We start from the raw sequence: 63952 nt of genomic DNA on the forward strand, positions 1-63952 counted from the left end.
GAGAAATCATTGTTGGGTGGAAAGCTGGTGAATTTATATCTTTCATGCATAAACCAATCTCCTTCTCATCTCGGGCACTGTACAAGAACACACAGTAATTGAAACTCACCAAAGCACTTTTCTGAAAATAGGTGACTACAATAGAGGCATAAAGAACAGACGGAAACTAACAACAACACTATAAATCAGTAAAAAAGAGATGCAATGAATAAACCTTAATTTATGCAATTGTCTCTGCGGAGGTCTTGCACAAGAGTGATATGATCAATGTAGCAGTATGCAATGACTAACAAATGAACAAAACAAATGACCAGATAGGAAGGATAAATATAGTACCTGTAATATTCCTTAATGGCAGATAAGGACATATCTTGTAACCGTTCCTGAGGGATGTTCACTGCTGCCGATGGTCCTTGCGGTACTTGCCTAGCAGATGGCACTTCTGATGACGGTTCAGAAGCACGAGACAGACTTGCGAACTCCCTGTGAACATAAGCTGATCCCCGCTCTTGAGGACTTGACCGTCCCTGAGTAACAGGACTTGCAGGTCTTTGTGAGCCAACACCATTCAAACCTCCAGCTGGTCGCCTAGGATCAGAATTTGACCCTACTGCAGGCTTTCTAAACGACATTCCTTGACCAAGACCACCTTGAGGACCCAAGGTAATAGGCTCCTCACCTACTGACCTTTGAGACATTGGAACCATCCTAGGCTCATAGGCTGGCCTTTCATCAAATCTAATGTCCTGGTTATTATTATAACTACGACCTTGGGATGGTCCATGATAACCACCCATTTGGGCACTCGGAGGTGACAGCATTCCTCCTCCTCCTCCCCTAGGACTATACTCCATATGACTTCTTCTTCCTGACACATTCATTGAGGGTCCACGCGATAGCCTCTTAGCTTGAGTTTGGCGTTCTTGTGCAGCATCTCTGTGCACTTCCTCTATTTTCTTTGGCCCTTCAACCTTCATTCGCTCCTGCCATTTGTTCTTTCTCAGATCTATGGCATTAATCAACATGAACCTCACCCTAGAAGAATATTCTTCTTTGCCTGATAGCATCTTCATTCTATCAAAATATGCATCTATGTGAACCTTAGCTTTGCTATGATCGATCATAACTCCTATCGTACTCATCAGTTTACACAGAGCTTCAATGTTCTCTTCATGTGGATCCTGATCATACCCGAGCAATTTTTGGATGCATGCGTGCATGATCTTCTCAGTCAACATCCTTTTCTTGTATAGCTCACCAATGAGTCTAATATTACCCAGCATTCTCCTACGAACTTTGAGTCTCGTCTCTTCCATTTCCTCTTCAGTTTGTTCTACACTTCCTTCTTCAGCAACTCTACTTGCTTCTTCCTCCTCTTTCTCTCCTCTCTCAAATTCCTCCTGACACTTATTGAGTAGCAATCTTTTGAAGGTGACCTTCTCACCGTCCTCATTTAATTCAGGTAACGCACCAGACAAATGTACACAGAAATCAGCATACATCTCACAGAAGGTAGGCTCCATCAAAGCTTTGTCAAATATCTGTGAGATGACACCCGTAAGCGTAACAACGTTGTCAATATTGACACCTTTAACTTGCTCAAACAGCTTCTCAAAGTTCTGTGGAGTCAGCTTGTTCAAGATACCCTTCAACTGCCTTTGCTTTGCCTGTTCTTCATCTGTAACAGTACCAACTTGGTATTTTCTCTCAGCTCTGTGCATCACCTGCATAGGAGTATGCGGAGAAGGAAAAAGTCCTTTCTGTTGGAAATTTGAACCTCGTTGCCACATGTCGTTTCTGCCCATTCCTACCATCGGACCCACAGGTTGCATTGGTCTAGACATTATCGGGCCCTGCTGCATACGAGGGTTTCTTAGGACTCCTGAGTTTCCTCCTTGACCACTTCGGAAACCAACGTTACCTCCATGTTGTCCTGAGGGAAGAGAACCCTGATTCTTTGCCCACCTATCATCAGACATATTGCTGGGACGTCGACCACTACTACTACCTTGCCGATCCATAACCTTTCCGTGTTCATGATGAGGCGGACCGATTACGGAGCTAGCAACATCAGACGAAATGTCAAAGCCCTCAGGAAGAGCAGTAACCATGTCTGCAAACTTAAGGAGGAAATCCCGGGAGTATTTCTTTTCCATATTACTGCAGCTGTCTCTGACCTCATCTGCGGAACCTGGCTTTCCCTGCACACTTTCCAGCTTTGGTGTGGAAACATCAGCTGCATCTTCCCAGTTTTCCGGTTCATTTTTCACTGGTTCAGTATCCACAGTGGCTTCAACAACATCCTGCAGCTTCTGGTTTGAAACATCAGAGCTCTCCAAAGGCATTGCAATCTCTTTCTTCTCCTCAGGCCCTTTATAAGCATTATAGAGATCAGTTGTCCCTGCAGCATCTGCCTTCTGAAGAATTTCTTTTATTTTCTTCTTTCCTTTGGTAGAAGTAGGTCTTTTTGTGTTCGATTCAAAAGCAGTTCTATCCTTAGAAAGAGTAGCTGTGGTAGATGTCAAACTGTTACTAGAATGTTCAACAGGAACCGTAGATGACTGAGAATGAGGGGAATGTTGAAGCTCAGAGCTTGTATCATCTGCAACTTTAGATGATTTCTCCGAGTCGGAACAAATGTCTGTGGCACCATCCACCTCATTCTGTGCCTTCTCAAGCACGCCTGATACTGTTTCGAGCTTCTCATCAGAATTTACAGACTCATCAACCTCCTTTCCTGAAATAGTTCCCTCATCACAGTTTAGGTCTTCCGCAGTTTTGTCAATTCTTGTATCTGGCGAGGCAGAAGCTGGAACGTTTTGCTTCTCAAACCCATTGGTAGCTGGAAGTGATGAATTTTCCTTAGCAACAGTGGCTTTTGTTTCGAGATCAGATACCGGAGTCTGTCCATGAACCTGGGTGAAGTAGCGCCAAAAAAGACAAAATAATGTTACCAGGTGACAGAAAAAAAATTAATGAAGAATTCCTAAAACCAAATCACGGTACCATACCTCAGTTGCATTATGAGAGGGTTCCACCTTACACGTCCGTGTTTGATCTTCCACTGAACTCGACTCATTCACCTTTTGCACACTTCCAATCGTAGTTGTTGCAACTGTAACCGTCTCCACAGGTGCCTTTGCTGACGGAGCAGTCAAATTTGATAACGCAGAGACAGAGCCAGGTTTCGGCTGCTGTGAAGAGTCCAATGAACCAGTCTCCACCTTCTTTTGTGACAGACCAACGTTAGTTTCTTCATGTGGCCTGGTTTTAGGTGATTCAGCCTTTTCAGGAGTAGGAGCTTGCTTCACTGTTACCCTCCCAGGTGCAGGCAGAGCAGATGACGTCACATGTGCTTTCGTAGATGAAGAATCAGATGAAACATGTGCCTCAGATGCAGGTTTGAAAGGCTGTGGAGCAGTATGAGTGGAATGGTTGGTAAACTGTACCCTCTGAGACCCATCAATAACTGGACCGGAGTTAAAAGCGGTTTGAACCACATGAAGTGGTCGTGGAGTATATGTTATTGGACTGGAGTTAAAAGAGGTTTGAACCACATGAAGTGGTCGTGAAGCAAATGTTGACACTGGATGTGATCTAGGAGGTGTGTTAGGATGCGATTTTGGACCTTGTGGTTGGCCATCTTGATGAAGCTCACCCCGTCCACCAAGTCTCAGCTCTTCATGCGTGTCCGGATGTGTAATCTTGACGGGTGTTGTCTTACGTCCCCCACCATATTTGCCTCCTTGCTGCTGGGGATATTGAGGGGTCAAACCCACACCCACGTGGCCCATCTGAGGATGAATCTGAGCACCCATTGGAGTAGCAAAGCCATGTCCCTGCGGCGCCTGATGCATCATACCCTGATGGTGCATGGGGTGTGAAGGGAGACCTTGAAAAAACACTTGCGGCTGGATCTGAGGTGTATTTCCCATAGGTAATCCCATAGGCATTGGCATCTGAAATGAGGTGGGAGCCACATTGGGAGGCTGCATGTGCATATTCGGCGGGGGACCGAAATGCACAGGGTGAGGAACCTGCGGATGCTGATAAGGTGTCTGGACAGAAGGCATCCGGATATGCGTAATTGGAGACTTTTGCGTTTGGTTTAGAGGAGACATATGATGGACTTGCACATCTGCAGCCTTATTTGGTGAGTCTTTTTTAGGTACAGGAGCTGGAACGTTCGGTGCTGGTTTTAAAGAAGCTTGCTGCAGCTGCAAACAAAGTGGAATGGTGTCACAAACGAAAAGAGACAAAACTCAGACAAACTGGAATAAAAGTCATCAAATTAATGTTCAGTCTCTAAATAAAAAATCATCATCTATTAACCAACGAAAACATTCAACAGCAAATGCAAGACACTAAGGTGAGGACTGAGGACCTGTGCACGTTTCTGCTCATCCATGTTAGGAGGTGCTGAGCTAGTTCGAGCAGGAATCTAGAAAAAAACCAACACGGAAGATGATTCAGGTATTGACCAAAACAAACCAAACAAACGAAACAAAAAAGGAACAACAGAAGTATACCTTCATCAAATCAGGACCAAGTGACCCGAACTGGAAAGCAAATGCTTTAGAAGGGTCTCCAGGGACTGCTGCCACAACAGAAAAAAACATTATAAAAATCATACATTCATAAGATGTACAGGAGAATCTCTGCACACAGAATAAAACAGTCATCCTACCTCCTTTAGCTGTGTTCTGAGACTCATTGGTCTTAGAATTCATAGCAGCAGGAGACTGCGAAGTTGGAGCCTTTGGAATAGCAGCTCCACTCGTTGAATTCGCGACCGGTCCACCAACAACCGGCTCTCCTGCAACTCACAATACAAAATAAAAAGGTAAGCTAAACCAAAACAAGACCACCACACACAAACACACACACAGCGTTATAAAAAGATCATACCTTGAGAGCGAGATTGTACATTAGGACCATTGTGATTGCTATTCACAGGAGGCAGATTCACCCTAGGCTGCTGCTGCTGATGATGCCCTCCTTGAGCATTATTGCCAGGCTTCTTAAAACTAACCATTAAAATTATTTAAAAATTAAAAAAAAAAGGTTAAAACTTTTCAATCACTCGAGAGAAATCGAAAAAATTCCACATCAAATAAATACCTGCGATTAGAGGGATCGACGGCGGCGGAAGAGGCGGGAGGAGGTCCACCGCCGGCTCCCCTACCGTAACCGGCGGTGGAAGATCGGTGCGGTTGTTGCTGTTGTTGTTGTTGGTGATAGCCGGTAGATCGCCCGGTTCGCCGATACTGTTGAGTATCGGGCCGTGGTTGATTGTAGGACATCTCGATCTAACCCTAATCTCAGCAGTTTTTTTTGTTTGCAAGCTAATCCTAAAAGCTGTGTGTGTGTGTGTGTGATGATGGTAGTGAAACGATGGTGAGGGAGATAAAATTAGGGTTTTATCGAACGGACTTGATTTTAGGAGGAACAAGAAAAATAATAGAAAGAGAGAGAATGCAAAAGGAATAAAAGAGAGAGAGAGGGGGGATTGTTTACTGAAAGAAAATAGGGTGCTAAATTGTAAATATTGTGAAATATTAGGGGTGTAACTGTTAATTTTTAAAGTTACTTGTTTGGTTCGGTCAATGCAAAGAACATATCAAACCAGAGGTTTCAGGAGATCGCGATAAAACTGTTCGTTACACATATATATATTTTTCGAGAGAGAAAGAAAACAAATTATAAAATCAAATATCTTTAGTAAAAAGATTAAAATTTATCATTACCTTCATTTATTTACAGAGAAAAAAATCATTAGAGATAAGTTGAAGAGTTTTTCTAGTATCTCGGTTGTATATATAGTGTGCGTTGACAAATGCTGAATTTTCCATTCCACGTATAGAAAACAAATAAATGCTTTGATAGAAAACAAACAAATAAATGCATATTGAAAATAACTTCTATATAAATTTGAGATGATGTATGATAAATTATTATTATCAGTAAATACTAGATAATGACACGTATTGAAAGAAAGAACCTCAATATTTTCACACTTGTAATAAAAAAATTGAGCTGAGAAAAAAAATAATAATTAAAATTTACAAAATTGTTTTAGAAGACATACCCAGTGTTTATAGAATAGAAAACAATGAAATTAAGAACCTCTTCTCCGATGCACACCATAAAACTAGGCATGTTGAAAAATGTCAGTACATCTATCTTATTAAAACACAAACATTTTGTTGGATCTAACATTTATTTTGTAAGTTTTTAAATTAAATACACATTTATACTTTATAGTTAAATCTACATTAAATCACAAATGTTCCTTTCTTTAAACTACTATCTATGTTTCCAAACAATATACTTATTTCTTTATACTATTATCAATGTTTCCAAACAAAATATTTTTTATACTACTATCAATTTTTCCCAACAATACAATAATTAATCTTATTATTTTATATCTATCATTTCTCTTTAAAATTTTGTAGAAACGTCATATTTTCATAAATTGCAAAATAATGAACTTTAAATTTGGATTATAAGATTACAAATTATGAAACTATTACAATTTAAATCTAATTAGATTACATATCGGTCATCCATCAGTTCAATTGGTTAGTCTCGGGTTTTAGTGATTTTTTAATATGAATATTTTAAAAACCAAATTTGAATTGTCAGATCTCCGGATTAACGGGTATAGTCACAATCAGGTTGAATTTAAAAACACTGATTTAAATGCAAAAGTATTTTAAATACACATTCTTCTAAAAATTACCAAAATATTTGTTAAGTTATTAGTAAAATTTTTTATCGTAAAATATTCCGTGCTTCCAAAGCACGGGTCAAAATCTAGTGTTCAAATTACAACTAAAAACATCAATTTGTATGTAATATTCTCCATATGGAGGTTTTATGATTTCAAGAGTGACTAGGTGATTTTATGTGCTCATGCACTGATATAAGTATTTACAAATAAATATATTATAAAATTATAAATATTCTTGTTTTCATTTAATTATTTTGCAATTTATATGTATATTTTATTTAAATAATATTATATTATCTTAATTAGACATGTAATTTGGATATATAATATCTATTCGATTTGGTTATTATTTGATATATTGAATTATATTTACTTTTCCAAATTTAACTATAGTATTTTCTGTGCCGAAATAGACTAAATTTTTGATTAATTTTGTTTTTTTTTTGCATTTATACTTTTCATTTTTATCATAAAAATATAGATTGTTTCATTTTGTGGGTTATATTAAGTTATACATATCTCTTCACATCAGTGCATAGTTACTTTTCTAGTTAAACAAAATTTAATTAGTTTTATCTATTGCATTAGTTTTTTTAGGTGTAAATCTTAATTTTTTTATTGCATTAGTTAAGTTCTTCATTTTAATTATATATATATATACACCATCATAAATTATTTTGTATGGGTTTGTAGGAATAGTAGAAAAAATTGAAATGACGACAAGTACAAAGTTTTATAAACGACCATTCCCAATAAAATTTTAAGTTCATAAACGGTTATCATTATTTACAAAATTATTTTGTGTGTGTGAATTACATGTAATTTTATACTTCAGATGTATAAAATATAAATTAAAAATATTAAAATAATCATAAACATAAAAAGTCATATTGTTTTATGTATATATATTATTAAAACTGAAATATCTTTAAGAATTATTTAAAAACATGGATAGCATTATAAAATGAGGATATAATATTGTTTGGAAACATGAATAATAGTATATTAAAAAAAATATAACGGGATTACGTTACTATAAAATTAGAAACCATTATGTTATGAAAAATTATCTATTTGTTCCAGCTTTAAAATATACAAAATTGTCCAAACTAATTACATAAAATAATCATACAACAAAATTTTAAACTTCATATATATATTTCAAAAATTGATTCAAAAATATACATATATTCAAACATTGATTTTTACAAAAATATTTTCCAATAACCATTATAAATTATTTTCAATATATATATAATAAAAATACAATAAAAAGTTTAATTTCAAACACCAACTTAAATTATGGTTTTTATATTTTACATTAAATTTTAAAAATATAATATATGTGATTATTTATATGATGGTAGGTATAAAATACTATTAGTTATATGATTACTTTTATGATTGTACGTATAAAGTATAATTAGTTATATGATGACACATATATGATATATAATAGTGACATGAAAAATAAGTAGCAATATATTTTTGAAAAAATATAGTTGCGCGGGCGCGCAAATTAAAGTCTAGTTCTAGTTATCGGTATATCTTGTATAAATATATAAAATTTTAAAATCAAAATCAAAAATTAAAAATATTAAGCCTTAACGAATTTAACAAAAAGAAAATATGAAAAATGATTTTAATATCTCAATATGTGCAATTATAAAATATCTCTAGTTCGTCAATGATATTTTAGTATATGATATTTAAATTAATTTTAAAAATAATCTGAGAAAATAGACTGATATAAAAAAAATTATTAATTTTAATATATATTAGGTTGTTTAATATTATTTTTTTAAAGATGATTATTTTAACATTAAAACTATGTTTTGAACTTTTCTTTTTATGAAATCACATTATCAATAAAACATGTTTTCTTTCCTTTTTGTAAATATAATTTTCGTTTTTGTTATATGAATGTTTACTTTTTTATATATTATGTTGTTTAATATTATTGCTTTAATATATGATTATTTTAATATCAAAACTAAGTTTTGTGAACTTTCCTGTTTATGAAATAACATTATATATAACATGTTTTCTTTCCATTTTGTAAATATATTTTTCGTTTTATTATATGAATATTTCCTTTTTATTAAATATACTATTTGGAATATATATATATATATATATAAGAAAACTAAAATTAAAAATTTAATTGCCATAAATTATTAAATATTTTAATAATAACAATTAGATTTTGTATTTTGATTCATTAAAAATATCTTTATAATTAACTGTCGTAAGAATAAACGCGAGGTGAACATATAAAAACTTGATTTTTTCAAATAATATTATAGAGATTTATACAGGGTTTTAAAAAAAAAATAGTGTGCTATAACGATTTTTTCAATTTTAAATTGAGACGTGCTGTCAAAAAAAAAAAGGTTGAGACGTCAAATCATACATTTGAAACTGAATATATACGCATTCTTTGTTCATATGGTTAGGTGGTCTCGGCATTTAGCTATAAGTTACTATTTTCATTGCGTAACATAGCATAGGCTTACTCTTAGTAGAAAGTTAGGTAATCTCCTTCTGCGACAATTTGGTGGTTTATTGTGATTTGTTGTACATAAGAATTTAATTTTAAGAGTATTTACAGATATATCCAAAAAAAATATTTTGTTTTGCCTGTTAAAAAATAATAACAAAACACTACATTCCCATGTATGTATTGTAAGTAGAAAAAATCATTGATCTATATTATTATAAATATAGTTTTTGTTAAAAATATTTAAAATCCATATAATTTCTAAATGTATAATTTTCATGTTGTTTTTTGTAAATGTATAATTTGTTATATGTATAATTTTCATGTCCTTTTGAATTGGTATTTTGTTCGATGTCTGCTAAGAAAGCACTCAAAATGAGATCAGAAATTAAATGACACTTTTTGATTAATAAGAAAGATGCAATTTTCGATGTCAGCTAAGAGAGCACTCAAAATGAGATCAGAAATTAAATGACATTCTTTTGATCAATAAAAACGCCAACAGCATTCCGTTCACTTTCTCAATATTCAAATTATATGACACTCTCACCGATCATCTTCTTCTATTTATTTGTGTAACTGCACTTTATTTAGGGGGAATTGGAAAAAAAAAAGACATTTTAAATTTTTGTTTGTCATTTTAAGACTTTTCATACTTTTGACAATTTTGAACATATTCTACTTTGGTTCATGAGAAAATAGTAAATTTAAATTAAAAAATTTACAAAAATATGAAAACTTTTGGAAATATAAGTATGACAATTTATATGTTTAATTTAAAAAAAATCGGAATCATATTTTATTTTAGTTTCTAATCCAGATTAGAATACACATTCTGGTGATCTAATTTATCTAGAAATAGAAATATAAGTTTTATACATCGATATATGCTGGGTATAAAACGTTATGTAGGCTTCCTTGTCATATATATCTTAGGCATATTTTGTGACGTTTCAATATAGTAAGATCTCTTCACTCTACCTATGGTTATATAACGATAAATAGCCATAATTCTATGATATACCTTACGTACTTTTTGTGAAATTAAGATCATGTACCTTTTAACTTATGTGACGCCTTAGATAGAATAGGTCTCCCACGTATTGTACTGTGTTATGGTTTAGGTATGATACGTTTTCTAGGCAAATCCGAAAAATATGGAAACTGCCATATTCAGTTATAGATGTTTCCTAAATCTATCCCTAAATATCTTGGAGAATATTTTCTCCACGATATTCTCCTCCTCCCACGATCTCTTCATCGACCAATCTTCTATTCTTCTTCCTTCTTATTCCATTTTCTTCTCTCCATCATTACAACATGGTTCTAATCTATGTTAAATCTGGTGAATGGATGTGTAGTTGCAGTGACGAGTGGAGTTTCATGGTAGACAAAGAAAGGCGTGGTCGAATGATACCATTAGAAACTACTACTTTGTTGGAGCACCTCAAGATCATGGTGTGTGAGGATTATGGCGTGAAACTTGATTCCATTAATGCCGAGTTCAGCTATGAGATGGTGGATCAAAGAGGGAATCCTCCCATAATAATCAGCAATGATCGACAAGTATCTAACTTTGTGGCCTATGCGAAGAAGGGTTCGTCTACAACCTTGTGTGTCACGTTCTCTAGTAGTGGTGTAAATCAAAAGGAACGCGTCAATATTGATTTGAATAAGGAGCCATGTGATTCAAGTAATGTTGATGATGAGGAAGATCCTGAAATAAATTGAGCAGAGTTTGTCAAAACTTCAAAGGAGTCTTGCGATAGAAGGAAATATCATGTCGCTGCGGATGCTTGCGGTGATGCCGGTTTAAGGAGTGAAAATAATGGAGATAGTGAAAAGGATGATCGAACTTGGAGCGGAGATTTCGAGAATTACAAAATCTAGGTCAAAATCAAGAATCACAAAATCTAGGTCAAGAAATTAAATTGAAGTAATCGAATACCTAATGTGAAGAAACCTCCCAATCTTGACGATATTGATGGAAGAACCCTTCAATTTTGACATTAGCTGATGAAACAACTCAAGGAACAAAACTTCGATTGTGATGTTCCTTCGGTGTGATCGAAGAGGAAGATGACGAACACGAGGGTAGATAGTAGGAGAGATGAAGAGAGCGTTGGAGAGGAGAAGGATTGAGCATGATTGATGAAACAAATCACGAAAGGTCTTCAATCGTCATGGAAGACCTCGGCGAAGAAGAAAGGTGAAAAGTAGAAAGGGGATTAGGGCATCGGGTAAATCGATGCCCCTTTGGTTTATTTTTTTTAACTTTTCACTAATTTTACCTTTTTAATTTATTAGAAAATCTAAATGCATTTTAAATTAATAACGAAAAACTAAATAATATATTATAATTCTACTTAATCGATAATTAAAGGGCATTAGGATATTTACAGGGTTTCAAAATCCTATTTTCTTAAAACATCTAACTAAAATCATAATGTGACAAATGGGAGAAAAAAGTGGATCTATTTCCCAATTTTCTCCTTTATTTAATAATATCATAATGTGACAAATGGGAGAAAAAAGTGGATCTATTTCCCAATTTTCTCCTTTATTTATATTATTATCTTCTTTATTCGTATCATGTTTCTTTTAAATGGTTTCCCAACTGTAAGTAATTGAATCATGATGGCCAAAAGAAAGTGAAGGCTGCTAGGAGCCTAGGATCTCTTTCGTAAGCAAACAAGCTATGCGATGACCTAATTATAAGGATTTTAAAACATTGATAATGGCAACGAGAAAAGAGAAGATACAAGGCATTGCACATCTTATTAAAACGGTGTAAAAGACTAGAACAAGCGCTGCATAAACACAACATACCATGAAACTCGAGCTTTTTTTTTTGTGTGTGTGTGGATATGACTTTCCAAGCTCTGTACTCAAAAAACATAAAAGAAAAACACACTCCTAACGTATCAGAGTTTCTTGGCATTCCCGAGTCTCTTGCTGAAGATCTGGTAAGTCAGAACTGATGGAGAACTTGAGCCATCTCTTTCGATCCATATGGTTTAGACAAGGATGCATCACAAACCCAATGATCAGCATTACAAAGCTCACTGCAGCTACTTTAAGAGACGAGAGTGCTACAACCGCACAGATGAGTAAGGTTGGAGGAACACACATGAGGATGGAACCAACGGTTCCGATAGGTATCTTGTATGGTCTCGACGCAGCCGGGTGTTTCATCCTCATTCTAACAAACGCTATAAACTCCAAGATCATACCAACGCAGTAGAGCAAGTTCTCGGCAGCTACGATCTCTTGAAAGCTTAGCCAAGACAAGAGCACAACACCTGAAGCTGAGAAGAGAATCCCTAGCAACGGTGTCCCGTAACGTGACCTCTTGGCAAAGAAGTCAGGAAGCATACCGCGCTCAGCCATTCCGAGAAGCTGGAAAGAGTCACTACTCATCTCGGCTAAAAACATTCCCATGTTTGACGTGGCAGCAGCCGCTTGAACCCACCATCTCAACCACGCTCCACCTAAGGCTTTAGCCACATCAGAGAAATACCCATCCGTCCATAACTCACGCTCTAACGGAATCGCCCCGGTTCCAGACAAAAGAGGGAAGATGTAAGAAAGTGCGACTAGGATCACACCGTAGTACAAAGCCTTTGGAAGCGTCTGGTTCGGGTTCTCCACTTCACCAGCTAGCGTACTGATCGAATCCCAGTAGTTTAGGTTCCAGAAGAGCGTGTTTAGATACAAGTTCCAGTTCACGTTCCCTAAGTCCATCACAAGCCACCTCGAAGGCTCAAGCTGCGGAATCGAAATCAAACCCATGACGGCAAAAGGAAGGATAGAAAACACACCCATAAGCACAGCAGCCCAGCCAACTATAGTCAAACCCCTGTAGTTCAAGTAAGTAAGCATAAGAGTCAACACCAAGATGGCTGCAACTCTCGGTAAACCGCTACCTAAAGCCGGGACTCCTGACTTCAAATAATCAAGAAACAGAACAGGATACAAGGCGTTATCGATAACACCACTTAGCCACTTCATCCAACCTTGCTGAAACCCCCAGAACGGTCCCAAAGCAGAGGAGACCCAGACGACGTAACCGCCGTTCTCAGGGAACATTGTGCCCATCTCAGCGGTGATCAACGCCTCGGGGATACTCCAAACGAAAGGGAAGATGATAAAGCCTAGAAGAGCTAACAAGGGTCCAGCTGCATTCACACTGTCCTCCACACCGAAAGGACCACCTGAGACTTCGTAGAATATGAGGAAAATGAGTGGTAACATTGACACTTTCCTAATCTTGTCGGTCGCTTTGGGAGATGGAGTCTCATCATCAACAACGCTTGTGTAAGGAACCTCATTGTTGTTGTTGTTGTTGTTGTTGTGGTGGCTCATCTCAATAGAAGCTGATCGATTCACTGTGATGATTCTCCGCTTCTGCAATAACGTCATCCTAACAGATTAGAGAAAACTTGATGTATAATCTGTCCGAATCAGAGTTTATTAGTGTTAAAAAAAATAGTTTTTTTTTTTTAATTATTAAGAAGTTAAAAGTCCAAAAAAAGAGAAAATTGATTTAAGGTTGAGAAGACGAGAATCCCCGTAACAAAATTTACTTACAGAGATCGATGATTTTTTTCTGGTGAAGAAGGGACTGGAGATTCTGATGTCTTGTTACTGAGTAAGACCACCGTAACCGCAAATTTCTCCGGCGGAATTCTCTATGTGTGTGTCTCTCTCTCTCTCTCTCTCTCTGACTTCACGGCTCTGTTCTGTATTGTGGAGGGCAAAGTTGGTTTAGGGCATCTCTTTATATTTCATCTCTATGCTGTTAATGGAGGAATATTTATGAACCGTTCGATTATAAAAATCGACGGTCCGATATTTGGAACAGTTGGTAAGTTACATTTCTATCCTTTTACCCGACCAGTGGGCAATTTGGCAACGAGTTTTTTTTTCACTGCTAACGTTTTCTTTTTCTTACGGTTTGATTGTAAGGATTTGGTAATGGACCTAACAAGGGAGTGTGGTTGGGCCTTCTTTGAGAACGACCCTCCAAAATTTTCGAAATGTTCGAAAACAATGTTTATAACCCGTCTAGCAAAACCATATGGCAGAAATTAATGAAATGCTTTCGTTTTGGAGGAAAAAAAGAACTACATGAATTGAAATACTAAATCCACGAAGAGTATCCTGGACAAAAAGCGATAAGAAAGGCGACACAAGCTTCAATCTCTTCCGCCGGCGCGTGACGTCAGATCCGTCGCCGGCAGGATCCCTCTCTTCCCTTCCTCCTTTTTACCTGCTCTCTTCCTTCCTTAGCTCTGTGACGTCGATATGTCAGACTCCCTGGTGGCTTGTTCATCACTAGATTTATAGATCTGTCTGGATAGAACTAGATCAGATGCTCTGAACTCTTCTCTGGTGGTTCTACGAGATGTTGCGGGTTCTGAAGGAGGGTGACTCGGCTTTTAGAGTTTTGATTTCGGCAGATCTATTTTCAAATTCTTCGATCTGTCCGAGTCAAGTCTTGGCAGCGACGGCGAGTAAAGGTCGTCGTCATCCGGAGTTCCAGCGAGGCTAGTAAGCTTGGCGTGTGTTGGGTCTTGTGGTGGTGGTGTGGTGGTGCGGAGAGTCTTGCCTGAGTTCTGGAGCTAGCCCCTTCGTGGTGGTTTTGTCCCTGGAGTAACGGCGTGGTTGCGTTGAGCGTGCCGTGGTGAAGCTCTTCGTCTTGTGTTTTGGTGTTGTGTCTCTGAGAGGCGGAAGCTCCAACAGTTATGTCGCCGTCAGTTCTTGTTTCCGGGAGGTGGAGGCTTCGTCAGCTCCATCGTCGCCGGTTTTGTTGCCGGAGGGTAAAGGATTTCTCAGTCCTGATCTGTCGGCTTTAGTTGATCCGGTTTTTTGGATCTTTTTGGTGGATTTGGGTGGCCGTAGGTGGCTTATAATTTCCTCGGTTCGTGCGGTTCAGAGACCATCGGTTTGTTCAGTCGGATGAAGCTTTCAATGTGTTCGATGAAGCTTTCCGGTGAACAAAGATGAAGAAGAGGTCGGTTTCGTCGGAGGACGATGGAAGCTCTCCGTTGGAAAAGGTGATTTGTGTGCGGCACTTTATCTTTTGTGGTGGGTCGTTATCGTCGAAGGAATAGTTCTCGCCTGGCGATTGAAGCTTTCTACTTCAGGAAACCCAAGAGATGAAAGTGTTGTTGATGGATGGAGTGGGTTTGAGAATCCCGGTGTGGTCCGATGATTAGCGTGGTTTCTCGCCGGCGGTGGTGAGAGTAGCTTCGGGGCTTCAATGATGAGGGATGAGATCTCGATCTGCTTTGATCGATTGATGCGCTCCCTGAGAAGAAGAAGTTATGGTGGTGACTTGGTAAGCGGCGTAGGAGTACGCGCTTGGTGTGACCGGTGAGATGTTGGCTCTGCAACGGTGTAGTTTTCTCCGGCGGAAGCTCTCTCGGCGGCGGCGTCTCAGACGGTGGTAGTGGTTTGATGAAATGGGCTGTGGGCTTTATTTGCTTTGGTTGTAGCCTATTTGTTCATTGGGCCTGGCTTTTGTGTAAGTGTGTTTTGGGCTTCGGCACTGTACTTGCCTTTGGGCTTTAATATAATTTCAATTTGGGAGAAAAAAAAAAGAATTGAAATATTAAATTAAACAAATCACAAAAAGTTATTTAAGTTATTTCACAACAACTAGGTGTTTTCCTGCACCATGTGCAGTAAAAAAATTTTAAAATATTTTTAATAGATAAATATAAATTATATTTAACTTTTATTAATATTATAAATTTTCTTTTCTTATCAATATTTTAATATAAATTTGATTTAACTGAACATTAAAATTAAGATAAAAATAATTTTTTTTATTTTGAATTATATTTAAGAATGTGCATGTATATATTTTAAATTATAATCTGAGGTAAATTTTCTATCTATTTATTTTAATTAAATATATTAAATAAATATGTAAAATTGCATAATTGTCAAAAATTAAAATTAAACAATATTTATAAAATATGTAGATATATATAAGAAACTAATAATTTTACGATTTAATTTGATTTTATGATTTAATTTTTATAATTTTTATAATTTTTTAAAAATATGTATATATTTTTGAAATATGTTTAATTTAAATGATATTTCAAATTTTGAAATGCCATAATTGAATATAATCGAAATTCGAAAGTTTACCAAAAATATAGATTAACATTAAATATAATTGTCCATGTCATATTAATCTATAAGACATGTCATCAATTTTAGTAGTCATGTCACAATTATTAATCTAGGTGTTTTCCTGCACCATGTGTAGTGATGAATTTTTAAAAGTTAAATTTTATATTTTAAAATGTAATTTATTAATATTATATATTTTTATTTTTGACCAATAATTAATATAAATATCATTAATTAAGCATAAAATTAAGAGAAAATATTTTTTATTTATTTTAAATTATATTTTAGAATGATATATATAAAGTTAAAATTTTAGATTAAAAAAATATTTATTTCATTTGGTTAAATGTATTAAATCAACTTGTACAAAATTACTAAAAATCATATAAAATTGTATAGTTATCAAAAATTAAAACTAAATAATATTTACATAATTTGTAGATACCTAAAAGAAACTAATGATATTACGATTTTTCTTTTTTTTAAATTCCGAAAATTTTAGAAAATTTTAGATAATAAAATTTTTATAATTATGAAAATAAATTATATAATATTTCGAAATTCAAAATATCATATTTGAATATATTTATTTTAGTGATGATTTATGACTTATTACCATATTCCACAAAGTTTACCAAAAATATAAATCAATATTAAATATAATATATGAGTTATTGCCATATTCTAAAAATATTTTCAAAAAAATATATCAGCATTAAATGTAATTGTCCATGTCATATTTAACCATATGACATGTCATCAATCTTAATAGCCACGTCATAATTTTTTTGTGAAAATGATTGTAAAGAAGACATGTGGCAAATCACTTCTCAAATATAGACTAGGGGATTAAAATATTACATGAAAATTTACAATGTCGACAGATCGGATTTTAACAAAATTTACAAAATGTATTGAAAAGGACCATGCATGCACGCTATAAACTATTGAACTTGTGAAGGTGGTATGATGATAGACTAGATCTGATCCCTTTGATTCCATAGAGGATTATGGACGGTTGAGATTCAAATTCCATCTAGTAACCTCCAAAAGATATCTGAGCTCTCACGACAGGAACACCTTTCATTGCAAAGATTGCTTCATTAACCTTTGTTGCATGATTCACAGCTTCATTCATCCTCTACAACCACCATTAAATAATTAAAACATTTCTAATCAATAAGTTTGATACGTGTTATAGGTTTTAGGGATTGTTTTTAGTATTTAATAAACGAAGAAATTTTCTTCTTGAAAGTAAACTTTGACGTTTGGCACAAGCTATAAAGTTAGAAACAATCGGTTTACGAAACGTATAAAGCTACGTACAAACAAGAATCAGTCTTTTTCAACTACAGAGATTGTTCACTTAAACAGATGCGAAAGCTTAGGGAGTGGTAGATTTGGATAAAGCCTATAATTATTTTTGTGATGTTAGTGATATATGAGGATTATAGTTGGTAAATGTCTGCTTATTATGATTGGGTAATTGTTATTCTAGAAACTTTGATTAGATTAGATGATTGTTAACTTTTTGATTAAACTATAGAAATAGGTTTTTAGATATTTTAATCCAAGTAAATGAATATTTGATAAGGTGAAGCTTCCGTGTTTAGATATTTTATAGACACAAGAATCAATATTATCAACAAAGCTATTGATTCTTGTGTCATAAGTAATTCTAATTCAATAGCTTTGTGGGTCTATGTGTTGAAGGGGACTAGAGGGTAGCAAAATGTGGCCGAGATAATCATTTCTAAGGTGAAGACAAAAACAAAGTCAAAACTGTCACACTCTTCGTTACTCAACGTTAATTCAAGTGTCAAGATTCAGTTAATTCAAATTTTTGACTGTCGCATTCATAATCACAGTACTGAATGATTAGTTTAATGACCTTTGACCATATCAATATAGCATAGTACTAGTAAATATCGACTATCTACCGTGGCTCCGTTCTGTATGTTTATAGGCCCAACCTGATCCCAGTTTGGTCGAAACTATTTTGAATTTAGCTTTGATTTGATCTTGTTGAATGAGTTACACTGCAGTTTACAATTAAAAGAAACAAAACTTGGATCTGGTCTGTTTTGACCAGTCCTAACAAAATTAGTCATATGTGATAATGATTGATTATAGTCAACTCGTAAAAAAATGATTGATCAGATCGGGCTTGCAACACTATCAGTCTATCACTTGTGACATTGATAAATAAGAAAAGATGTCATTCATCTGAAGTAATGGTATAATGACAATGGACTGCATTGCTTCTCCTAATATTTTACGAACAAGACTTTGCTCCAACAGTCTACAGATTACAATCACGAAAGAGAAAACACATTACAAAATAAAAGAAAACCAAAAAGTACTTTTTAACTACTTTCTTTCCGATTATTCACCACCACAAGCCAAATAAAAAAGGGTTTATTTGTGAAATAGCCGAGAAATTGATTTTATAGGGAGAAGGTAGAGAAAGATAGGAAGAAAAAATAGATGAGAGAGTGATATTTTGGTTAGTGAATGAATTTTGTTTTTTTTTTGGTGTTATACCAGTCAATATCCCAATAAAAAAAGCTTGAATCTGAAAAAAAAAAATCCATGAATCTTTAGAACGTGAGGATACATACGTCATTTACTATTACCACTAGTCAAACATTGACCAGACTATAAACTCAACGGCGGTGATGAACTGTACCTAAATCCACGAGCTTCTTCGACCTATTCGCGCAAAACGACGCCGCTTCCGACAACCTCCGACGGAAACCTGGTTTTCCGTCTAAACGGACAGTGAGGTCTAGCTCTCACCAACGGACTCAAACAGAACCCCATCCCCGTCGCGATCCTCCTCCTCCCCGAAGTTTTCACCGCCGGCGTTCTTCTCGATCTCCCCGGCGTTTCCTCGACTGATCCCGACGGTGTTGGCTCGTATTCATCTCTCGCAGGCGACATTCCGCGGCAGAACACTCTTTGTGGTCGACGATGGCCGGAGATTGCGTCTTCCGGTTGCTTCTTGGAACGACCGGTGGAGAGAAAGGAAGAGAACCACGAAAAATGAGAAGTACTCTCCGAACCGTCGCATGATAATCTAGAAACCGGTTTACAATCCGAACCGTAATTTACAGAAACCGGTTTATGATTGGAGCCGTGATCTTCAGATCTACTAGCTCTGAATAGATTAGAGAGTCTCGAAGCTTTGACTCCTCTCGGTTTAGAGCATCGGTTCGGTTCGAAGTCCTTGCATGAGAATAATCCGAGATCCACCTGAGGCGCGGCGAGGAACCGGCGAATATCCCCACCTCCGGCGTCGGATTTTCTGCTGGTTACGTAAGGAGAAACAGAGCGAGGGAAGATCAGAAGCGGAGGTGGTTTGTCAGATTTACGCGATTGACGAGTGTTGTTGTTGTCTTCAGCGGCAGCGTAAGCGGCGAGGGAGAGGAGACGTTCGTGGAGACAAGAAGCGCAGACGCCGACGTTGCTGGTGAAATCGACGGTGTGTCGTTTACACCTCATCGGAGGAAAGGAAAATTTGATTATGCTTATTTTGTTTGGTCGAAAGTTTCGGGGGGAGTTATAGTGATGTGACAAGCTGTTAGATGAGGAGGATCTGGTGGTAAAGATTTTGTCTTCTTCTAATGAGATCTATCTGTTTTTAGATAGAGAGAATTAAGATGACTCTGAGGAGAGAGAGAGAGATAAAGCATTCTCTGTTCTGTCGGGATAAAGACAGTACCTACGAGACTAGCCATGTCTAATACTTTCTCAACATGGTACTACTACTTTATTTGTTTTTTTTACAACTATCAAAAACAATTAATATATCATCATAAATATACAAGAAAAAATTAAATTATATTTTAATTGCACAAGATTTCGGACAATATTTTAATTGCACAAGAGATGTTCCATGGGTTGCGGACAAATAAGGCGTGTCAAAACAAATTTATGGCCATAAAAACGGACATGAGTAAAGCTTATGATCGGGTGGAATGAAGCTTTATTCGGGCTTTACTCACAAGAATGGGATTTGATCATTACTCGGTTCAGTTAATGCTGGAATGCATATCTACGGTGGAATACCGAGTTTTATTAAATGGACAACCGCGAGGACAAATTTTGCCAAATCGTGGGCTGCGTCAGGGGGTTCCTTTATCTCCTTATTTATTTATCATGTGTACGGAAGCACTTATAGCAAATATCAAAAAGGCTGAATTTGATAAAAAGTTGACCGGAATAAAGGTAGCAAGGGCTTGCCCTTCAATATCTCATTTGCTCTTCGCAGACGATAGTATCTTTTTTTGTCGAGCACGGAAGGAGGAATGTGAGACTATCTTGGCAATTCTTAAAGAATACGAAAAGGTTTCGGGACAGCAGATAAATTTCCAGAAGTCGTCAATTCAATTTGGCCATAAAATTGATGAAGTGACCCGGCAGGAACTTAGGGACATTATGGGAATTCAGAATCTGGGTGGGATGGGAACATATTTGGGGATTCCGGAGAGTTTGGGAGGCTCCAAGGTGCAAGTCTTTGGCTTTGTTCAGGAAAGATTAACTAATAGAATTAATGGTTGGACATTTAAATTTTTTACGAAAGGGGGAAAAGAGGTAATTATTAAATCAGTGGCAACGGCTCTACCTAATCATATTATGTCGTGCTATCGTATCCCGAAAACGGTGGCAAAAAAACTTACCAGTGCAGTAGCCCAGTTCTGGTGGAGTCCTAGTGGAAATACAAAAGGCTTACACTGGAAATCATGGGATAAGGTTTGTGAATCAAAGGAGGATGGAGGGCTAGGTTTTAGAGATTTCACGGATTTCAATACAGCTATGCTTGGAAAGCAACTATGGAGACTAATAGAGAAACCAAATACTCTATTCTCTCGTGTTTTCAAAGGTCGATACTTCAGGAATGCATCACCCCTGGACCCGATCAGATCGTATTCGTCATCCTATGGTTGCGTAGTATGGTCTCTGCTAGATCTCTGGTTAGCAAAGGACTAATCAAAAGGGTGGGATCAGGGTCTTCCATATCAGTATGGAATGATCCCTGACTCCCAACCAACCGCCCGAGACCAGCAAACAAAAAACAAAATATTCTTCTACCAGATCTTACGGTTGATTCTCTCATCAACACTGCATCACGATCATGGAATTTAACGGCTTTACAGGAAGTAATGGATCCTGCAGACATTAAAATTGTCGAGAGTATACCTTTAAGCAGGATACAAACAGATGATAGGGATGGCTGGCATTTTACAAAAAAATGGAAAATACACGGTTAAATCAGGATATCAGGTAGAACGAGCATACCCAGACAGGGATAAAGGGATAGTAGAGTTTGGACCTACAGTAACTGCTCTTAAGGCTCATTGTTGGAAAGTACGTTGTCCACCAAAGATGAAGCATTTTCTATGGCAAGTGGTGTCAGGATGTTTGGCAGCACGGAAAAATCTTAGATCAAGAGGTCTTAAAGGGGATATTAATTGTGATAGATGTGGAGCACCCGAGGAATCTATAAATCATATATTCTTCGAATGCCCACCAGCAGTTCAAATTTGGGCCCTATCCGGGATCGCAACGCATCATGATCACTTTCCAGGACAATCTTTATTTTCGAATATGGATTATTTATTCTGGAGAATCAGGCCACCACTGGAAGATCACCAATTTGTTTGGATACTCTGGTATATATGGAAAGCAAGAAATAACAAGGTCTTTAGTAATTTGGATATGAATCCTAGGGATACTCTACAGATAGCAACAACAGAGGCATTACTTTGGCAGGAAGCGCAGAAAGAAGTGGATCAGCGGCAGGCTATTGTTACACATACAGTGGATGCGGACCTCCCGGTGCGTTCGGGACGTTGGTGTTTCACGGATGGATCGTGGAAAACGGGTGACACTTTCTCAGGTCACGGATGGTATAGTACTTTGGAAGGTTTTGAAGGACTTCTAGGAGCAAGAAATACTAGGGCTAGTCAGTCATCTTTACATACAGAAGTGGATGCTCTTATTTGGGCCATGGAATGTATGAGGAATTTGCGGCTATATAATGTTACATTTGCAACGGATTGTTCTCAATTGGTGAAGATGGTTTCGGAACCAGAAGAATGGCCGGCTTTTGCAAGCTATCTAGAAGACATCAGGAGTCTAAAAAGGAGTTTTCATAGCTCACAGATTATTCATATACCAAGGACGCAAAACATTATGGCGAATCGCTTAGCACGTGGTGTGAGGCAACAATCGTCGTTTATTGTCCATATGGATACCGAGCAGCCAGTTTGGATTACAGAGTTTATGTGAGTCTGTAATGTTATCGACAAAAAAAAAAGAAAAAAATAAATTATATATTAACATCAAACTTCATATTATTAAATAATAAAATATACATTAAGAACGATATAGTTTAGAAAAAACAACAAAAATGCTAAAAGAAATATTTTCAGAAATATATAGAATATATGAACTGTATGTAAGCACAACATTTTTTTTTGCCTTATAAGCACAACATTTTGACAGATAACATCACTCTTCTATGTTTTATTTACGGTTTTTACATTAGTTTATTAAAGAATTTTGCGAAATTCAGAACTAGTATAACTTTTTTTTTGTTCGAAAAAAAGAAAAAAAGTATGACTTTTTATATATAATTTAACGAAATTAAAACATCAGAAAATTACAAAAAGATACGTAACTAGTACTATAAGTTCATGTTTCTTAGTATTTCATTCAACAGTTCAACCATTACAAAATGTTACCCACATGGCATTTAGTCAATTACAAGCAACTTTGTTGTCATTATATTAAGCAAATGTCATTATACTTGTAAGTTTCTGCTTCTTTCAGAAGGCTAAATCTACTTATAGTTGACTATTGCTTTATTTTGTAACGGACCAATACCATTGGCTTCGAATGGGATGTGTGACTTCAAAAACAACAGTTGAACGGGCTATATCCTAAAAAAGGAAGCATGTGAACGTGGCTGGTAAAAGCGGACAAGTATTAGGTGAATAAACGAGCCATCGTCGTTTTCCACATCCACACGAATGTTCGTCCGTTTCTTCAACCACTTGCCACGCGTCCTACCCAAACCCTTATCCTGGGCCTAACTTAAATATTGGGCTTTAAAGCTTTTTTTTCAAAGTCTACCTTGTTCACTGGGCCTTCTAAATACCTATCAGTAGTGGTGAGGCTTCCCGACATAGTCTGTATTGTATGGGGTCCACCGAGTCCTTTATACTGGGCCTTACTTCAGTATTGGGCTTTATAGCCTTCTCCAGAGTCTTCCTTGTTCACTACGTAGTGGGTACTGAAACAATATTACGTAGGTCCACCACTCCACGTGAAACTTTCAAAATTCGAAAATTCAAACGCGTCTCAAATAAAATAAAGGCAAAAAGAGCAAAAGACTATTCACGCTATCTTTTCCATCTTATCTTCACTGTTTTTAGATTGGACCGTTTGGTAAAGTAAGAACCAGACCGTACCGAACCAGAGAAGCAAAGAGACCAACCTTAGCTCATTATCGGCGTATGTAAATGAAAAAATAGCCTAAAATTCTAAATTCTTTTTTTTTAAGAATATAATATGCATAAAAGAAACACACAGTCACGAATTTTTAAAAGGGTATATTATTAGAATTAGTAATAAATTATCTATAATAATTTAAAACCGGTTCGGTTGTAACCGACCGAACCACAGAGACCTCAGACCAACCTTCTAGAACTGATAGAGAGACATTTTTATTCTCTATTATTTTCCCATTTACCCCTAGATTCTTATTATTCTCCTTCGTCTCTAAGCTCTTGAAGTCTTTGGTCCGTTGTTGAATTTTCAAGCTTCTTTCTTCTATTTTTGAACTGAATTTTCGTCTTTATTTGAAACGGAAGGAGAAGGGAGATGACGACTATGGAGAGTTTAATTGGATTGGTTAATAGAATTCAAAGAGCATGCACCGTGCTCGGTGATTACGGTGGTGGAACTGGTGACAACGCGTTCAATTCTCTATGGGAAGCTCTCCCTACCGTCGCCGTCGTCGGTGGCCAGGTGAATTTTCCGTTCTAACCAGCTTTGACTTCTTTCTCTGTTTTTTCCTCTGTTTTTGACTCTTTCAACTTTTGTGCAGAGTTCTGGAAAATCTTCGGTTCTTGAGAGTATAGTTGGTAGAGACTTTCTTCCTAGAGGATCCGGTTTGTAAAGTCTTAACCTTTACTGCTAGTGTTTGTGTAATACTTAAAAAAAAAGGCTCTGTTTTGAACAAGAAAGTGCTTTGTGCAGGTATCGTTACGAGGCGTCCTTTGGTGTTGCAGCTGCACAAGACGGAGGAAGGAACAGAGGAGTATGCAGAGTTCCTCCATCTTCCCAAGAAGCAATTCACAGACTTCGGTATTTGTAAATTTTTATATAAGAATGTATATTTGTTCTGTTTCTTGGTTGCTTAGGTCTTGTCTTAGTGTATCCCTGTCATTTGAATTTTCATCATGTGTGGGTCTGGCTAGAAGAATCTTTTGATGTTGAAAGTGTTCATTGACTTTTTTGCTTGAAAATTCTTTGATGGTTGGCAGCTTTGGTTCGGAAGGAGATTCAAGATGAGACTGATAGAATCACAGGGAAGAGCAAACAGATATCTCCAGTTCCTATTCACCTCAGTATCTTCTCTCCAAATGGTCTCTGCTTCAATTACATTTTTTTACTTCCTGAAATTATAGTACTCTTTGTTCTGGAGCTAAGTGTCTTTTTTTTTTTATAATTGTGTTACAGTTGTGAATCTGACCCTCGTTGACTTACCTGGTTTAACTAAAGTTGCTGTTGGTATGATTTCCTTTTACCTCTTCTTTCGGTTTCCTGTTTTTTATTATTTGATGGATGTGTATGATACTGTCTTTGATGTCCAGAGGGACAGCCAGAAACCATCGTTGAAGACATTGAGTCCATGGTTCGCACATACGTTGATAAGGTGAGCATTGCATACTTCTTTCAATGCAAAAACACATAAACAAAAACTTTGGTGAGTGAGCCCAAAGAGCTCTTTCTAGTTCTTAAATAGGTTAATTCTACTGTTTTTTTTACAGCCTAATTGTATTATACTAGCTATATCTCCGGCCAACCAGGACATAGCTACTTCTGATGCAATCAAACTTGCAAAAGAAGTTGATCCAACAGGTGAGAGAACATTTGGTGTTCTTACCAAGTTAGACCTGATGGACAAAGGAACTAATGCATTAGAAGTAAGCACCTACCTCTTCATCTTTTTTTTTTTAATTTTATTCAGATGATATGGTCTTATTTTGAGTGTTACATAACATTCTTAACTAGTTCTTATGATAATAATATTAACCAAATCTACAGCAATGTTTTTAGAAAAGTTGTTCCTAACATAAAGTAAATAAATGATTGCTTTAAAAAAGGTTCTTGAGGGGAGATCATACAGGCTGCAACACCCTTGGGTTGGGATAGTGAACCGTTCACAAGCAGATATCAATAGGAACGCTGACATGATGCTTGCAAGAAGAAAAGAGCGTGAATACTTTGACACAAGCCCCGACTATGGTCACTTAGCCAGCAAAATGGGTTCTGAATATCTTGCAAAGCTTCTCTCTAAGGTGCTCAGCTCAACCAAATCCTAAAGTGTTTTTGAGATTTAATTTCTCATATATTCAAGTTTCCAATAGATCTTTCTTTTGTAATTGTGCAGCACTTGGAGTCTGTTATCAGGTCACGCATACCAAGTATCTTATCCTTAATAAACAAAAGCATCGAGGAGCTTGAAAGAGAGTTAGACAAAATGGGTAGGCCTGTTGCTGTTGATGCTGGGGTGAGTGAGCACTTTCTCTATATGAAACCATTTTCTCTTCTTCTTTGATGTCTTCTTAAATCTGTTGGTCTCACTCTCACTCGCAGGCTCAACTCTACACTATACTAGAGATGTGCCGTGCATTTGATAAAGTATTCAAGGAACATCTGGATGGAGGGTAAAGAATCATTACTCATCTCCTTATTGATATTTTTCTTAAAACTCAAAATGTTAAAACATTTGTAGGCGTCCTGGAGGTGACCGTATCTATGGAGTCTTTGACAACCAGCTTCCAGCTGCTCTTAAGAAGCTTCCTTTTGATCGCCATCTTTCTCTGCAAAGTGTGAAGAGAATCGTCTCTGAAGCAGATGGTTATCAGCCTCACTTGATTGCACCTGAACAGGGCTATCGCCGTCTTATTGAAGGGGCGCTTGGTTACTTTAGAGGTCCAGCTGAAGCTTCTGTGGATGCTGTAAGTTCTTCAGACACCTTTCACTTTTGTTTTATTATGTATATACAAGAGCATAACGAGTTTGGTGATCTTCAGGTTCACTTTGTCTTGAAAGAGCTTGTGAGGAAGTCAATAGCAGAAACTCAGGTCACACTTTTGATTTTCTCAATACATAGTTTTTTTAAAGTAAAAACCTTAGTTATAAATGCATTTTTTTGTGATTATCTATTTCCTATAATTTTCAAACCAATAAGAATTCAAAATATACAACTAATATTTTTGAATTTTACAATTAATGATTATTAGTTATACATGTATAGTTTTTTTGATCATCTATTTCCTATAATTTTAACCCAATAAGAATTCAAAAAAAAAAACAACTAATATTTTTCTAATCATTATTAGTTGATAAAAAAAACATTGTTTTATTTTTTTAACTTTAAAACACTGATTAAAAAAAAGTTCAAAAAAAAAACACATATTAAAAAAGCATCCAAAATAACTTTTTTTGAAACAAACTTTTTTTCTTTAAACATGCATCTTTATGTAACTGAGGGAGGAGTAGTGAACAAGAATAGGTTTGACTGAATGAATCCTCTTTGCAGGAGCTAAAGCGTTTCCCTTCACTGCAAGTGGAGCTAGCTGCAGCAGCCTACACCTCCTTGGAGAAGTTCAGGGAAGAAAGCAAGAAGTCGGTTATTCGACTTGTTGAGATGGAGTCTGCTTATCTAACAGCCGAGTTCTTCAGGAAACTTCCTCAAGAGATGGAAAGACCAGTGATCACCAACAGCAAGAACCAAACCGCTGCTTCTCCTTCACCCGCAACGCAAGACCAATACGGAGATGGACATTTCAGAAGGATAGCATCGAATGTATCCGCTTATGTCAGCATGGTTTCGGACACACTTCGAAACACCATTCCAAAAGCTTGTGTTTACTGCCAGGTTAGACAAGCCAAGCTCGCGTTGCTTAATTACTTCTACAGTCAGATCAGCAAGAGAGAGGTAAAAAAACTATATAATAAAAAAACTAAATGTCTCTTGATTCTTTTATATTCTATACATTATAAAAACTTATGTATATGTGGTCACAGGGGAAACAGTTGGGAGAGTTACTAGATGAAGATCCGGCATTGATGGGGAGGAGACTAGAGTGTGCGCAGAGGCTTGAGTTATATAAGAAAGCGAGAGATGAGATCGATGCAGTTGCTTGGGTGCGATGAGTAAAGCCATAGTGTGTGTGTGTCTGGTGATGGATTTTGTGATTAGTTACCTATGACTTCGTGTGTTTGTTCGGATTTGTAATATGTTGTTAGCTATGTCTTTATATTTAGTAATCATCAATCAGACCATGTTGGGACGACTTTGTAATAAAAAAAATCATTTATATTTGAAAACTCCATGGAGTTTCCCTTCGGGGATAGTAAGACTGCGCAGCTATCATTTTCAGTTGAGGATTGGTTTGAATTAAACAGGCTAAAATCGAATCTGTCTTTGTCCTGTTATTTCATTGTCCTGAAAAGGAGGTGCGCGTTTTCAACAGGAACCAGGTTGTTTCTTGGTTAGGCATGGAAATAAAATCTTTAATTCGAAATCCGAAGGAATCGAACTTAAAAGACCTGATTCCTACTTGATCTGAAATGTAAAAAAAAAGAATATTTGAATAGATTTTTTTTGGTGTTACAAAACATGAATCGAAAGTAAGAAGAAAAATCGGAAACTCCAAAAAACTATATGAAAAACGATTCAAATTTCCAAATCAATATGTAATATAAATATCTGAAACATAATATGTATTTTGAATATTTATTTCCATATTTATTTTGATAAGATATCTAAAAAATATTTAAAATTTAGATAGGACTTTATCCAATTATATATAAATAAAGATTTTTATGCTATTTTTAAAAATTATATTTTATTTCAAGTATATCCAAACTGATATAATCTGAATATAAATAATATATGATTGCTTTATAAATTTTACATGTGATACAAATTAGAATTGAAACCGATGTATTATATCCAGACCCATGTTTACTAAAATGTGATCTAAGATGTTACACAAATTAGAACGAAATCTGAAATACTCGATCTAAAACAAAAATACTCGATTCGTTAGAGCATTTCTAATGATACATAAAAATTTATTCTATATTTCACTCTAAAATAGAGTAACTCTATTATAAAATTGAATTTGCTTCAATCATAATGTTACTTTTCTACTTCAAATACAAAGTAAAAAAATAACATTACATTATAATTTACTCGTAAATCAATGAAACAAATCTAACTTTATAATATAGTTATTTTATTTTGGAGTGAAATATATAATGTGTTTTTGGGTACCATTGGAGATAGTCTTAGCTATTTACAAATCTAAAGGGAAACTTTGAAAGGTTAGGATGTGGTTCTCCTCCATAATCATTACCATCACACGTTCTTCCTGATTCTCTATTTGGTGTGGTGTATATTAAATTTTTAATTATTATCACTGTTTTGGTCATTTTGTGTCTTTGTCAATAGTCAGCATCAAAGACTAGGTTTCGCAAAAAAAAAAAAAAGAGTAGGTCTCGCCGACAAAAATCAAAAGCTAGCGACTTTCCAAGTCTACTTGCCTTGTCGTATACGTAACTAGGTCTTGTTGTAAATGTAGCTGATTTTTCGTCGTAATAATCACCTTTTTAGTTGGAAATTGTTAGGCTTTGACGTATTAATCAAGTTTCCTAATCCACGTATTCACCAAAATGTCTTGTAACTATATGGTCACGCATCCACTTGAAAAGACCATATTTCTAAAAGTGAAATTATTACGCAATTACGTGCTTAGAGACCAACATTTTCACAAACTTTATAATAACGCTATATCAAATCAAGACCGAAGACCGTTCACTTCATCAACATCACTACTGCATACATACATGCGTTATTCATCAACACACGTATGTTATATAATATACACTTCAATCGCTACTAGGTACCAACTACCAAGCAAACATTGATTTTTTTTTTAATTATGTATTCTCAAACTTTGTTTACATTCTGCGAATTTATCACCGTTTCCATATTAGCCGCCTCCATCGCCGTCTTCTCTCATCGTCTCTTCTCAAAACTAGCCATTTTCATCGTCACTCGTCCATGGCGACGCTACCGCACGTTCACGTTCCGCAGCAGCCAGTGGATAAACCATTCGTATCCGTTGTATTGCGTCGTTTGTCTGCAAGAGGCAGAGGAAGGAGATAAGATGAGGAGGCTGACGATTTGTGGCCACTGCTTCCACGCGGATTGTATCGATCCATGGCTTGGTGAAATATCTTCGACGTGTCCATTGTGTAGAGCTGAGGTTCCGCCTTCACCGCCGGTGAATCCTCTGCTCTTACTGTTTGTTTCCGCCAACAAAGAACTCTAACCAAACACCATTTCTTGTAAGAAAAAAATTTGTTACCAGACCTCAGATTTTGTTCTTGTTTTTTTATCTTTGATACTATTTTGCATTAACTCCCAAACAACTAAATAATTGCTACGGAAAAGTAAACTTTATAACAAAAAGTTTATGCCAAAAATAAACCAGCCAATCTCGGCAAAAATAAACTACATGAGTGTCGATGTTTAGAGACTTACTGATTTCATCTGGTACGTAACACTATATGGATGTTGCATATTCAGACTCCAACAGGAAGAAGCATGAACAGAGCGAGTGACCATAATTTTTTTTTTTTTGTGACACAGATTTAATCAGTGAGTTACAAGTCTAACTATCAATTCAGTACATAAGTTGAACAGAATGAGTGACCATAATCTCCAGGATTCTGAAGATATTATATAAAACAGATTTAATCAAGATTGTCAACCCTGAGATGTCTTTCTTCCAGGTACTTAAGTTATAAAGCAGGAAACTGCTGTTTGTTTCCAGAGAAAGCTCAATTTTATTCAAGCTACAACAAGACAAGAAAAGTTTCGAAAAAACAATTAAGTGTGAAAGATTTCATTTACAGACCGTGCTGGTGTTTTTAACAAAAAAAAAAAGATAATCTCGAGTTGTTCAAAGTTTGGTTCTGCCGAGGTTAAGAGTTAGGATGTATAACTCCATAAGGAAGCAACGCAGCCGCCACTATCCTGCCTTCCTCATTCAGTATGTTGTAAGTCGATGCAGCATTTCTCTAAAATAGAACATAAGAGTTCAGTCAATAACCACAAACATACACTACCAACCAACAGAACTAAAGCATGAGAGGGATAGACATACAGAGTCCAAAGTTTCTAGCTTCATGCCAATTGACTTCACAAACTGACGGACTTGGGGGTTCACTGGATGATTGTATCTTCCACAACCCACAATTAACAGCTCTACAAAGCATTGAGAGGAAATTACACACAGAGACAAAGAGAGTCAGAACACACTGATGACACACTTCAATATGTGCAAAAGTTTAAGATCGTACCTGGAATTGGTCTAACAGTCTGGAAAATTGACAAGCTGCATCCATTAGAATAGAGACATGTCAAACGTTTTACCAAAACTTCTATCTCTTAAGCAACTCTAAAGCTTTCACTCAAGATTAGAGAGGGTACCTGTCTGTTGTGATCTCGGAGAAGCAACCAGGGCTCCATGACATAAGCAAGTTCCCAACACAGAGCAAGCTCCCATCGTACTTAACCCCATTCACCGTGAAACTCGTCTCATCAAATCTGCGAAACCCAACAAAAATGGTCTATAAAGGTTCCAACTTTATGACGAAATTTCAAATCAAGAGAACGAATCAGAGAGAATGGGAGGTGGGTTTAGAGAGTGATTTATTAGAGATATGTCGGGCCGGAAGATGTGTATCTTACGGACCCAAGATTGTGAAACCCGTGAAACCCATGAAGACCCTTAAAATTAAAAAGAAAGTTTTGAAGAACAAGTTAACCTCAAAATATTCTTAGCATATTTCCATTAAATGTTTAGGAAAGTTAACATTATCTAGTGTCAACAATTATGTTAATGTTAGCACTATATATATGGATCTTGTATTCTCATATCAAAGACAACACAATAATATTATCATATTCTATTCTACTTTACATGGTATCAGAGCAGTCGATTCTTAGGGATCAAAATTAAAGCTTCCGTAAGTTTTAAGATTTGATAAGTATGATCATCGGTGGTGTTGACGATGATCAACAAGATGCCGAAGATGATCCAGACAAAGACAATGTATACATGAAGTTCTCTTGCATTATTTAGTTGCTTCTTAATATTATTAGGGTTTTGTACGTTATCTAAGTCAAAGGGACTTTTTATTGGTTTGAGTTTGGTGAGTGCACAAGAATTATCGTTTTCTTTTAGTTGGGTTAAGGTTTGTGGGTTTCACTTGTGTTATTCTTTATCTAAGATTTTCTATGGTTTAGAATTTCTTAAGATGTTTGTTGTTCCATAGTTTGGAATATTATTGGTTATAGTTTAACCATTACGGGGGAGTTCTAGTAAAACGCTCAAGATTTTAGGTTAATTTGTTTAGTCCAAGTTACGAACTGTCCGAGATAGGACGATTGCTTTTTGGAGCTGCAGTTGCGCCCACAGGATGTATTCCCATTGTCAAGACCAAAGAAGAGCTGAAGTTTTCATCCTCCTTGTCTAAGTTGAAGTTCATTCCCGAAGGAATCTACTGATTTGTTTTCCTCGATATAGTGTCCACAACATACGTGGTCTGCTTTGTGGTTGCAGATTTGCGTGTTGCATCCCACGTTTGTCGTGCGGGGGAGTATTAAAGATATGTCGGGCCGGAAGATGTGTATCTTACGGACCAAGATTGTGAAGCCCGTGAAACCCATGAAGACCCTTAAAACTAAAAGGAAAGACTTGAAGAACAAGTTAACCTCAAAATATTCTTAGCATATTTCCATTAAATGTTTAGGAAAGTTAACATTATCTAGTGTCAACAATTATGTTAATGTTAACACTATATATATGGATCTTGTATTCTCATATCAAAGACAACACAATAATATTATCATATTCTATTCTACTTTACATGATTACTCCTGAAACCGAAGCTGATCCTCGGGAACGTTATCGATGAGATTGATCTGATCGTAGAGAGAGAAGGCTCTTCTTAGAGATGGCAAGAGGATGTTTTGCTGCTGCTTGGGAGCTTCCTTTCTCATGGCTCGAATCAGCTTCGGTAACGTCGACATAGCTTTCTGTCTCACCGTCATCTCCGGTCTTCCCCCAAACTCTTTTCTTTATTCGAAAGGACACAAGACTTTTAATTAGCAGCCTGTCCAAACTTAACGAACCCGGTTTATTGGGTTACAGTGATTACCATGGCTAAACTACTGGTCTATATCGGTTTAAGCTTAGGAGATGTGAATCTGAACCTAGTTACGGTTTTGGTTAAACCGAGTGTTTTTAGATTGGTTCGATGCGGTTTTGGAATTTTCACCGTTTTAACTAAATTAAATCAGTTTCATATTTTTTTTAAATCTATTTTTGAACCCCATGCATAGACCGAGAGGGGTTCTCTCTCCTCTTCTAGAGAGAGAGATTTTCTCCTGAACTCATCCTTCTTATTTTACTTCTATCTTTTAGAAGGATGATTCAACCCCTTTTTTTGCTGTAAAATAATCATTGATCTTTAGATCGATTACGTTATTCCGGTTAGCGGATTTCCTCTTCGCGTTAGGCGATTTAGTTTTTCGTTTGGCGATTTGATTGATCGTTAGGCGACTTTTGATGTGTAGTTAAAGTTTTCTCCTTCTTTGATGTCATCTTTATTCCGTTAGATCTTCAAGGATCTTTTTCACTTTGTTAGAAAGCTTGGCTCTTGATTCTAGATAGGAATCAATCTTCGTTACAGCTCAAGCGGAGTGTCCCGAAGGATCAAGACCTGAGATGTGTATAAGCTCGGAAGATTTGAAGCAGTTCCAGATGAGGCGGAGCTTCCTGTATAAAGAAGTGTTCCGGCAAGGTGCTGTATTCGTTTTTTCTGAAGCTTTTCCTGGATTATTCTCTATCAAGTGATGAAGACTTCTTGGTGAATCAATGGCGATTAGAAGAAGGAGCAGCGTGCAAGTAGTACAAACGAAGCGAGAAGGGAGCTTGATGGTTTCTCGTCCGGTGATGAGCTCCGGCGGCGCAATCTCTCTCCTCATTTCTGCAGAAGCGAAGCCACGTAAGCACAACGTGTCAAACATGCAGTAACCCTAATCTTTTGTGCTTGGATTTCGTAATGGGCTGAATGTAATAATCTCAAGTTTGTATGCTTGTATAATTGGCCCAATGGGATTTTAATAAAAGAAAGTTGACAAAAAAAAGAACCCCATGCATAGAGGAGATCAAACAGTGTGTATATATATGTATTATCATATTTTGTTTTGCAAAAAAAAAAAAGTTGCATATTTACCTTTTTTAGCAACTTAAATAAATTCAAATAGATTTTCCAAATCGAACTGGTAGATCCGCATCCATATGACAAGAAACGACGGTTGTTAGTGATGACAAGAAACAACAAAGTGTTTCAATTCCAGAAAAACTCTCCAAATTAAATGATCCATGTTTGAAAAGAGTGATTGAGTAGAAAAAAATATCTAGATTTGATGAAATCCATCAGAGTTCCCAAATCTGAACCGCCGGTGGACATTTAAAACACACATGAATTATCGATTCTTTAGGTGCTTAACATCGTGCACAAATTGTATCCCCTTGTATTCTCTTGCTCTTAAATTTTTCTTAACCGTTATACATCATGATATCAGTTACCATAATAATGTTTCATATTAGGTTCATCATACTTTCCAGCATGAAGCCTTCAGTAGAGAGACCGAAGAACCATACTCTGCTAATGTTTTTTCTCTATCCATATACACTTGTTCTACTTGATATCCAGATTTAACCGCGTATCTCTTATTTTAGTAAAATGTCATCCATCACGATATACTGTCTGAATTCAACTTAATGATATACTTTAATTATTTTTGCATCTTGAAGATTCACCAAAATCTAAATTACATATAATTCTATGTTTTCGACGTTACATTGACGAGAGAATTCACCGTAAAATCCAGATAAAGGTTGTATTAATATATTGACTATTTTCTAACCACTACACAAACCGAGAAAATGGTTTAATTTTATGGAAAAATGTGACACTTTCTGATCCATTTCTGAACATTTTTCTGACAATAATACAGTGGTCAAGACTTAGACTTGGTTACAGACTGCTGAACATTTTTGTAACCAATTTGATTTTTCACCACCTTTTGTCCACGTTTTAAAATCATCATAAAAATGGTCAATTTGTGGTTGAATTTTTTTTGGCTAATTCATGTGTCAGGATTTTTGTCAGAGTATGTTATGTTTCCTTGTATTGTTAAAAATTATAAATACTAGGAGTAGTAATCACAAGATAAACATAATTAAGTTGTATAGACACTGAATAATGAGTGCAAAGTAAGAAAATACTTTTTATTTTTGTAAACTGGCTTTACATGTCTATACTGCATGAAAGCATATATATTGTTTAAAACGTGAGACAATTGGTTTTTGCCTAGTAGAGAGGGATAGAGACACTTGGTCACGGTCCAGGATCAGTTTGCTTGCCTCCAAAATTGGAGGGACAGTGATTCGTCGGAGGAAAACGAAATCCATATTAGATTCTACTGTCTTTTCTGCAGTAATTTTACTTGGCCACGGTCCAGGGCCAGTTTGCTTGCCTCCAAAATTGGAGTAACAGTGAATTTGTCGGAGGAAAACAAAATCCACATTAGATTCTACTTTATCTGATCTGCTGTAATTTTTGTGGTTTTACCACGGATCGCTTGTCATTTTTTGACTCTGGTCCAGTGTTTGAGTAAGCGATAAGTTTTGTTGACAAAAGTAAGAAGAAATTAAAGGTACACCGTCTCCAATTTTTTTAATATCTCTGACTTCTTGACAGAAAGGATCCAACGTTATTGAACCAACTATTTTATAGAATTTGGGGATCACAACTTGAATCTTTTTTATTAGATGAGAACTAGTAGTGTGATTTGTTCGATTAGTTGTATAGAAGTATGCAGTCATTTTTAACCTTACATCCACAATTACAACGAAAAATATATACAAACGAACCCAAAAAAATATCAGTTTGGGTTTTGTTAAATTCTTGCTTGAAACGTATGACAATAAAATAACGACAAAGAAGTAAATATAATAATTATCACACACTAAAGTTCCAAAGCTGCAAGCAGCCACATATTTTTTTCTAGAAAAAAATATATTTCCTCAAAGATAATATTCATACATTACAGTCGATAAAAAATTATGTTGTGAACGAACGCGAATTAACTTTGAAGAAAATAAAGAGCAAAACGTATTGAGACAAATAACCGTTTAAGATTTCTTATTATTGTGTGAGTGAAGAATCTTACAAACCCTTAAATTCGTGTTTATAGCAACCTCAAAACCTGATTTATTTTTTCCTATAAGAATACATATTTATTTAGAAAAAATAAATTTTCTAAAACGAAAAGGCATACTTCGTCCGACCAACGAATGTTATGATTTTACTGGTACACAGAGATTTAAGACACACAGATGCAATACAGAGATGCAACAAATTCATAAATAAGATGAAGTTCTGACTTCTAAATAAAATACGTATTTTTTGAACAAAAAAAAAAGTAAAATACATATTTAACCATAAAGATTTTCAAAATCAATAATTCGATGATGATGACTCCTTTACTTCCTTCAAAACATCGAAACGGCTATAAGGAAGAACAGACGAGCAACGATTTTTCTCCTCCTCTCTCTTCGATTGGTTCGTCGCCATAAAAGACACGAAAAATCCTAACGTTTCATCAAAACCCACTTGCTCATGCAGAGTCTTATTCCTACCCGCACGTGACATCTTCTTCACTTCCTCTTCTATAGTCTCTCCGATTGATCTCTTAAGAAACCGTTTAAACCATTTAACCGAGTCTTTTGGGTAACGTTTTAGACCGTTGATAAAGTCAACATAGTATAGACCAAATCTAGCAGTGTACCCATGTTCCCATTCAAAGTTGTCCATCATTGACCAAGCATAATATCCTCTTACGTCACAACCATCCTCACTATAACCATATTATAAGTTTTCATCAATAAAAAGTTAACGAATTTATTTGAAAAGTAAATATAGATTGTGAGAAAGATCAATAACTAACACTATAGCTTTGTGAAGTTGTTGGATATGTGTGTCATGGTATTCAATCCTAAATGTGTCCCTAAGAATCTCTTCTCTTGGTTTTGTACCATCATCGTTATCATTGATTCCTGCAATTAATTAATCAACATCAAGTTTTTGTCAACTAATCAACATAAGTTATATTTTGAATTTCTTGACAGAATAGAAACAAATTAGCAAAAAAAAAATTGAAGGAAGTTTCTAATTAACCATTTTCTTTGATGTAGACTGGGATGTTATTGTATCTGTCTTTGATATAGTTTAGAACTTTTCGCAGACCTTCTGGATGTGACAATATAAAGCTTCTTGCATCCTTTAAGAAAAAATAAATACAAACTTTAAAATCTTAGAATGCTATTTTATGTTGTACTGAAAAATAATAGTTATGAAGTAGGCGCGGCACGTACCCCGGCTCCGATAATGTGGCCACTGTGGTTAGTCACTGTTTCAAAATAGTTCATAGACATGCTTAGTTTAGAATCTAATTTGTATGTATAATATATATTAAAATTGGCATGGACCAATATTTTATTAGTAATTAATTCGCATAATGATTACGTACGTTTCCATTCGACGTGATGGTCAGTCTTGAACCGAGGCTTTGCTGGGTCGATCTCAGGAACATGAGTAGCAAAGCGTGCTGTATAGTAGTTTATTCCGACAAAATCTGATGAATTATTTAACATATTTGATTCTTCCTCAGTAAATGAAGGTAACTTATCTCCTGCATATTTTTTCACAATCTCTGGATAATCTCCATGAATCACTGGATCTAGATGCCTATTTACGCATAGAACCCAAATAAGGATTAGCTGATGACTGATGAGTATAAACAGACTTTTCAAGATTGTTTTGTTTAGATAATCAACATACCATTCAATTTCATAAGCAAGAGCTCGTTCAGCTGCTTCTTTATCATCAGTAGAGTCAGAATGAAAAGGCTCGAACCATCTTGGTGACAAAACTATCCCAATTTGGCTATCATGCGATATTTGTTTAGACTTTCTGAACTCGTCTACCGCAGCGGCATGAGCAAGAAGAATATTATGTGAAACAATGTAAGGCTCAGTACTAGAATCACCCGCATGACATCTTTCGTTTACCCATGACGAGCATCGACCAGCCGCCTTGTTACCTTGGTCGTACCCGGCAATAGTCATGATGTATGGTTCATTGATCGTTGTCCACATCTTTACTTTATCTCCAAACTCTTGGAAACAAATTCTTGCAAAATCTCGAAAATCTTCTCTGTTTTGAAAAGAAGTCATACAAAATAATAAAATAAGTCCTATTTACAAAAATAAAGAAACTAATATATGTTTTGAAATATTCTAATTAGGCTTACACAATTTGAGGGCTTAAAAAGCCACCATATTCGTCCTCCAAAGATTGTGGATGGTCCCAATGATATAGTGTCATCGATGGTTGTATGTCTGCATGTTCATAAATATATACGATTAGTTTTATTAATTTAAGCTATAAGCACAAGTTAAATTTTATTATATAACCTTAAATTAACTAGCTAGTAAATTAGTGATCTTACCATTAGCAAGAAGTTCGTCGAGAAGATCCTTGTAGAATTGTACACCTATTTTGTTTACTCCATCCTTTAGCTTTCCAGCTGTAGATAATTGAAAATTTACCACATAAATTAACTCATTAATTGACCAAAATTTATAACTATTTTCTGAAAGAATAATATAATCATCAACCAAAAAAAGGTTACTTGGAATTAGTCTGGCCCACGAGATTGAAAATCGGAAAGCGTCCATGTTTAGCTCCTTCATCAATTTTATGTCATCCTGTTTTTGTTTGTTTGTGTCATATAAAAAAATATTCACCAACCAAAGCAAAAACGATAACTATATACGGGTCTAGGTAGTCTAGGTACAACGTACGAACTTTTGAGAAAGTAAATTGACTTATCTTGAACTTTAATTTCATTTTGGCTGGTGATTACAAACTTTAGAAAAACACATTAATTAAGTTGAAATTCTGTGCTATTCAATCAACCAAGCATGTCCTTGTATACAAGTTTAGGAGATATATATGAATCCTAAATACAAGAAGCTAAACCATGATTAATCATAATCTCTTAACTTAAGTTCTTAACTTAAAGTAAAATACGTGTTTTAGTTTTTTTGAACAAAAAAAAAGTTAAGAACTGTCTTTTAAATAAAAAATTTAATAGTTGTTTTTTAACCGAAAAAATGTAAAAAAAAAATGTGTCAAACTATGAAATAAAAACTTCAGATAAGAGACCGGAGTTAATCATGCTCTAAGATCTATACAAACAACTAGATATGCCTTATCAGTATCACAATATACAATCAATCTTATCTCTAACAAAACATGTAAACTATTTGATTTGATTCACATGATCTGATAGTTTGATTTAGTTTTAGTTTTCGATCACAAGATCGACTATTAAATCTAAAGAAAAAGAGGAGATTGATTAGAGATAGTACCTTGTAACGGTGATAAAAATCAATCGCTACATCTGCATTATGCATCTTCGTCCGTTCTGCAGCAAAAATCAAAAGATTTTAGTTTTATTAAGTAACAAATACTAATTAGTTAGAGATATGGTGTTACTCGTATATGAATGTGTGTTAAACAAATCCGGTCCGTAAGCTATTGTTTCTGGACAAACCTGGGTAAGTGCGGCTGAAGTGGTCCCATATAGCTGGAGACTTGCCACCTTCATCCGTTGCTCCTTCGTACTGCATGAATATAAACAAAAATAAATATTATTTTCATCGAAAAGTTATTTTAGGATGACATATATAACATAATTTGTTATAACTAAAAGAAACTTAACTAGATAATTAAGAGCAAGAAGATGAACGATATATACGTGGGTTTGAATTTTATGAGCATTAATAACTTATAGAGTGCCTACCTAGCTAACAGGTAATAGCCTACACGTATCATCAATATTTCTCCACATTACTATAACATACAGATTATGATCGATAATACCGCAAAAACATATGTAGAACGTTTGATGAAACCATATAGCGACAAAAGTTAGCTGCGAACATCCAGAATTTCAGAATAATTCTATCATTAATGTATTGAATAACATAATGATTAGATTTTATATAATAACATGATTGTTAGGATCACATACTATTCCGCCATTGAAAGATCAAAATCATTAAAATCACCTGATATGCAGACGCAGCCGTTCCAAAAACGAATCCATCAGGAAAACTATGTCGATCTAATATTCGAGAATCGATTGTGTTCGCAAATAATGAGATTATCGAAAGGATCATGAAAAAACGAGATCCTCTAGCCATTTGTTTCTCTTTCTCTATGTTTTTTTTTCGGTTTGGTGTTTTTTTTTTGAGATTTCAAAGTGATATTTGAAGAGAGATTTACTCTTTCTAATATAGAGGTTTTTCCTCGTCGAGTAGTAGATGTCATCCTACGTGGAAATATTTGGAAATATATATCATATTTAGATGGAGAGATAGTATTTTTCTAATATATATCTTCGGATATTTCTTTCCACTTTAAGACTTATGCATATATAATAGGTCACCATCTATGAATATACCCGTGATCAGTGCTTACGTTCACCATTGCTTGTCCGTAGAATTTCATGATTATACTGTCATGATATACGTATCATATCTATAATATAGTGTAGTGTTGAATGTGTTCAAAATCGTGGCTACGTTCACTGTTAATATATCCTGCGAGACTGCATGTAACGCTTGCCATTTCACGTGTAATGTTTGTTTTGACCGATATTTTTGTTTCATATTTTTGTCATATTAAAATGCAGGGAAGAAAAAAAATAGGAGCCGTAGGCGTTTCACGTGTATGTTCCAGTTTAATTCCACCTTCATGCGCTTGCAAGTTATTTGACCATTTTGGATTTGTTAATTTTTCTTTTTGTACAGGGCCGGTCCTAAGTTTGGAGGAATGTATGCAATTTAATAATTAATAAAAAGTAAGTCATTCTCTCTCTCTCTTCAAACCCTCTGACCTCTCTCTACTAAGAAAGCTCCGCCGTATTTACCGATTCCGGTCGACGGGTGGGCTACCATAGCCACCGTCGGTCCGGCTTATCAGTTTGTTTTTCTTTTTCAGTTTTGTTTTTCTTTTCTCTTCAGTTTAGTCGTTTTATCGGATCGGTTTTATCCGATGTTTTTGACTCCGGCGGCGCGCTTGCATAACGGTGGTCGTCCGGCTTCGACTCTGGCGTTGCCACCTTCTCTCGGGTGTGGACGGCCGGCTTATGGTGATTCTATGGCATTCCCAAGTTCTCATATCCAGGAAGAGATTTTGATTCTATATCGATTGACTCTCTACGCTGGAAGTGGTAGGGGTGATGAAGTTGGATGCGGTTTTCACGCATGCCAACAGTGTGGTCCGGTGAAGCGGCGGAGTTGGCTCGCTGAGGAACCCTATACCTCCAATACTGTTGTTGGAGGTGGGTTGTTAGCGATAGAGATGACGGAGAAGGAGTTTCCGATTTGGTCTAGTGGGATGTCGGAAACCGGCGACCGGAAGCCTACACCGGTGGTCTAGGTTTGATGCGAAGTGGAAGCGACGCGTGTAACGTGCGTTGGTGCAGACAGACGCGTGGAAGCTCAGCATCGACCTTGGACACGTGTTTTAGGGTGGCGCCGTTTCGTTGTTATCGGTTGGGCTTGGGCCCATTTATGTTTTTTTTTAGTTTTCTCGGGCTTTTAATTTCGGGCTTCTACCTTGGTTGTATCGGATATGGGCTCGTCCTTTTTGGACCTGCTTGCTTTTAATAAAATTCATAGATGGCAAAAAAAAATGTATGCAATTTAATAAAGATTATAATAAATATTAAAAAAATTGGGGTCTATATAATTTTCTTTGAAAAAATTAGGGACCATAGACAAATGTTTCATCCAGACTTTTGCCGAGAACCCGCTCTAACTATATGTGTTAGTAGGTGTTTTCACGCACCATGTGCAGTGATAATTTTTTAAAATTTGAATTATATTTAAAATGAAATTTATTAATATTATACATTTTTTATTAATATTTAATGTAAATTTGATTTAATTAAGCATAAAATTAAGAAAAATACTTTTTATTTTATATTATATTTAAGAATATATATGTATATATTAAAATTCGAATCTTAGATAAATTTTTATCTATTTATTTTGGTTAAATTTATTAAATAAACTTGTATAAAATTACTACAAATTCATATAAAAAATTAAAATAAACAATATTTATAAAATTTGTAGATATCTAAAATAACCTATTGTATTACGATTAAAATTTTATTAATTTTTTAAAAAGATGTAGTAAATTTGAAAAATTTTGTTATAAAAATTATATAATTATAAAAGTAAAATTAAATAAAATTTTAAAATTTATAATGCATATTTGAATATATTTATTTAGTGATGATTAATGAGTGATTACCATATTTTAAGAAGTTTGCCAAAAATATAAATCAACATTAAATGTAATGTAAGAGTTATTGTCATATTGTATAAAGTTTACCAAAAATATATATCAGCAATAAATGTAATTGTTCATGTCATATTAACTATAAGTCATGTCATCATTTTTTAGTAATCATGTCATCATTTTTTTGTAAAGATGATTCTAGAAACGACATGTGGCAAATCACTTCGCAAATAATGTATAGGGGATTCTTTTTTTTTTTTGCCATGTAATATTTAATTTAATTCTGAATTTAAGTGGTTTAGTTCAGAAAGACACCATTTCATGGAAATTTTACTATTTATTAATGTCTATAATATATATTAAAATCCATTTATTTATTTTTATTTTTATTTTTTTGCAAGTACTTCATTTTTATTTATAGCAATTCCAAAATGGGAGTTTTTAATTACAAGATTAAACGGAGATAAGCAAAATAATAGTGAAACTCATGTGAAGCAGATCAGTTGGCTTGATTTTCAGACTTGGAACCTGTCGAACCATGTATGGATGTATGATTCTTGAAAACGCAGGGGAGCTTGAATAGAAGGGGGCTTTTCTCTGTCCAGACTGAGAAGCTTTGCTCGGGTTTGAAGTTGGATTTCTTTGACAGTTTGAGTGGCAGGTTTGTTGACCCCAGAGTGCAATCTTGAATTTCTTTCTCTCCATAAAAAATAGACTGAAGCTTGAAAAACTATTTTGAGAATAGCCTTGAGCTTTCCTCTAGTCGGTATATCAATCAACCAAGTGACAATATCCTGCCACCCCAGAGGATGATTCATGCCGACTCCTGATAATAAGGAGTTCCAAACTGAAGCCGAGTAGGTGCAGTCAAAGAAAAGATGGGCCATCGACTCTGGTGCATGACCACAGAGCAGACACTCCGCCGGAACGACGAGACCCCAGGATCTTAACCTGTCTCGTGTTATCATTCTGTCCTTTAGAACCAACCAGACTATGAAAGAGTGTTTAGGAACTTTTTGAGGGAACCAGACAGCCTTATACCATGTGACCTGAGCAGGCGAAGGATTCAAAGAGTTCCAAAGTTTGGAGGTTGAGAAATTTGATGGGGGATCATCCACGGAATTTCTCCATAAATAATAGTCATCTTCCTGTGTATCAATGTATGGTTGAGAGGGTAAAGCTTGACGAAGACTTCTTAAGATGGGATTCCTGCTGCGAGAAGCTCTCCATGCGCCCGCTAAGACAGCCTCAGCAACAGAGCTGTCAATTGGAACACCAGAGACCTGAGGTCCTAGAGGACCAGTGATATCAATAAGGGGACCAAGCTCCGTCCAGTTATCATGCCAAAAGGACGCAAAGGCTCCGGAATTTACGTGACAAAGAATCCAGGGCTTTGCCAAGTACCTAAGCTTCATAAGTAGTTGCCATATCCAGCTGCCAACGTTTGAGAAATCAGAGGTCCAAAAGATTCTTCCAGATAAAATATGGCTCTCAATCCAAGCAACCCATAGAGAATCTGTGCCTGAAAAGAGAAGCCAAATCAGTTTAACTCCATAGACTTGATTTAAACCCAAAAGCATGCGAAGACCTAAGCCTCCACACTCCCTCGGTGTACAAACTGCCTCCCATGAAACTTTTGCTCCTCTCGCTGAGCCTGAGGCACCTGTCCATAAGAAGGCATTGCAAATCTGTTCCAGCTCATCCAAACACTCCTTTGGTAGGGGGAAAATAGCAGACCAAAAGTTGATCATGCTATAAATCACCGATTGAATCAGTTGAAGTCTTCCAGTGAATGAAAGGTGCTTTGCAGTCCATGTGTTAACACGACCTCTGACTTTGTCAATCAGTGGTTGATAGTCTTGGCGAGTCAGCTTGTGAGGCATCAATGGAACTCCAAGATACTTAACAGGAAGGGATCCATGTATCAACCCGTGATCTGCCGCTAACTGTGAAGCCAGCGGAGCGTTATTCCCATCCACAAAAACGCAGGTTTTCCTTAAGTTCAAAGATAAACCCGACCTCCTCTGAAAATCCCGAAGAACAGTAAGAATACCGCGCAGAGAATCCCGAGAACCGTCAAAGAATATAAGAAGATCGTCAGCAAAACTCAAGTGAGTAACCAGGGGGTTATAACACTTGGGATGAATACCGAAGCTTCCCTCACGAGCTGCAATGTCCAAGTCTTTGGATAGAATATCCATAGCCATGACAAAGAGAGAGGAAGATATGGGGTCTCCCTGGCGCATACCTTTTTCCCCCGGAAAAAACCCGCAAGCTCTCCATTCAAGGAAACAGAGTAATGCGGAGTCGTGATGCACTCTCTGATCCAAGAAATAGAAATGGCAGGCAGCTGATAGGCTTGGAGCATGTTCAGCACGAAATCCCATTCAATGCTATCAAAGGCTTTGGAGATATCTACCTGGAGACAGCCTCTCGATGTGATTCCGTCCTTGTGAAAGTCAGCCACTAACTCAGAGGCAAGAAGTACATTCTCACAGAGAAGCCTCCCTTGAATGAAACCCACTTGATTCCTTTGAACAGACCTCGGAGTAATGAGTTTAAGCCGAGAAGCCAGAAGCTTTGCTATGACTTTATAGACTGTGTTGCACAGGGAGATGGGCCTGAAATCCGAAAGGGAGGAAGCTCCTGGAATCTTGGGGATCAAGGAGATGTCTGTGGCATTTGTTTGTCTCTGCATGCTCGGATTTAGAAAGAACTGTCTTACTGCAGTAATTAAATCAGCCCCAACAAGCTCCCAAGAAGATTTAAAGAACTCAGCCGAAAACCCATCGGGTCCCGGGGCTTTATCCTTAGGGAGGGAGAATAAGGTATTCCTTATGTCCTCGTCTGAAGGAATTGCCGAAAGCAGCTGATAGTGATGAGCACTGCATCTATACGGGTGAACAGACCGGATCTCTACAACCGTATAGGGGGTGACATCAGCATTAGATCGTCCCTGAAGCATGGAGTAGAAGTGAACCGCCATATTTTTCATCTCTTGAACATCAGTGACACGGGTATTGTTTGAAGTAGTCAGGAAGTGTATGAAGTTTCTGGAGAGGTTTGCCTTCACACACTTGTGGAAGAACCCAGTGTTGAGATCTCCCTTGCAATTCCAACGGACCCGAGACTTAAGCTTGAAAAAATTCTGCTCTGCAGCAGCAAGGGTTAACCAAGAATCTCGGACAGCACGTTCTTCGTCAAACAGAGCTGGAGTCGGAGCTGAGAGGAGACGAGACTGTATACTCTGAAGAGTCTCGAAGACCGCTTTGGTCCTTTTCTCAATTTCGCTGAAAGCAGACCGGTTCAGAGATTTGCATATTAACTTTGCAGCTCTCATCTTCTGGTAAAGAGCTGTCATTAGTGAAGTTATAAGGCCAGAGGATGTCCACGCTTCTTCGATAAGACTTGAGTAATCCGGGTGGGAGGAGAAAAAGGAGAAGAACATGAACCTTGTCTTCCTGATCGCTGAATCAAGAGAAATAGTGACAATACACGGTGAGTGATCAGAACCCCCAGGAGGATCAAACACTGCGCCAGCACTAGGAAATTTATCATGAAAGGCCTCGTTAATGAGAGCTCTGTCGAGTTTCCTTGTCTTAGGATTATCAGGACTGCTGTTGGTCCAAGTATGGAAACATCCTTGAAAGGATAGGTCATAGAGGTCGCTGTCAGTTAAACAACTCCGAAAATCCTCCATGCCTCCAATTTGAAAGTCAGCTGGGTAGAGAGAGTAGATTTCCGATATATCCAAGACTTGGTTGAAGTCACCCATGATTATCCAAGGAGAGGTACTCAAGGTAGAAGAATGAGAAAGCTGCCTGATAGAGTTCCAGAGACTGACCCTGTCACTCCTTTCAATATACGCATAGACAAACCCCACAGTAAAAGCTTCTTGCGTAACCGAGTTAACAACTCCACATACCATGATCTGCGGTGTCTTTAGGTAGATCATAACTGTAAGGATCGGGTTCCAAATGACCACAATGCGTCCATTGTCCGCTGCTGGACTATGATTGGAGTCAAAGGACCATCCTGGAAAAGAAAAGGACATAAGTCCAGCCAAATTTTCCTGCTTCACGTGAGTTTCCAAAAGGCCGCCAATCATTGGTCGGCTGGTGCGTAGCCACCTTTGCACATCTAATCTCCGATTAATGCCATTAAGGCCCCTAACATTCCAAGAGAAGCACTTCATGGAAAGACAAAAAGGTGGGGCGACGAAGCGCTAAGCTTCCAAAAAAGTTGAAGCTTGCCTTGGGAGCACAACCTCAACAGTACCAAAAGCGATCGGGTCAAACTTATTTGTAACAGAAAAACCAGAGGCAATAGAGGCAGCTCCCTCTTCATCATCGCATAAGCTGAGGATGGTTTGGCGCTGGAGCTTCCTGTACTTCTTCCTTTCTGCAGCATTGGAGAATGGGGGAAGGCCCCCATCTGCTATAGATAAACGGTTCCTAATGATCTTCTGAGCTGCACTAATCAGATTTTCTTCAGAGTCAAGTTGTGAAGAGGTCAGCGGCTTGGTAGGCCGAGAAGAGGCAGACTTGCTGCGAGCAGAGACTGACTTGCTCTTAACAGAATTTTCAGGAGAAGATTTGGTGCCAACGCGGATCCAACCAGAAGAGTCATTCTTCGAACCAGATTCCTTGGAGCTGACTGGGGAACCAGGTAAGCTTACAGAGCGACGAAGGGGACCACCAGGTGAGGATGCTGCCAAGAGAGCGCGAGGAGGGGATGGAGTATGAGCTTTTGAAGGCGATTTTGAAGTCGATTTTGGGGGGGGGATGAGGAGTGACGAGCTGGAGAATTTTCATTTGGCTCAGGTGACCCCTCCAAGTCTGTTACTTTCTTTGGCGGCACAGACTTTAAGCCCGAGGAAGGACAGCGATGCTGAAGATGACCAAACTCAGAACAAATTCCACATTTCGGAGGAAGCTTCAGATACTCTGCAAAGATATGAACAGAATTTCCCAACTTATCAACAACCTTCACCGCTTTTGGCTTCTTGCCATCCAACTTAATCACCACTTTCAACTTAACAAACCCATTGGTGTACGGTTTTAGCGTTGGAAATTCAGACTGGACAAGAAAACCAACTCCCGTGGCAAAAGAACTGAAGCCCTGAAAAGACCACAGCTCCTGTGGAACATTGCGAAAGAGAACCCAAACTGGAGCAAACTCGAGCTCATGTTGGAGAGGACGAAGTTTGGAGACCACTCTGTTACTGTGAAAGAACAGTGACCAGAGTGCCAAAAAGCGACATCGAGAACCCATTGCCTAGTGATCTCGCATAGAATGAGAATCATGTAAACTCCTTTAGAATGAAATCTGACTTTGATTCTGCCATTTTTCCCCCAGATCGGGTTAAGATCGTTGAAGACTTTGGTCAGTGACGGAGGGTTGCCATGAAACTGAGCTACCAGATATCCTTTCGAGGATTGAGGAGGCTTGAAGATAACAGAGTCAGGGGCCTGAATAACCGGAGTACCATCCGCAGCAAAGGTTGGAGAAGCCATTTTCCTGAGATTATGTGACGAAGACTTAAGCTTGTTGACCCAAAGTGTCGAGACAGGCGAAGAAGACGGGGCCCAAGCAGCAGTCGACGGTGGAATCTGAGTCGGCGGAGGAGTCAGAGCTGCGGAGGGGAGATCTGCAGAAAGTATCAGCGCCGGAGGAACTTCCGGATGGAGAGAGGACGGCGCCCTAGAGAGCGATTCCGAAGAGTCGCGATGGATGATACACAGATTCGGAGGCCAGGGAGGGTCACACGCAAAGAGAGATGAGAGAGCCATTTAGGACGGGGAGGGGGAGAGTTCTCAGCGCGGCGCGTGAGGCACCAGCACCGGCGGCGAGAAGAAAGGAACCTTATCGCCTTAGAATCGCCTTAGAAGTGCGAGTCGGAGCGTCCTATCTAGTCAAAGTGGCCTTCACTCTTGTAGCTAGATTGGTCTGCGAAGGCACTCTATGTGCAACGTGTGACGTTTTCGATGCTCGAGCAAGGCACATCGAGAAGAAAGAAACAAAAGAACAAGAAGCTGAGAAATGTATGCATATATTAAAATCCATTTATATATTAGGGAAAAAATATTAGCCAAATTATTATTTTCCTGTATATGATATTTTAGATTTGGTAAATAGTACGTGTCATCTTTATCCAAAAGACATACATTTGTATCATTTTAAATTCATTTGTTAATCAAGAGAAACAAGTTTTCATTATATTATATTGACCATAAAAATTATGATAAGGTATTATTTAATTTTATCTGTGGGTCTGATCCTATCCTACTTATGGGAGAATTTGGAGTAGAGCTCCATTGGTGTAAACGTTACGGACGAGCGTAGATCACTAGCCCTATTGGATCACACTTATCGGGAGAAACGGGAGTCCAACTCCATTGGTGCAAAAAGTTACGGACCAGTGTAGGTCACTAGCCTATTGGATCCCAAGTGTGATAAGATATTAGTTCAAAGTTTGAAATAATGAACTTTAATGGATTTTTAGTTTCTTATAAGTTACAGTCTCTTAATTTGATAATGTATCAGGATCTTTTAGATTTTTGGTACATATGCATTGAATATGAGTTGCTCAAAAAAAATGCATTGAATATGAAACGTAATTGGTAGTCTTGAAATAAAAACAACAACAAAATGAATTACTAGGAGAATATGATATATGGGAAATAGTTGTATTTGAGAACTATGAAACAAGAGAAACTCTAATGTTCCACACAAAATAGATATGAGCAATAGTCCTTATCACATTCCAGTAGAAAGGGATGAGAACAAGTAACTGGCAGTGACATGTTTTGCTTTTCAGGAAAATATATATTTGTATAGGAGCAACTAAATTTCCAACATATATAAGGAGATGGGCTTATACATATATATTTTATTTCTTATATCTTTGGAAATAATTGTCCTTACAAGATTATAGTTGTATATTTTTTTTATATTAAAAGACTGTTGTGGAATATTAGATATTCAAAAAATTAAGAACAGTTGTATATTTAAAATAAAACTTTAATCAAACTATGTTTTTTTTTTGTAACTGACAATCAAACTATGCTATATAAGGTTAAAACGTATCGATCTGTTATATGTGGTTATATAACTGTGGTATGCTCGTTTTTCACATGATGAATATCTTAAACCCAAGATGCATAAACCACACAATCAAAAATACATAAATCGATGCATCAAACATCCAAACTAAAATCTAAAAACAAAAGCGCAGAAATATTGCTGGAAACAAATAACGAATTGTTTACAAGAAAAAACAAATAGCGAATTAAAAAAAATAACGAATAAGAAAATTTCCTCTTTTTTTTGACAACGGAAAACATCCTCTTTGATTGATTAATGAGGGACATTGAAATCTTTTATCTAAAAAAAAATGATTGTTTAATTTTTAATTTTTTATCGTAATTGGATTGAGTTCCATTTTCATGAAACGCTAAGTTAACTTCATTACAAAAAGATGATTCATGTCTACGAAAGAAAAATTAAACAAATGTACTATCAATAACGAGATGAGAACAACTACTAAAAATGGACCCGGATATGTTTGTAGCTTTTTTTGGGTAGAAATATGATATATTTGTAGCTGTTCTAATGTTTTGCTTTAATTCCTTTTTCAACACGGATGTTTTAGCTCTATATAGTAATAATAATAATAATAATATAATAATAATAATAATAATAATATATTTTTTTGACTTAAATAATAATCATATATTGCATGTCTAAGACTAGAAACAGTCAAACAGTTAAACAAATTGCATGCATAAGTCAAGCATGAAACAAGAGAATCTGACGCACAAAACAACAAATGAAACCTAATTGATTTTACCCATTTTTACGTTGAAATTTCTGATTAATCAAACCAACCATTTTTACTTTGATTTTTTTCTGATAAATGGTGTAAAGGACGTCTAGGTTTAAAATACAGATATGGTAAGTTTTCGCCTATGCACAAGGCCTATTAGTTTAGTTATTTACTCATGTTGTTGGTAAAAATACTGCTTTTTCTTTAAATACTCAGTTTTATATATTTATGTAACTTTTAAGACAAATCTGCCTAGAGGATCTTAGGCTTCGATTAGTACAGCTGATGAATGAACAGTAACACTATGTTGTAGAATTAGAATGCTTCAGAAGCTATATTCTCTCGTTAAAGTTTTTTAATAAAATGATTAGTAAAATTGTAGCAGTATATAATTTTAATACTTATCATAAAAGTTAGTATATAATATATTTATTTTAAAAAATATATATTAAATTATAATATATTAATAATATATTTGTTATTAAAAGTAACGAATCTTATTTAATTATATATGGATATATAATTAAATAAGATTCGTTACTTTTAATAACAAATATATTATTAATATATATTATTATTTAATATATATTTTAATAAATAAATATATTATATACTAACTTTTATGATAACTATTAAAATTATATACTCGCCAAGCAACTATGGAGGTTACTAAGCCATCCCACTTCACTTCTTGGCCGAGTCTTAAAGGGAAGATGCTACAGGCACACAAGCCCTATGGAGGTAAGATCATCAAATTCTCCATCGTATGGATGACGTAGTATTCTCCCAGCTCAAAATCTCCTACGGGAAGGCTTAAGGAAGACAATAGAAACATGTAGCAGCACACGAGTATGGCTAGACCCATGGATCCCTGTAATCCCGGCAAGATCGCCTATAGACATTGGCATCTATCGCGATCAAGACCTCCTTGTGAGTGAACTCATTGATGAGAACTCTAAACAATGGAGACTTGACACACTCGAGGTTTGTTTGACCCAGGAGACATTCCCCTGATACAGAGCATACAGCCAAGCTACCGCAACAAGGAAGATGGGTTCTGTTGGATTTATACAAAATCCGGACTGTACACAGTAAAGTCCGGTTACGAGCTGGCCTCACAATTAAAAGAAGAAAGAAAAGAACAGCAGGTCCTGAAGCCAAGCACCAACAGATTAAAAGAGTTGATATGGAAGCTGAAGACTACTCGCAAAATCAAGCACTTCTTATGGCAAGCTCTTTCAGAATGTATAGCGACTTGTAGCAGGCTCGTCGATAGACATTGCGGAAGAGATCGGACCTGCCCCCGTTGTGGGCATGAAGAGGAGACGATCAACCATTGCCTGTTCCTTTGCCCAACGGCGCTACAGACATGGGCATTGTCCGATATACCGACTTCTTCGGGGTCTTTCCCGAGGACCTCTCTAGCGGCAAACTTCGATTATCTACTTCTCCGTGCAAAGAATGCAGGAACACCTACTACAATCCTAGCCCCTTTCCCATGGCTTATGTGGTTCATTTGGAAAGCACGAAACGAAAAGGTTTTGAACGGAGAAACTATCCTACCCCCGGATACGGTTAGCCACGCGATCAAAGAAGAAGAAGAATGGTGTGTCGCACAAGTCATAACGTCGCACAAAACTACACCGGAGCCTCCAAGACAAGAGAACACAGAGGTTTTGAACATGTCACCATTCCCTCGATGCCAAGTGGACGCATCTTGGGTGACAGGTTCGAGCTTCTTTGGAGGAGGTTTCGTCTTTGATTTCGAACCTGGGTCTCACACCTACGGTTCTGTTGGGATGTATCAGGTATCATCCCCACTACATGCTGAGTTTAATACTCTGCTGTGTGCAATGAAAAGCTCTTTACAGCTTGGTATCACTTCTATGTCCTTTGAATCGGACTGCTTACAGCTCGTCAAATAGATAAACGAAGATGAAGAATGGCCTAGCTTGGCCTCTGAGTGGAATGAGTTCACATATTTGGTTTCTGAGTTTAATGTTTTCTCTATTTCTTTTATAGCACGTAATTGTAATGTAAGAGCCGACCTCCTTGCTAAAGGTGCTCGTCTTCGAAACTCTCTATTCTCCCATGTAAACACTTTGATTCCGACGTGGTTAGCTCAACAGGCTAACCTTCTCGTCTTGAATTAATAAAACATGGAGTTTGCCGTCAAAAGAAAAAGATACAGCATGATTTGTTATAGGATTTGTCAGTAGTAAATTCAAAATTAGATATTCTAAGCATGTTCTCTTTCTTCAGTCGAATTCTTACTAATCTAAAAGATCTCTCAACATCTCACCTTTGTTATCTCTCTTCTCTCAAAAACACCTCAATACTATCTGTTATCTCTCTTCTCTCAAAAACACCTCAATACTATGACAAATCTTAGATTCTCCATTTTCAGACACCAAATGAAAATGATGAATACAACACACACCAAATGCCGGATCGAGTTTTTATCACCTTCGTTGCGTCTTTGATGAAGCTCTCAGCCTCTGCGTCACATGTGAAGCTCCCAGCCTCTGCGTTTTTGGTGAAGCTTTCCACCATGCGTAATGATAATACAAGTAGAGTCAGCTATGGTAGGGATTGAAGAGGGGTTCGAATGATTTTTCAAAGTGATGATATAAGCAAGGGTCTCTTGGCCTCTGCATCTGGGGTCAAGCTCTCCACCTCTGCATCTCCGAAGAAGGTCTCCGCCGAAGATCTTGTTTATTAACCATATAAATATCATATTAAGGGTATAACCATCTCACGTTACCAACAAGTATAATTTTAATCTTAACTAACTAATTTTCTAAAGATCTAAGTATTATATTTACGACGAATACATATACATAAACATTATTAGTATGTTCATTTAATATGTTATAGCTATGATCTTGACTTTTTATGATATCAATTTAAAATCATGAATTAACTTTGTCGTATATTTAGTAGCATAGCCAGCTATCTTATGAAAGTTATATGATATATGCAACAACTTGTACAATAAGACAATTTCTTTACATAGTAATATATTACTTCATTGGTTACAAGAAAGTTTAACAAACCAAAAGGTAAAGCAAACCATCCTAAACTTTTTTATAACCGGCTTTGTAAATACCATCCCTCATCTATTACAAGAAAGTTTCATTGCTATAATAAGTTTCCAAAATTTCTAACAAAATCGAGGTCAATACATATATGGCTAAATTTTGAATTTAATCACGCTTGTAAAGTTTGGGGATGCTTATCATACAAAATTTTTATGGTATAGGCAACAGCTTGACAATAAAACAATTTTATTACAAGATAATATACTACATCATTGGTTATAAGAAAGTTTAACAAGCCAAAAGGAAAAGCAAACAATGCTAAAATTTCTTGTAACCAGTTTTGTAAAAGTAATCCCTCATCCGTAAAACTTATCAACCCAAAAATAAACTTAACCAAGATAAAATTTTCCGTAACCGCGAAGACTACATGCAAAAGACATTCTTGTGTAAAATTAACTATATACATATCACCATAGAAAAACCAAGTCAACTCTTGGATTTAAAAATGGGCTTCTTTCAAAAACAACCTACAAATTCAATTCAACTCCAAAACCAACCTCTTTTTTTTTGTCATTACTATTCACCATGAAAAGTTCCAAACTATCCTTATGTTTTTAAATTATTTACAAAATTGCCATTATTATTTAATTATTTAATAATTTCGAAAATCATAAAAAACCTATTACACCCTAAACATTTCTTCTTATTTACAACAATGCCATTATCATCAATTTTTCAACCACCATTAACAACCATTTTTGAGCTCATTAAACCTCAAGAATTCAATATACAACCACTTTGTTGTGATTCTAAACAAAAAAACTCTCATTTCCTCTCATTTCCTCTCCATTTCAATCTAAAAAACTCCCATAACTTTCATTTTCATAACCATAATTTCATATTTTCGAGTGTACACTGTTGTGAGTAGGCAAAGTTGGATCCTTTTACTCATATTTGGAGCTTGGACGGTGGAAAAGGGTGGAAACAAGCTTTACATCGGAAAAAGGTTACTAATTTCATGGTTTTCATCATTTTTTCAGATCTGTGTCGCGACAGTAGACTGTTTTGTACGTCTACGGGAAGGTGTAGACTTACATTGCGGTCTACAAGTCAACGCACATGTTAGTTTTGCAATTGACCAAAATACTAAAAAACCTATAAAATAGACTTTCTTGGAAGTCTACGACTTTTCCTTTGATAACAAAAAAAAATAGTATGTAAACTTACCAAGAAGTCTACGTAAAGAGGTTAGTTTTTGCATTTGACCAAACTTTTGACTTTTCAAAGTAGACTTCCGAAACAGTCTACAAAAGGTAGACTGCTAGTAAAGTCTACAGAAGGTCAGTTTTGTATTTGACCCAAACTTTGACTCCGTTGATTAAGTTAGTTTTGTATTTGACTAAAATTTTTAAAAGTTGACCAGGATGGAAAAAAGGTGTAGATTTCTTATTCAGTCTACCGAACTCAGAAAAAAAAAAGTAGACTGTCTAAGAAGTCTACTATTTTATTTTGGTCAAATGCAAAAGTAACCCATCGGATTATCGTGTAGACTTCATATACTGTCTACAAGGTCGTAGACGTTTGTGTCAGTCTATGTTTAGAAAGTCAACTTGGTCAATTGCAAAAACTAACCTGTTCAGAAAAATAAAATAATTGTAGACGGTTCTTGACGTCTACTTTTCAACTGTAGACTGTTGTTGAAGTCTACTTTTCAAAGTCAAATTTGGGATGAGTTCTGGTCAATTGCAAAAACTAACCTTTTCAAAATGTAGACTGAAAACAAAGTCTACTTGTGTAAAATCACAACGTTTTTTTAAATACAGATAGTAACCCGTGAATTTTGCAATTGCAAAAACTAACCCAAAATGAAGACTTATATGATAGTCTACACACGTAAACTGATAAGAATGTCTACTTTTTTGTTGACAGAAACGAAAGTCTACTCTTGAAAATCTATAAAAAGTGAATTTGTGTATTATTCATAATGTATTTTCAAGATTTTTTTGTTTCAAATTGTGTATTAGTTAATACTAATTGTTCTTAACTATTTTTAAAAGATAATCTTTTATAATTAGGAAACTATTGAATTTTTGGTTTGAGTATGTAGTTAGCTAACATGTGTAGACGGTTTTGGAAGTCTACATTTATAATTTTATCAAACATAAAATTACTGTTCACTAATTTTGTAAAATGTATTATTTTTACAGGTAATGGTTAAGTGTGTAATATTGGGTTATAATGATCATAAATGAATGTCAAATGGTAATTATTTATAATTATGGAACTTATCAATTTTTTTGGTATGACTATATTGTTAACTAATAAATGTAGACTTTTTTGACAGTCTACTTACATATTTTATTTTTGCAGACTTATGTTGTGTATGAAGATTGAGTGGTAAAAGACTCTGTGGTCAAAAATGGAAAATGAGGAAAAACGTTTCTTCTTAACTTGTAGATTTTAACTTTTTGTATTGCTTTAGAACTGTAGTAAGTTGTATTGTTTGTTAAGTTTGTTTAGAAAATCTTAAATTGCAACAAAACATGATGTCTTGGACTAATAGTGAAGCTTGATGCAGGAAATCACATAAGTTTGTTACAACAAGTAAATACATGTAACAATACTACAAGCAAACAACTACTACCAACGACAACTATTTAAATTTCAACAAAACATGATGTCTTGGACTTATAGTGAAGGTTGATGCAAGCAAATTACATATGTTTGTTACAACAAGTATGGTAAACTGAAACTCAGAAGTAAATACATGTAACAATACTACAAACAAACAACAACTACTTTCAGAAATTTTGTGTATCATTAGACAAGAACCACATAAACACCTCTCACTAGACCAGCTCACCATATCACAGCTGGCGAGTCTCATTATAATGTAGATGTCAAGTCTTCCCATCCCTACTATGCAAAGCTCATAGCGAGTGAGGCAACATGTTTCTGGGGCATCAAGAAGGAACTGCCTTCTATCATCACCGAGTCTCCAGAGTTCAACTGTAAAAAAAAACAGATTGACATATTCAGTAACTCACACTAAATTAATACAACACCAGATTAATAGTATAAAAGAACTACAAAGAGAACTAAAAAAAATGGAAACGTGTAACATATAGTATGATTTTCTAAGACAGAACATAGCATATAAGGACAAAGTAAGAAACTTTGACACACTTGCAGCTCCATTTTACCAAAATTATCCAATAATTATGCAAATCAACCTAGACCAGCAAATAAACAAATAAGTATGCAGGACGAAGAAGTCTACACGAGTCAAAAGAAGTCTACACTAACTACAAACAGAGATGAATCACCTTTAGTTCGCCGGAGATATGAAACGCCACAACACCACTAACGTGAGAACAAGTCGTGAGAAGAAGTCCCGGTCTAAGATCTAAAACAAAAAGAAGTAAAGGTGGTTACTTTATATACCAAGAAGGATCATAAACTGGTAGAGAAGTCTATAATTCAAAAAAGTCTGCATTTACACGACAAGTCTATAGATAAACTTAGAAGTCTACTAGTTAGGTTATTAAAACGGAAGTCAACCACTACTTCACCTTTGCCGTGAGAGTCACCAGAAGCAGAAAGTTGAACGTGAAGATGCACCGTTCCTTGGCCGGCTCAGATCTCTGTTTACCTGTCAGCCTTCGAAACCAACAAAATGGGGGAGGTCAGAGACAGAACAGAGATAAGTCTACCAGTTAGGTTATCAAAACGAAAGAAGTCAAGGACTACTTTACCTTCGCCATGAGGTCGAGCGTAAGCATAGAGATGGACGAGAACATAGGCAAAGGTGCGGCTCAGATCTGAAAGAAAACAAAAAAAAATTCAAAAGGTTAACAAAAAAGACAAATGACGAAAGAGACTACAAAGAAGACGAGTGTAGAAATAATCGGCTTCAAGAAATCACCAAAAGCATCAGAAACGGCGTGAAGAAATCGATGGAAATCCTCTAGTCCTCCACCTCCGAGAGAGAAAAAGAGCAACGGCGCTTAGGGTTTTTTTCTTTCTTTTTTTTTGTCATTGCGCCGCTTATTTTTTTTTTTACCAATGTTCACATGTATTTATATGTCGTTGGTTAGGTTAAATCTATTTTGGTTAATTTTTAGGTTAGATTAAAAAATGTTTGGTTTGAAATAAATTTGGTTAACTCCGGTTAGGTTAAAATCGTTGAGAGTAGACTTCTTTTTCTGTCTACCCCAATAAAGTTTGGTTCGTGTAGACTGAATCGTAAGTCTACAAAACCCTAAACCACAAAACTCAAACCCTAAACCACGAAATTCAAACCCTAAATGTTAGTTTGATAGGAAATTATTGTATCAAATATCAAATTTACAAAATATAAACTACTCAGTAATAATATGTTAATTTAAACAAACAAAAAAATTCAATCTAAATCTAACCCTAGAAATCTAACCTTTAAAGATACATCATGTTATGTGACATTTTATTACTAAACCATAAACATTATCTCACATGGTTACCAAATCAACATATATTCTTTTTAGTTGTTCACTTATATACAAATTTAGTTTATAAACTCTATATTAACGTTTACATTGATGATTAATTAATAATTTCATAAAAATTAATTTTATATATTTTTAAACATAATTAACTAGATTAAATTACAATGTAGACTACAAATTAAGTCGATAATGTAGACTGTGTATGACGTCTACGGATATGTAGACTATGTTTGTTATGTGTAGACTTACGAAGGACAGAACAGTAAAATGATTTTATGTTTTTTTTGTTTGGTCACAAGGGCTAAATAGTAGTTTTAACATCCCTTTAGGTTAGGTTTGCAATTGATTGAATATGGGGTCTACTTTTAGGGTTGCAATCAATTTTTGGGTTGGTTTTAGCAATTCCCCCTTTAAAAATTTCCACACCCACCATCGGCCCCACTCCCTTCAGAAGACTTCTCTTTGCCCTATCAGCTGTGTTGTTTCCACGTTTGGCCCAAGACTATAACAAGTAGGTCGTCCTCTCATCTTCTTAACAGTAGGTGAGGTTACCTCTCTGCCGGAGCCACCACCAACTTCAAACTCTCCACTAGATTGGCTAACGGTGAAACAAAGAGGTCATACAAAACTCAGTACGTTTCGCACTTTCCGCTTTGTATTTCTTCGGTCTACCTCTTCTCTTCTTCACCAGCTCACTTCCATGTTCATGTTCAAGCCGCAGGCTGAGCTTTGTTGGTACTGCTGCTGCAGCAGTGACTCTGATCTTGTGAAATTGTATGTTATTGATGCAAATCCTATAGCTGGATTATTTTTTGTTGGGGCACCGAATATGTCAGATACTGAGTGGGGAAAATTTCACTTGCAGGAAATCATAGTCCATTCTCTTTTAACGAGATTTTTTTTCAAATATAATCCAAAATCTTTGTCAAATCTTATTGTACATGGACAGATTTCTAAAGATACTAGTTGTACTTACCCTACACTTTGTGAAACAGAAACCTAGCTATAACAGAGGGATAGTCTCGACAATTACATTACTCCATGTCACTAACCTTTTCGTATATTTCACTGTTTTGGGTAGTTCACTAATTCCACTTTTTTCCTTTGTTTTTGAGCAAATTATCCTTATAATTTATTTGTTATCTAAATAATATAGATATGTTTATTTTATAATATATATTATGTTATTTTTTATTAAAAACAATGAATGATATGTGTAATTATATAAATTATATTTTTATTTTTAAATGTAACATATTTTTTCTTTTTTTAAAAGTTAAAATATATAATAGCAACTTTTATTTTTAAAAATATAAATTTATTTTATGATTATAAACATATTTTTTACATTATTAAATAAAAATAATTATATATTTAGTTTTAATATATATATAAATATCTTATTAAATCAGAAACATTACAACTTCTTTTATGTGGATTTTAAAGGTGGACTTCATATATTTAAATTAAATATATTATTCCTTATATATAATATGTACCATAGTCTAACTTTGCATTGATGTATTTCCTTAAATACAATTCCTCTGTTTGTTCATATTCCATATATGATTTTCACACTTATTACATGTCGATTTAAATAAAATAGATACTAAAAATATTAATAGTACTAGAATTATCCTATACAATTCATTGTAAATTGATCAGTATATTTTCATTTGCCATATTAATTTTATTAGTACGAATAACATCCCCTTAGTATTAAAATGGAAGCAAAAAAAGAGAATAACCTTTAAAGAGTACTATATTTTCGAGTTTGCCATTTTGACGACGTGTCAGCACGAGGTTTCTTCTCAGACCTTTTATTAAAGAAGACTTACTCACCCTAGGATATTACGGCTATTGCCATTGGACAGTCATGCATATTTGTATGCAAATGATACATAGTTTTATGTCCGAACATGTATAAAAGGAAATAAGTCAGTTTCGGGATTCGAGTATATGGTCCACCTGATTTTTTCATTCATTTCCACCTTCTATATTTTTAATTCATCTTTAATAAGATTTTGTAAATTTGTTTTGCATATGGAAATCGAATTATGACTCATATTAAATAGAGAGTGGAAAGAGTTTCTTTTTTTTGGCAATTGAAATCGAATTATGACTTATATGGAAATCGAATTATGATTCATATTAAATAGAGAGTGAATTATGATTTTTTTATTTCGAAATCATATTTTGATTATTCTCTTCCTTTTTACTTTTCATTTTTTGAAATGATTTTTACGAAGATCTTCCAATTTTGTTTTGCATATGGAAGCTAAACCAAGTCTAATATTAAATAGTGAGTGAATTAGAAACTAATTAGATTCATTTTTTTCATGATTTGCATACGAAATTAGTTGCATTATTTTAACTTTCTATATATTTTGTTTTAAGATCAGTCATTAGAGATTACGAGTATATATTTTCCAAATGGTTGTCCAAATTTCGATATTTTCAAAATGGTTGTTTCCCATTATGAGTTCACACTTTCTTATTTTGGTGTTTTTCATTCTGTTATCTTTTAATTTTAAACTTTAATTTACAATATATTTTTCCCATAATTACTTTTTAAATCAAATAAACCTGAAATTATATATATATATATATATATATATATATATATATATATTTATATATTTTTCAATAACATATATAATTGACCGAACAAGTATAATATTAAACATAAAAACAGTGGAAGTATACCGTGCTATATATATTAGAGGCCATTATCCAATTAAGGTGCCGACTGGTTTTCCCGCTACCACCCGCAAACGCAGCTTTTGCGGTTTATAGCGGTTATTGGCGTTTCGAAACAATCACAGAAAACGCTACAAATCGCTTCAAACCGCTCCGAACCTCTTAAAATCAAAAGCTGGTTCCAGCTAGCGTTTGCGGTTGCGGGCGGTTGCGGGAGGGTAAATTTTTTTTCTTTAAAGACAGAATAAATAAAAATAATACTAAAAATATCCAATAAAAATTTTCAATTGAAATAATAGAAATTGTAAAATGTATTCATATTATATTTCAATTTATATTCTAAAATTCAAAACTAAAATATTCTCTATAAATTTTTAAAATTGAATAATATGATTTTATAAATATAAATTTTATATTTATCATATTATTATGATTTTTAATATTTTTATAATTACATAAAATGTAAATATTGTTAAATTATTATTTAACAGATGTTGTGTTTTGTAGTTTACCAGTCATAAGAGTCCTGCAAACGCAACAATTTCTAACAGCTATACCAGTCGTACAAATCTCTAAAAAACGCTTAAAACCGCAACCACCCGCACCCGCAAACTCCCGCAACCGCAACCGCAACCGCTGCGGTTACACCAGTCAGGTCCTTAGTGTAACATGATTTTTTTACATTTAAAAAATATTTATTCATAATTTTAGACAATTGTGAATTAAGGCACAACAAAACATAATTATTATATAGACCAAATTCTTCTAAATATAAACCACTATATACAAAAATGATAATAGTGGCAATAACACCAAATATATCATGTATATAGATTATATTCCATTTTCTAAAAATATGTATTTCTAAATTCTAGATAATTCTCTATAATCTATTCAGAACAGGAAAACAACATTTCATATTTCCAAAAAAAAATCCAATATCTTATGCATTGTCCGTTTATATTACATTTTTAGACTTTAATATATGAATTTGTATTCTTTTAATTTTATAAAATACATAATGTTGGAAAAAAATTTCAAACTTTAATTTTTTTTTTTAAAAAGCTTATCTCAGCCCGCGCAGGACGCGGATCTCACCCTAGTATATATATTATATAATAACTCCAAATGCGTTACCAAAGCTCCATATGATAGCATTTAACAAAGAACATTTGGAAAACATTAGTATCTTGTAAATACTTTTGTGATAAATATTTTTTTTTTTTTTTGAACTTAAACTTTTGTGATAAATATTGATTGGATAATAATGAACATAATGTTTATGCTAATGTTTTTTTTTTTTTTTTTGATAAAGGATTTTCATAAATGCTAATGTTCTACAATCAAGCTTAGTCCATTGTTAAGTTTTTTCTTTGTTTTTTTTTTTTAAGTTGTCAAGAACAAATTTCCTTTTTTAACATATATACTTCCATAACTGACTCCTATTTTCTCGCGATTTTAGCAATCAATGACTAAAATCTTATAGTCACGTCCAGCCACACGGCATGTGTAATATAACGTTTATTGACTCTCGGTTTATTCTCAGGCTCAGCATTGGTTTAGTCTTCGGTTTACGGCTTGGGCTTGGAGTTGTGAAGAATGGTTAATGTTGTGTGTTTCGGTGGAAGATGATGGTCTTTGATGTGGGCTTCAAATTTTTGGTTGAGCCCGGCCCATTTTTGCTTATATCTAGATATGAACCCGTTGCGTTGCAACGGTTTTGTTTGATGTTTTAATTTAATAGAAAACATAAAATAATAATCATTTTAGTATAGTTTATGATTGATTTGCATATGTTGTGTGAGATTTATTCTATAACTAAAATATAATTTTCATACATAAGTTCAAGTTAAAATTTGTATTTTATAATAATGGTACATAGATGAATTGTTATCAAGTTTCTACTTGGATTAGAAAAAACTTTATACCTGAATTTTTGAATTGAATCCAACCCAAAATAAAAAAATTGAATGAAAAATAAGAAAAATTGAAACTCGAATAACGCCAATCAAGTAAATGATAACATTATGCATTTTCTTATGTACTAATCTAATGTTTTATTAAATAAGTTTTTAAAATTTTATTTTGCTAGAATTTTTTTTAAATATCCTTTTTGGTTATTCATATTTTTAATATATAATTTAAAAATATATATATTTTTTATTTCAAGTAAAAAATATATAAAGCGAAGACAAAAGGGAGAGATAAAGAAAAAACTGATCAAAAGAAAATACTTATAGTTTCAATACTATAAATACTTATAGATTCAATACTATAAATACTCATATATATATATATATAAATTATGAATGTTACAATATAAATCGTATTTTGAATCTTTCAGTTGAGCAAGATCTTCATAATTTCAAAATCAAAACTTTTCAGGCGGTATTTGAGGTAATTGTTGCACCGGACATGAAATTGCTATTCTCTCAGTCAATTTTATCTGAAATTTATGATCTGAGACTTTGTAGTTTTTATTGCAATCTTGCGAATTAAAATTGCAGATTTCAATAATTGCTCCTTCACATAATCCATCTCCAAACTTTTCAATAAGAAAATGATGCACGTAACCTTGAATAGTATTATCCTATATAATAAACCATTTTTTTAATAATTAAACTATATAAGATTATTTTAAAAGTAAAATATTTACCTTCTCATCAAGTAGAAGAATATTCATTCCTATAAATTCATTATTCTTATTTAATTTTTTGATTCCCACCTTCTGGTAAGACATACTACGGTACGACGGTAAAGACTTTTTTATTTAATTGATCTAGTGTTAGATAACTTTATGAAGTCATTGTTTCTTGATAATTCCTGGTAACAAATTAAATTACAATTTCAGTTAGAAAATAATAAATAGGACGAAAACACATAAGCATATTCACAACTAAACGTATTAAAGTGGTAAAATTACGTTGACATGAACTTACGTAGAAAACATAACCAATACAAAAACACATAAGCAATCATAATAGTGACATCAACTAACGTACGTCGATTGCCAAAAAGAACACTTACGTACGTACAACAGGATAACTAACTATCGATTGTATATGTGTACAATGTCTAATCATATTATGGCAATAACTTAGTAGACAGCATGACAATAATATAACATAAGAAATCAACGTAGGTTTATAAGAAGAAAAAACATGCCAAGATCAGGATAAAATCTCACCTTATATTTTTCATGAATCATTAATTATGTTTGGTGATCGGAAAGTGTTTGGTGATCAAATATGAGTTGGGACAAAATATGAGGGAGTTTAGTTCTATATATATATGTGAATAATTGTAGTTCTTTTTGATTTATGATTTTTTAATAAGGATTTGAATAAAAAAAATTAAGCAGATTTTTACCATTTTTTTGTTTAAGATCTTAAAAAGGATAATCACGATTAAATATGTTTTTACATTTATCTTTTTAATGATTTTAGAAAAGGAAAATTAATATTAAATATTGTACAAATTGATTTTGGTATAGGATTTTTAAAAAAGAAAATTACTATTACTTTTATAAAAAATCATGAGATATATTTTAACAAATGCACATTTTTATAAGGAAAATTACTATAAAGCAATTTTTATAATAAGGTTTTTTATTATCTTGTTATATATATATATTGATTAACATTATACAGACTTTTACATTTTTGGTCTAAGATTTTT

The 63952-nt window shown here is 35.2% G+C and overlaps 5 protein-coding genes, 2 long non-coding RNA genes and 1 other non-coding gene across 11 annotated transcripts in view; 3 read left to right on the forward strand and 5 right to left on the reverse strand.

Annotated features, from left to right (window-relative positions):
* Positions 1-5462, reverse strand: part of LOC108853494 (eukaryotic translation initiation factor 4G) — a 6182-nt gene extending 720 nt beyond the window's left edge. The window contains exons 1-8 of one of the 2 annotated variants that reach the window (XM_057009535.1): positions 5122-5462; positions 4909-5027; positions 4688-4816; positions 4530-4594; positions 4385-4441; positions 3012-4217; positions 337-2915; positions 1-77 (exon numbers count right to left, since the gene is read on the reverse strand). The exon at positions 1-77 is cut by the window's left edge and continues 118 nt beyond it. In XM_057009535.1, coding sequence (XP_056865515.1) covers positions 1-77; positions 337-2915; positions 3012-4217; positions 4385-4441; positions 4530-4594; positions 4688-4816; positions 4909-5027; positions 5122-5303 — 4414 coding nt within the window. In that variant the 5' untranslated portion in view covers positions 5304-5462. Of the gene's footprint in view, positions 78-336; positions 2916-3011; positions 4218-4384; positions 4442-4529; positions 4598-4687; positions 4817-4908; positions 5028-5121 lie in introns of both variants that reach the window. The other variant, XM_018626905.2, reaches the window with a different exon arrangement.
* Positions 5463-11993: 6531 nt separating this feature from the next.
* LOC108843548 (probable polyamine transporter At1g31830) lies at positions 11994-13998 on the reverse strand. 2 transcript variants are annotated; one of them, XM_057009619.1, is made up of 2 exons: positions 13827-13998; positions 11994-13643 (listed from the first exon to the last, which is right to left on the reverse strand). In XM_057009619.1, exon 2 carries the CDS (start codon positions 13599-13601, stop codon positions 12153-12155), a length of 1449 nt encoding a protein of 482 aa, XP_056865599.1. In that variant the 5' UTR covers positions 13602-13643; positions 13827-13998; the 3' UTR covers positions 11994-12152. The 2 variants fall into 2 exon arrangements, with proteins under 2 accessions (XP_056865599.1, XP_056865598.1); XM_057009618.1 differs by having other exon boundaries at positions 11994-13659.
* Positions 13999-18873: 4875 nt separating this feature from the next.
* On the reverse strand, positions 18874-20097 carry LOC130512016 (uncharacterized). The gene has a single exon (XM_057010071.1). It carries the CDS (start codon positions 19887-19889, stop codon positions 19098-19100), a length of 792 nt encoding a protein of 263 aa, XP_056866051.1. The 5' UTR covers positions 19890-20097; the 3' UTR covers positions 18874-19097.
* A 4054-nt stretch (positions 20098-24151) lies between these two features.
* LOC108831697 (phragmoplastin DRP1E) lies at positions 24152-28019 on the forward strand. The gene is made up of 14 exons (XM_057009536.1): positions 24152-24422; positions 24502-24565; positions 24654-24761; positions 24941-25042; positions 25137-25187; positions 25271-25332; positions 25448-25603; positions 25784-25978; positions 26071-26190; positions 26277-26347; positions 26416-26641; positions 26717-26767; positions 27226-27624; positions 27714-28019. The coding sequence occupies exons 1-14, from the start codon at positions 24276-24278 to the stop codon at positions 27840-27842; spliced, it is 1881 nt and encodes a 626-aa protein (XP_056865516.1). The 5' UTR covers positions 24152-24275; the 3' UTR covers positions 27843-28019.
* Positions 28020-29491: 1472 nt separating this feature from the next.
* Positions 29492-30117, forward strand: LOC108831698 (uncharacterized). The gene is made up of 2 exons (XR_008945346.1): positions 29492-29596; positions 29691-30117. It is a non-coding gene; the product is annotated as an uncharacterized LOC108831698 (transcript).
* Positions 30118-36185: 6068 nt separating this feature from the next.
* Positions 36186-41929, reverse strand: LOC108829983 (beta-glucosidase 30-like). 2 transcript variants are annotated; one of them, XM_057009538.1, is made up of 12 exons: positions 39977-41916; positions 39460-39529; positions 39275-39330; positions 38533-38608; positions 38350-38427; positions 38152-38239; positions 37680-38054; positions 37369-37586; positions 37214-37248; positions 37017-37119; positions 36787-36895; positions 36186-36696 (listed from the first exon to the last, which is right to left on the reverse strand). In XM_057009538.1, exons 1-12 carry the CDS (start codon positions 40109-40111, stop codon positions 36297-36299), a joined length of 1743 nt encoding a protein of 580 aa, XP_056865518.1. In that variant the 5' UTR covers positions 40112-41916; the 3' UTR covers positions 36186-36296. The 2 variants fall into 2 exon arrangements, with proteins under 2 accessions (XP_056865518.1, XP_056865517.1); XM_057009537.1 differs by having other exon boundaries at positions 38350-38608; positions 39977-41929.
* An 11676-nt stretch (positions 41930-53605) lies between these two features.
* On the forward strand, positions 53606-55699 carry LOC130510969 (uncharacterized). The gene is made up of 3 exons (XR_008944748.1): positions 53606-54096; positions 55298-55352; positions 55461-55699. It is a non-coding gene; the product is annotated as an uncharacterized LOC130510969 (long non-coding RNA).
* Positions 55700-55752: 53 nt separating this feature from the next.
* Positions 55753-57977, reverse strand: LOC108852139 (uncharacterized). The gene is made up of 2 exons (XR_008944749.1): positions 57016-57977; positions 55753-56911 (listed from the first exon to the last, which is right to left on the reverse strand). It is a non-coding gene; the product is annotated as an uncharacterized LOC108852139 (long non-coding RNA).
* Positions 57978-63952: the final 5975 nt, after the last annotated feature.

This window comes from Raphanus sativus, chromosome 4 (assembly GCF_000801105.2).
Source record: "Raphanus sativus cultivar WK10039 chromosome 4, ASM80110v3, whole genome shotgun sequence".
NCBI lineage: Eukaryota > Viridiplantae > Streptophyta > Magnoliopsida > Brassicales > Brassicaceae > Raphanus > Raphanus sativus.

What these genes read in the sequence shown, in the direction of transcription:
- LOC108843548 (XM_057009618.1), bottom strand. Translation starts at nt 13,658, where the DNA reads ATGACGTTATTGCAGAAGCGGAGAATCATCACAGTGAATCGATCAGCT.
- LOC130512016 (XM_057010071.1), bottom strand. Translation starts at nt 19,889, where the DNA reads ATGAGGTGTAAACGACACACCGTCGATTTCACCAGCAACGTCGGCGTC.
- LOC108831697 (XM_057009536.1), top strand. Translation starts at nt 24,276, where the DNA reads ATGACGACTATGGAGAGTTTAATTGGATTGGTTAATAGAATTCAAAGA. An exon ending in AAGGAACTAATGCATTAGAA is followed by an intron (nt 25,604 to 25,783) that starts GTAAGCACCTAC and finishes GCTTTAAAAAAG; the next exon opens with GTTCTTGAGGGGAGATCATA. An exon ending in AAGGAACATCTGGATGGAGG is followed by an intron (nt 26,348 to 26,415) that starts GTAAAGAATCAT and finishes AAACATTTGTAG; the next exon opens with GCGTCCTGGAGGTGACCGTA.
- LOC108829983 (XM_057009537.1), bottom strand. Translation starts at nt 40,111, where the DNA reads ATGGCTAGAGGATCTCGTTTTTTCATGATCCTTTCGATAATCTCATTA. An exon ending in TTTTTAAGCCCTCAAATTGT is followed by an intron (nt 38,055 to 38,151) that starts GTAAGCCTAATT and finishes TTTTCAAAACAG; the next exon opens with AGAAGATTTTCGAGATTTTG. An exon ending in CAACTTCACAAAGCTATAGT is followed by an intron (nt 36,697 to 36,786) that starts GTTAGTTATTGA and finishes ATATGGTTATAG; the next exon opens with TGAGGATGGTTGTGACGTAA.